At 38.9% G+C, this 72,089-nt stretch overlaps 2 protein-coding genes across 2 annotated transcripts; both read right to left on the minus strand.

The window, feature by feature from the left end:
- Positions 1–15,930: 15,930 nt before the first annotated feature.
- Positions 15,931–25,657, minus strand: LOC110907979. The gene is made up of 5 exons (XM_022153154.1): positions 25,219–25,657; positions 24,596–25,098; positions 24,035–24,259; positions 23,669–23,899; positions 15,931–16,404 (listed from the first exon to the last, which is right to left on the minus strand). Exons 1-5 carry the CDS (start codon positions 25,655–25,657, stop codon positions 15,931–15,933), a joined length of 1,872 nt encoding a protein of 623 aa, XP_022008846.1.
- A 24,493-nt stretch (positions 25,658–50,150) lies between these two features.
- Positions 50,151–53,825, minus strand: LOC110908707. Its single transcript, XM_022153968.1, has 3 exons — positions 52,457–53,825; positions 51,533–52,066; positions 50,151–51,382 (listed from the first exon to the last, which is right to left on the minus strand). Exons 1-3 carry the CDS (start codon positions 53,823–53,825, stop codon positions 50,151–50,153), a joined length of 3,135 nt encoding a protein of 1,044 aa, XP_022009660.1.
- Between the last annotated feature and the right edge of the window lie 18,264 nt (positions 53,826–72,089).

Consider the following 72,089-nt stretch of genomic DNA (forward strand, 5'->3'; position numbering starts at 1 on the left):
GTAAACACTTGTTAGAAAATAATTTTCTAAGTCTTGGGATTTTTAGAAAATTTCGCCAGAGTTTCCCCTAAAAACGGAGGTGTCCATGCTATTAAGCATATCATTTTCTTTTCAAAACCAATCAACAATCAATCCTTAAACAATTTTACATCACCAAGAGCGAAAACTATGTGCTTTACATATTAATCATGAACTTGATACTTTCCGAAAATGCGTAGTAACTTGGTAAAGCTTTTAGTGGACTTAGTTACCTTCCAAAGTGTAATTATTTCTTTAAAAATCATCTTCTTAAAAGAATTTGGTGTTTACAACTTGTAAACAATTTTTACAAAAAAAAAAAAAAAATAATAATCTTTTGAACTCTTCTTGTAAATAAAAGGTTTTTACACTTATTTCATTTTCAAAAATGTATAAGTGTATGTAAAAGTCATAATCTTTTAAAAATCGATTTTTAAACTCTGTTTATTTAGAAAAGTCTTTTGTAGAACTCGGATCTACATGATCATCAACTTACTTTGTTCACTCATATTTCAAGAAATCTATTTCATTCAAGTTCATGCTTAAATTAGAAGGTGATTACTTTATGTATCACATAATCACCTTCCTAGTCTTGTTAAATCAAGTTTCTAAACATCATTTAACAAGCTCCATATGGTGATTCACATCACATACCCAAGAATAACTAAGAATTTAACAACATATTCATAACAACATCCTACTAGTAACATTTCATCTTCATGTAAACTTTTATGTTCAAGTTTCTTGTTTAACTCTTTTAGTGTTCTTGTAAATTTCATCATACTATAACTTTTAGCTACTCAAAATAGAAATAAGCAAGGATTAAACAAGGACTTACAACTAGCTCAAAGGCTAGGGAAGATTTCTAGTGAAAAAGATGGTGAAAATGGATGATGAAAGCAAGTAATGAAACTCCTTGAAGTTCTTCAAGTTTCCTTCTTCTCAAGACACCTTCCTACACTTGAATGGAGCTTGAAGATGGATGAAGATGGTTGAGTTAAGGTGGTGGTGGTGGCGGTTGTATGTGAGCCGAGAGGGGAAAGAGAGATGAGGGAGATGGTGTGAGGTTGAGTGGTGTATGAATGAAATGATGTAGTGATCTTGGACCATACTTATAAAGATCTCATCCAATATCTTGTTCACTTGATCAAGCAAAATCCATTAAAATAAGAAAACAAATCTTGGGGGTAAGGTGGTGATGGTATGGTCGATTACTAGGCTGGGGGGGGGGGCTAAGTGTAAAATTTTATGGTAATTGGTAAATACTAGTTCAAATGCAAGTATATGTTTACATATGTTAGTTAGTGGATATTTTAGTGGGTGTTATGGTGAACGGGGATCATAACTAGCCAGGAAATAATTAAACAATGTATTTGACAAAATTTTGGTGTCTCGGGTAATGTCCGGTTGTTCGGTTAGATACCGTTCCGTTAAAGTGCTTAATTATTCCTTATAGTGTCCTTTATGTGTCTTTTTGTATCACTTTTAATTCCCGACACTTAGGAAAGCATACAGGACCATTCTGCCACATTTTTGGCACTTTACTAGCATGTTAAATGCTGAATTTCTGATAAATAATGCAGAATTCTGCATTATTAGTGGGTTTTAGGAACTTTCCGGCACTTTAACTTTCACCTAGTGACGCAGTTTTATGGTCCTCACTTCCCTACACCCCATACTAGTGTAGTACCTTGTCTCTGGCTCATACTGGTCTTAAAAACTTTGTCTGTCTATGTGTTGGCATTGTCAGCATGTTTCCGAATTATCCGTTCAGTGTGCTAACTGTTCTTTGTGCATCAAGTATGTCACTAAAGTTTGTGTGTAATAATTGGAGTGACAGTATGAAATGTGATGCATATGTATGTATGATACAAAAATCATAAAGCAGTTTAAGTTGTCAGTTGTAATCAAGCATAGTCATTAAGCACATAATTAAAATTAATTAATTGTACGGTACCTGTAATTGTGAGGGTTGTCACATTCTCCCCCCGTTAAGAAAATTTCGTCATCGAAATATGTACTACCTTAACTCCTTAGGGTTACATTGTGCATGTATGTGTGCGAATAATACTGAGGTAAGTAACCCAAAACCGAATCAAAACTTATTCAATTCAGGCGAATCCAAGGATGTCTTACTATAATCAGAACCCAACAGTTAAAAAGTACGTGTTTCAAGACTTGCTGCCAAAGGTACAAGCTGTATTGACGTATAGTCTAGTGTAATCCAGTTACAGGGGTTCCACAAAAGAGGAGTTTTGACTAATAAGATTCTCAAACGATCGATCGGAATATGCAAGCGAGTTTTCACAAACCATAGTATCCGCTATATGAATTCAAAATCACCAACTCAAATGTGATAGTAACATGAAAGTGATCTGTCAACTTCCGAATAGATGAATGGTAAGGTCTAGTGTGTTGACATTCTGAATTGCGAAAATATGCCGAATGAAATACAAGCGAAACTGGTGTATCATTGTCTTAATTCGTAGTTACATTGGGAATGTTTAAATGACAGGTCAAACAAAAGTATATGTAGTTTTGTGTGAAACAATTGACCTTGATTAGCACAAGCTAATGACACCACAAGGTGTCGAAATGACGAGATTCAATAATAGTGGTGACTGAACAACTTCACTGTGCCTTAAATCAAATGAAAGTGTACAGAGACAATCTGAAGATTTGATTTACGCAATGACATAGAGTTTTTAGTTGATTACGGAACGTCAAAGAACCACTGTTTCCGATTGCAGATGAAAGAGTAATAAGTATCGCAAGGTATTCGATTAGTAATGAAAGTATCGTTAGGAGGTACATTGTGTTATGAAATGAATCTATGTACCTTTGCCTTAACACACAACTGTGTTGAGACTGATTTAATCGTGCTAAAACAAGACGGATTTAGGGCAAGTTATCAAATAATCAATTAAATCTGTGTAAGAAGTAAGTAACCAAATTAGCGCAAGCTTCAGTCTCGTGAAAGTATCACTGCAATGTATCGAAACCAATCAAACGATTTAGTGGGGTCGTAGACCAACAGAATCTACTACGACTCGTAGTGAAAAAGTCTTTGCAAAAATATTTGAATACGATGCCCTCAAAACATCATACAACGTCTCAAAACGAACACGCGAAATGGATAAGTTCAAGCAATTGAACTAGGTTTCAACGTAATCTGACAATAAACATATGTATCTGTTGGACCGTGTTCCGGCCCTGAATAGTCAGTAGAGAACGTTCATCTTCACGTACGAAGGCGGAATCAACGTAAATGAAGTTACAACAGCTAATCCTTTCTAATTTCTTCTCTTTTATTGCTTTCTGATTACAATTTGACAGAGTTTCGTTCCACAAGCAATGATCTAGGTTCGCTTCAACGTACAACTAATCAAGCTATATATAGTGTTGTGTGGTTCGCTTATACGGACTGCCACATAAGCGAACCTATCTTGACAAATAAGCGAACCATCTTAATGACATATGAGCGGACCTGCCTGGCGTACCTATAAGCGAACCTATGTCTAACTTATGTTCATACAAGCGGACCTATCAACATAATTCATGATTTTGTCTTTCAAGAACCTATGTTGACCTATCTTGACCTAAGACCTAATGCAGACGAAGTCAACAAACATTCCATGCACTAACAGACTCCCCCTTGGATGTTGACGTAGTCTTCAGCTCCTGAGTCTTCAGTCTTGATCTATTCTCCAACTCTCTGTCTTTTCATCATAAGCACTTGTTGGTCCCTCGGATGGGATCTTCTTGTTTGTAAACGTAGTTGAATCGTAAAGTGATCAATGCGCGGAATTCATGTAATCACATAGCAGATATACAAAGACAACATTCTACCTTGAATCACCGTCTGATATTCTAGAATGATGTGAAAATGTACAGGAACCAGAAAGAACTCAGACATACAAAAAGTAGGTTGAAAGTGAAAGTGTCAAAAGGTTCTAAATAAACTGACCTACCAGCTATTTATAGGCAAGGACAGAATAAGAGAGTGCTGGCCGATCGGCTGGACTAGCCGATCGGCTGACAATGCTAACCGATCGAGTAGCCTGCTCGATCGGCCGGGCTGTCCTATCGGCTGGGCTAGCCGATCGGCTGGCAGCATAAGCACTAAACAAAACTTCACCGTATTCTGTCCTACTATACATACAAACATACAAAATACATACACAACTATACAAAATATGACTACATGTTGACGGAAGCTACAGACGTTATTGCACTAACAGACTCCCCCTCGGATGTAGCTGTAGTTCCTTCCAACATAGTCTTTATTTCCTCCTGTTGCGTCTCCTCTCTTTAGCCTTTTGTCTTCTCTGTTCAGCTCGTTCTTCTAACATCCTTCTTCTTTTATGCCTTCCCTCATTTATCCACCATTTTCGGTATTGTGGGTCGCCATCACGCTTTTGATCCCACTTTGGAATTTTGTTCTCTTCAGATTCGATAGGCGTTTGATCTGTAGGTGACACATACCCAAGATTTCTTCTTCCCCTCTCTGCAGCTTTTCTAGCTATCTCTTTCTGTCTTTGACTTCACTTGTACGCCTTTAGGAACTCATCAACTTCAAGATCTCTCCATTTTGTCTTCCAATTTTTCCCTGAATTGATTTCTTTTGCGAAGCATACATCTATCACTCCTTGATACTGCATAGCTATCTCTTTGTCTTTCTTATCATAGATTATCTTGTTGACAAACAGACAATCTATATCTTTCTTCGAACAGTTGACCAGCCACATAGGATCCAAGATACTAATTCTTCGACCTTCTCCAGTGGTCTTGTCATACAAAGAAATAACTGCTTCAGCTGTAGAGGGGTTGTATAGCCAAGCTTTAAATAGATCGTAAAAATCTTGTTCAATGGCTCTGAGTGGCCTATTTTTCAAACACCTTGGAGGCTTTACATCCAACGTAATGTCTTTCTCTCCGTTCTCCAAGTAAGTAATAATCTGCTTCGGATATTGTGGTTTCCAATCTGGATAATTTTGCTTGCCATTTGATGTAATTCCACAAATCCTGATTACGTTCTCGAACTTCTGGACCATAGTAGTATTGCTTGATATTCTTTGTAACCACCAACTCATCTACGTCCCACCAGGGTAAAGTGTCACACCCCCAAAATCCACCCACGGAGTACCACCGCTTGGAGGCGTGACATGACCAGGATCAAGCCACCAATCATATTGAACATGTAATTAATAAGTAAAGGTAAATGTCATTCAACCACCAATATGAAAGGTGTTCAAAATATAAGTATGTTATCACTGTTTAGCGGAAGCGTATAAATAAAACCCAACATAACAAAAGTATGAAATGTCATAAAGTGTTTAACGAAACATTCACGATCCGTGCCCACAACGACCTGCTCCTCCTTGTGCAAGCTCCATATGTACCTAAGGTCCTGCAAGGCATGCAGCAGAGAGTCAACAACTAGTTGAGCGAGTTCACAGTTAATAGTTCAGTAATAGTAATGGTATAGTAAGCATTGCGTTCGTTCATTAAGTCATGTATCGTATTAGTTCGTATCGCAGCCCTCTAGGCATGTATGCGAAGATTAGGGAAAGTTCTCAAGTATTCTAGACTATGTATATTTGTATCGCGGCCACCCTGGCATGTGTGCGAAGTTTTAGTATGTATAGTTCGCGGCCTTCTAGGCATGTGTGCGAATGATAGTCATAATATCGCAGCCAACCCCTGGCGTGTGTGCGAAGATCAGTTCAATTAGTATACTAGTCTAGTCGTATCTCATCATTACCATTCCTCACCCTGAGGACCATATCATTTAATTCTATCATCTGAGCCTGTACGAATAAATCATCCAACCCCATTCCCACCCTGGGAATCCCATGCCTTGGCTTGTGTGAAATCACCTTGGTTTGCTCGGTATGCTAAGTATGTGCTCACAGTTTATCAATCAAGTCCTAGAGTACGTGTGTGTACATGATCATATCCAAATTGTTCACGTATAGGTATAATCACAGAAGTACTAAACATGTATTCAATATCGTACGAGTCATGCATATCACTTAACAGCAGTTAATCTATCCAGTTAACTTCTAACAGAGTTAAGTCAGGTTACTGTGCAAAGTATTCAAGTCGGCGAAACACGTATTGGCGAATCATATCTTGGCGAAACACATAGCGGCGAAACACATTCTGTTTCGCCAACCACCCTTGGCGAAACGCCCCAGCTGTTTCGTCAACTACCCCTTGGCGAAACACCCTATCTGTTTCGCCAACAATTCCGTTTCGTGAAATAGTTTGTTACGTCAATAATCAGTTACAGTTTTGCAGGAAACCCTAGTCGTTCTAGAACAACCGTCAATCTCAACTATTAAACATACGGAACTCAATACGCATATATCATCATCATCCTACAGAATCATCATAAAGAAATCATTCAATACCGCACATCATCACCAAGTTATACATGATCAGCAAGATATAATTATGTAAGCAGATTCATGACATTTAACATTTAACGTGTATTTGATCCACATTACATCCATAAGTTTTGCAACATCAAACCGACACTATAGACCATAAATCATGAACACGGTCATAATCTAGCATGATCCTTCATGGTTACAAACAAGAACAGTAATGGATGATATAGGCAAGCAATCACACATAGAAAAACACTAACCGTAATGAACAGGGAAGCAACTAGATCGATTCGGGGCTTCGGGTATGCAAGATCGCCGTCATAGAGAAAGGGAGTTCTAGGGTTTCGGTAGTTTTGATAAAAGTGACGATTGAACAGAGAGTCTGGTATATATATAATTACGTAACGTGTTGGGCCCTTACTGGGCTTCGGCGAAACTGGGCTCGGCGAAACACATTCTGTTTCGTCGAGAATGGTTTGACGGATCAAGTTTCTGTTTCGTCGAGTTGTTATAGGCGAGACACACTTTTTTCGTTGTGGAGGTTATCTAGGACTTAACTAGTTCAAGTGTTTACTAACCGGTTCACACTATATCACTAACACATACGTTTTGTCATATAACACATAACGTATCCAACAATCATAATACGTTTCATTTTAACACCACGTATACAGTTACAAGCCAAACAAGTCAAACAACTAAACAGTCAAAGTCAACGTGCATATAATGCGAAAGTGAAAGTCGGAAACTCGAGTTGTCACATTATCCCCAACTTGAAAGAAATTTCGTCCCGAAATTTAGCATGCGGTTACTGAGGAAGCTAGGTAAGTTGTATCGTTCACTGGTTTTCCTGGGGTGTCACATCATCCCCCCGTTGATTTGGAATTTCGTCCCGAAATTCTGCTGTAGTAGCTTCACCCTCAGTAGTGGTTGCATTGGTTCCGAATAACTGGGGATACTTGAGTTTCATTTGATCTTCACGCTCCCAGGTGAACTCTGGGCCGCGACGGGAGTTCCAACGAACGCGAACAAGAGGGATTCTCGTGTTCTTGAGGACCTTAACATCCTGGTCCGTGATTTCAACAGGTTCCTCGACGAACTGCAACCGCTCGTCGATAGTGAGCTCCTTCAAGGGAACTATGAGGGTCTCATCTGACAGGCACTTCTTTAGATTCGACACGTGAAAGACATTGTGAACTGCACCGAGTTCAGCTGGTAAGTTTAGCTTGTATGCCACTTTGCCAATCTTCTCAATGATCTCAAACGGTCCGACGTACCGCGGATTTAGTTTGCCTCGCTTGCCAAAGCGAACCACACCCTTCCAGGGTGAAACTTTAAGTAAAACCCGGTCCCCGACCTGAAATTCCAACGGTTTCCTACGCTTATCCGCGTAGCTTTTCTGACGGTCGCGAGCTGCCGCCATACGTTGCCGTATCTGCGCAATCTTTTCCGTGGCGTCCACTACAATCTCTGGACCCGTGATCTGACTATCCCCCACCTCTGCCCAATAGAGAGGTGACCAGCATTTACGCCCGTACAATGCCTCGAATGGAGCGGCTTGTATGCTGGTGTGATAACTGTTATTGTATGAGAACTCCACCAAAGGGAGATGCTTTTCCCAGCTGTTGCCGAAGTCGATGACGCATGCCCGAAGCATGTCTTCGAGAGTCTGGATCGTGCGCTCAGACTGCCCATCCGTCTGGGGATGATATGCTGTGCTCATGTCTAATCGTGAGCCAAAAGATTTGTGCATCGCTTGCCATAGCTCTGACGTGAATCGTGCATCCCGATCCGAAATGATAGAGGTGGGCACCCCGTGCCTCGAAACAACTTCTTTAAGATAAACGTCTGCGAGAGTGGAGAACTTATCCGTTTCCTTAATAGCCAGGAAGTGTGCAGACTTGGTGAGTCGATCCACGATCACCCATATAGTATCATTCCCACACTGGGATCGGGGTAAGCCTGTAACAAAATCCATGGAAATTTCTTCCCATTTCCATTGCGGTATCTTGGGTTGCTGAAGTAGGCCCGCTGGTTTCTAATACTCCACCTTGACCTTTGCACATGTCAAACACTTGCTGACGTAAGTAGCGATGTGGGCTTTCATGCTAGGCCACCAGTATGTTGTTTTGAGATCGTGGTACATTTTATCCGACCCTGGATGTACCGAGTAGCGAGACTTGTGTGCTTCATCCATCACAAGTTCCCGTAATCCGCCATATAGTGGGACCCAAATACGCCCTGTTACATAGTAGGCACCGTCTTCCTTTTGTTCCATTCGTTGCCTTGAGCCGCGTAAGGCTTCAGCCTTGACGTTTTCGGGTTTCAATGCTTCTATCTGAGCAGTTTGTATCTGTGTAGGAAGACTGGACTGAATGGTGAGTTGCAAAGCTCGTACACGCCTAGGTGTGGTATCTTTCCGACTGAGGGCGTCAGCCACAACATTGGCTTTGCCTGGATGGTACTTAATAGCGCATTCGTAATCGTTCAGTAATTCGACCCATCTTCGTTGACGCATGTTCAAATCCTTCTGCTTGAAGATATGCTCGAGACTCCTGTGATCGGTGTAAATAGTGCACTTGGTACCGTACAGGTAGTGTCGCCATATCTTAAGCGCGAAAACAACAGCTCCCAGCTCTAAATCGTGCGTTGTGTAGTTCCGTTCATGAACCTTGAGTTGCCGCGAAGCGTAAGCAATAACTTTATCCCGTTGCATCAATACACACCCAAGACCCTGTATCGACGCATCACAATAAACCACAAAGTCATCTGTGCCCTCTGGCAATGAGAGAATAGGTGCGCTGCATAGCCTATCCTTCAGGTACTGAAAAGCGGTTTCCTGGGAATCTCCACAACGGTAGGTGACACCTTTCTGTGTCAGTAGTGTAAGTGGCTGTGCGATCTTCGAGAAGTCTTTGATGAATCGTCTGTAGTACCCCGCCAAACCCAAGAATTGGCGTATTTCCGTTGGTGTACGCGGTGTAGGCCAGTTCCTGATTGAATCTACTTTGGATGGATCAACATGAATCCCATCCTTGTTTACCACGTGTCCTAGAAAGTGGACTTCACGAAGCCAGAAGTCGCATTTAGAAAACTTGGCGTACAACTGTTCCTTTCGAAGAAGTTCCAAAATCAATCGTAAGTGCTGCTTGTGCTCCTCCTGACTCTTGGAGTAAATCAGAATGTCGTCGAAGAAGACAATCACAAGCTTGTCTTAGTACGTCTTGCACACCCTGTTCATCAGATCCATAAATACGGCAGGCGCGTTCGTTAACCCGAATGGCATAACAAGAAACTCGCAGTGACCATAGCGAGTTCTGAATGCGGTTTTGGAGACGTCCTCATCTCGGACTCTCAGCTGATGATACCCTGACCTCAGGTCTATCTTGGAGTAGTAACTCGACCCTTGCAGCTGGTCGAACAAGTCGTCTATACGTGGAAGAGGATAACGGTTCTTCACCGTCACCTTGTTGAGTTCCCGGTAGTCTATGCACATCCTGAAGGTACCGTTCTTCTTCTTCACGAATAATACTGGAGCTCCCCAAGGCGAAGAGCTTGGACGAATGAAGCCCTTTTCCAAGAGCTCTTGTAGTTGTTCTGACAGTTCTTCCAGTTCTATTGGAGCCAAACGATACGGTGCTCGAGCTATGGGTGCTGCTCCTGGAGCGAGCTCGATTTGAAATTCGACTTGACGATAAGGCGGTAGTCCAGGTAAGTCTTCAGGAAACACCTGAGGAAAATCGTGTACAACTGGAATATCCCCCAGCTTCTTTTCCTTTGCTGATGCATCAGTGACAAGTGCCAAAATGGCAGTGTGCCCCTTTCGTAAACATTTCTGAGCCTTCAAGAAAGAGATAATGCCGACCACAACACCACTCTTGTCGCCTTGAACTTCGAGAGGTTCTTGACCAGAACGGGGAATGCGAATTATCTTCTCCTTGCATAAGATTTCTGCCTGGTGTTGGGATAACCAATCCATACCAATGACGATATCGAAACTACCCAAAACTATGGGAATAAGATCAATCGAGAAAGTCTGACCAGCTAAGACGATGTTGCAACCCTTGACTACATGCGTGGCTTCTACACTTTTACCATTTGCTAACTCTACGACATGTTTGGTGTTTAGGGGTGTTGGTGTACGTTTTAACAATTTACTCACTTTTAACGATATATAACTTGTATCAGCACCCGAATCAAATAAGACAGTAACGTAAATATCGTCGAGAAGAAACTTACCCATAACCACATTGGGATCATTCATTACGTCACCTCGGCCCAGCACAAAAGCACGACCCCGAGCTTCGTTGCCATTGTTGTTGTTGTTTCCCCCGTTGTTGTTGTTCCCGTTGCCCTGGTTGTTGTTGTTGTTGTTGTTGTTGTTGCGATTCTGGTTCTGGTTCAATTGAGGGCAATCACGTTTGAAATGACCTTCTGCCCCACACTTGAAACACCCCCGGTTTCCACGTTGTGGCTGCTGTTGTTGGTTCTGTGGAGCTGGTAGTTGTAGTTGCTGGTTCTAATTCGCAGGTCGCGCACTCCTGCAGTCTTTAGCTTCATGCCCTAACTTGAGGCATCTCTGACAACGTTCCTTGCGACACCGTCCACTGTGGTGTCTGTTGCACTTGTTACATAGTGGGTGAATTCCCCGATATCCACCCTGTCCCTGATTGCCTGAAGAGTGCTGACTGGGACTCTGATAACTGTCAGTCTTTCGCTGCTGAACCTGTGACTGAACTGAAGCTGATCCCTTGCTGGAATCCCCATCCATTTTCTTTTGTTGTCACTGGGAGTAGCAGAAGTAGTAACAGCAGTAGTGGTAGCACTGATGCGTTTTGGCAGCTTGTTCTGTTCTACTGCCTGATCCGTAATACGATGAGCAAGGCGCTGAATAGCTTGGATGTTGTCAAGATTAGCCGATGTCACATGGCTCTGGATTTCTGGCGCTAACCCCTTGAGATACAACTGAATGCGCTTGATTGGAGGGTCCACCATCGTTGGACACAGCACGGCCAGCTCGTTTGAGCTTTTGGTATAAGCTTCAATTTCTGACCCAGTCATTTTCAAATGGTAAAACTCGTCTTCCAACTTGTGGATGTCTTCCCGTGTGCAGTATTCACGTTTAATCAGCTCCTTGAAATCATTCCAAGGGGTGGCGTTAGCAGCTGCCAACCCTAGGATCTGTACTTGCGCGTTCCACCAAGTTAACGCGATTCCTTCCAAAGTACCAGTGGCGTACTTGACCCTGCGAGCCTCAGGGCATTCACACATCTCGAATACCGACTCGAGCTTCTCAAACCAATGGAGTAGTCCCACTGCTCCTTCTGTGCCACTGAATGTGCTTGGACGACAGTCCATGAAGTTCTTGAAGCTGCAGACAGGTTGTGGAGCGTTTTGACCTATTGTGCATAGAATAGGACAATATTAAATAAAAGGGTTGATTTAGGAATGTAGGATTCAAAGATCCTAGTGTGTATCCCATCCGCAGGGTATACTACCTGCTTGTGCAGCTGCAAGTGCCGCAGCTACTTGTTCATTGATAAGAGCCGTCAACTGGGCTTGAGTCATGTTCACACGTCCAGACATGATCTTCATAGTAAAGTAGAATAAGTGAGAAAGGTTCGCGAGTAGTGCGATGACAGAAGAGTGTAAGCACATAGATATTTTCAAGTAATAACGAATAGTAAGCAATGTAATCTAGCATACTACGAGCAAAGTTCTATGTAGTTCTAGCAAGCAGGTAATAAACATAAACCTTATTACCTAGGATGTTGAGTCTTGCACGTGGAGCGAAGCGTCGTTGTGGATTGTTGAGAGCATTGTTCTGGTTATAGTATGGTTTTAATAAAAACGTTTTTTTCCCATATTAAAACCAAGTTCTCTATAACCAATGGCTCTGATACCAATCTGTCACACCCCCAAAATCCACCCGCGGAGTACCACCGCTTGGAGGCGTGACATGACCAGGATCAAGCCACCAATCATATTGAACATGTAATTAATAAGTAAAGGTAAATGTCATTCAACCACCAATATGAAAGGTGTTCAAAATATAAGTATGTTATCACTGTTTAGCGGAAGCGTATAAATAAAACCCAACATAAAAAAAGTATGAAATGTCATAAAGTGTTTAACGAAACATTCACGATCCGTGCCCACAACGACCTGCTCCTCCTTGTGCAAGCTCCATATGTACCTAAGGTCCTGCAAGGCATGCAGCAGAGAGTCAACAACTAGTTGAGCGAGTTCGCAGTTAATAGTTCAGTAATAGTAATGGCATAGTAAGCATTGCGTTCGTTCATTAAGTCATGTATCGTATTAGTTCGTATCGCAGCCCTCTAGGCATGTATGCGAAGATTAGGGAAAGTTCTCAAGTATTCTAGACTATGTATATTTGTATCGCGGCCACCCTGGCATGCGAAGTTTTAGTATGTATAGTTCGCGGCCTTCCTAGGCATGTGTGCGAATGATAGTCATAATATCGCAGCCAACCCCTGGCGTGTGTGCGAAGATCAGTTCAATTAGTATACTAGTCTAGTCGTATCTCATCATTACCCTTCCTCACCCTGAGGACCATATCATTTAATCCTATCATCTGAGCCTGTACGAATAAATCATCCAACCCCATTCCCACCATGGGAATCCCATGCCTTGGCTTGTGTGAACTCACCTTGGTTTGCTAGGTATGCTAAGTATGTGCTCACAGTTTATCAATCAAGTCCTAGAGTACGTATGTGTACATGATCAGTTTATATCCAAATTGTTCACGTATAGGTATAATCACAGAAGTAATAAACATGTATTCAATATCGTACGAGTCATGCATATCACTTAACAGCAGTTAATCTATCTAGTTAACTTCTAACAGAGTTAAGTCAGGTTACTGTGCAAAGTATTCAAGTTGGCGAAACACGTATTGGCGAATCATATCTTGGCAAAACACATAGCGGCGAAACACATTCTGTTTCGCCAACCACCCTTGGCGAAACGCCCCAGCTGTTTCGTCAACTACCCCTTGGCGAAACACCCTATCTGTTTCGCCAACAATTCCGTTTCGTGAAACAGTTTGTTACGTCAATAATCAGTTACAGTTTTGCAGGAAACCCTAGTCGTTCTAGAACAGCCGTCAATCTCAACTATCAAACATACGGAACTCAATACGCATATATCATCATCATCATACAGAATCATTATAAAGAAATCATTCAATACCGCACATCATCACCAAGTTATACATGATCAGCAAGATATAATTATGTAAGCAGATTCATGACATTTAACATTTAACGTGTATTTAATCCACATTACATCCATAAGTTTTGCAACATCAAACCGACACTATAGACCATAAATCATGAACACGGTCATAATCTAGCATGATCCTTCATGGTTACAAACAAGAACAGTAATGGATGATATAGGCAAGCAATAACACATAGAAAAACACTAACCGTAATGAACAGGGAAGCAACTAGATCGATTCGGGGCTTCGGGTATGCAAGATCGCCATCACAGAGAAAGGGAGTTCTAGGGTTTCGGTAGTTTTGATAAAAGTGACGATTGAATAGAGAGTCTGGTATATATATAATTACGTAACGTGTTGGGCCCTTACTGGGCTTCGGCAAAACTGGGCTCGGTGAAACACATTCTGTTTCGTCGAGAATGGTTTGACGGATCAAGTTTCTGTTTCTTCGAGTTGTTATAGGCGAGACACACTTGTTTCGTTGTGGAGGTTATCTAGGACTTAACTAGTTCAAGTGTTTACTAACCGGTTCACACTATATCACTAACACATACGTTTTGTCATATAACACATAACGTATCCAACAATCATAATACGTTTCATTTTAACACCACGTATATAGTTACAAGCCAAACAAGTCAAACAACTAAACAGTCAAAGTCAACGTGCATATAATGCGAAACTGAAAGTCGGAAACTCGAGTTGTCACATAAAGTAGCTATATTAGCTAAGAATTCAAAGTACTTTACACCCTGCTCCCTTCTGATTGCATAAACTTTCAAGTCTTCCAAATATCCCCAAGATAGAATATCTCCCCAAGAAAGATCTTTGTTATGAGTGAAGTATTGAAGAGCCCTGAGAGTCTTTCTTTCTTTTGGCATATTCTTGAACCATCGTTTTCTTTCTTCAGCTGTTATCTCTCTAGGAACCGGTTCAGGAATATCTGCTGTAGCAACCCTTTCTTCAATCTTTCTTCTCAACTCATCTTCATTCTTTTCTTGAAACAACTCCGTGAAAGTAGGGAATGCAACATCTTCCCCTTCATAATGAAAATCAACTCTATCTTCCTCTGAATCCGACGCACTTTCAACAATCACGTCATCATAATGATCAGCTTCATGAGGATATCTAGGCTCGAAATCTTTTGCAGGTGAGTGAGGAATTTCGTCTTCAATATCAAATTTAAATTTTCCATCTTCTAAACCCAATTCCTCTAACATTTCAGCCCGCGTTCTTTTAACCTCTACCTCTCCTTGTTGTTTACCAGATAAGTAAATGACAGTAGGGTTAGAAAGAAGTACCTGATCAATAAGTTGTTTTCCAGACGACGATGCTTCATAATCAACTTCATCCTCCTGCTCATTTATTTCATTATTCATCAGCTCATCCACTCTTTCTTGAACATTTGGTTCACTGATTAATAAACCCGAAGCACCTTGATCATTGCCGTCATCGCCTTTGTCATCTTTATCAGACTTATCATCATCTTCCTTTTCCTCTTCTTCATTCTCCTCTTCATCATCTCCGAACAACTCTTTATCAGAATCTTCATCCACAATCTCACCACGAGCTATTCTTCCCTTTCTTTTTCGATCAAGAAACTTTAACAACTTTGCCACTTCTTTTGAATTGTATGGCACGGGGTAAGCATTGCCAACTAACACAAATTTGTCAGTTGTATACTCCAGCAATAGTACTCCCCTTGCTCTTCTTCTCCTTTGAATAATTTCAACTCTTCTAAGAATATTTTCAACAATTATTGGCTCAGAAGGCTCACCAACAATTACGAATTCAGGTTCATGAGGCTCTTCAACATCTACCATCTCCTGATCGTCTTCAACTGGTTCTACAACTTCAATCATTTCAACATCAGGCTGTGAAGACGAACCTCCAACATCTGGTTGACTTGAAGATGCATCAACTATCTCAACCTCTTCAACTATTCCTTTGTTCTTTAGGTTTGCTTCTTCAGCCATTTGACGTTCACGTTCCAATCTCCTTTCATTAGCTCTCATCACATCAATTTCGTCAAAAGCAGCATGAATGTTCATCTTTAAATGGCTTTCAACTACAGCAACCAGCATCTGAAGTTGTTGATCTTTCATTACTTTGTCAGCTTTCATAGCTTCCATCTCTAATTTCATTGTCTTCATCTCATTCGACGAAGCTTCACTCATCTCATTGAGAAGCTGATTTAATGTTTGATTTACATTCTCCAGATCCTTTATCTTGGCATTCAAAGAAGATATCTCTTGAGTTAACGAATCAAACACTTTAGAATTTCCCTCGACATTCCTTCATTTGGTTCATTCTTTTCTCCTTTTCAACCAATGCTGCAACTATTTTATTGTGAGCTTCAATCAAATCATTAATTTGACTTTTCAGCATATCACGTTCTTCCTCAACTTTTGCTTTCTCTTTCTCCAGTTCTTTAACTTTCTTCATCAGTTCTTTAACCGCCTGATCATTGAACATATCACTTTCACCTTCAGGCATATCTTCAGAGAAAATACCAGTAACCGGACCAATATTGTCAAAATCAAAGTTAAAATCTTCTACTTTCTGATGCGATGACTCTGGAATATCTTGTTGAGCAGGTTTTGGACTAGCAGCTCTGAAACCAGTGATCTCTACTTCATCATCTGTTTTCTCTTCGGTTACAACAACTGGAACTTCTTTTGTTTTCACCTCCGGTTCTTTTAGAACATCAACACTTGGTGATTTTTCTTTTTGAACATGTTGAGCTGCCTTAATACCTTAATCTCAGATCTATCAAGTTTTAACATGATTTTTCAAAAAATTGAACCGGTAAACTTAAAGATCTTTGTATTGCGATCAAAACCCTATAACTAGATTTCATCAAAACTTCCTAAATCTTCCTAAATCTAAGAAATGAAGTCCGACAGGTATGAACATGAAGAACACAAAAAAATTCAAAGATTTTGAAGTTAGAAATCATACCTTTGCCATTTGAGACGATGAATAAGCCAACAAATCAAATATATTGATGCAAAGAGAGATGAAGATCAAATGAAAAAAATGTAATCAGTGAGTCGGATGAGAGTGTTTTTGGTTCGATCGAAGTGCGAAAAAGAACAAATGAAGCATGAACTCCTATTTATAGTGTGTCAATGAACCGGCTAGGCAGTTCGATCGGCTGGTCAAGCCGATCGGCTGGCCTGTTCGATCCAAGGCACTTTGACTTTCAAACCGATTTGACTTTTTGACCTTTTTCACATTATCAGTGTTCAAGAAATCCACTTAAGTATCTAGGTCCAAGTTAATGACCCTAGGTACTTAATTTGTCGACCAAGTTCAACTTAATGACCTTGGTTGACTTGAAGCAAAAACAAACTGATATTTTAAACATTTTTCTGAAAATTTTACAAGTTTCAACTTAATGAACTTGCATTTTGACTTTTTATTTTCTTTGTTTGTATCAAGATTAGCTCCCAACTTGTTTTTCCGCTCAGAACAACTTCCTACAACCTGCATCAGACTGTGAATCTGAAGATCAAACCTCCGCTTTGGTTTGTCAAAATAAGCAGAAGTGCAAAATCTTTTTGAGTTTTTAATGCAGATTCTAAACTATAAAAGTATGACTGATACTGAAAGACAGAATGTAAAGAAAGAAATCTATATACAAACATATTTTTGATGAGCGTGTCAGGGAATCATATCAGCTTTTTGGACTAGTTACAAGTACCGTTAAGCTTCATTTCATATTCAGGATTAAACAATTCACCTCGATTGTCGATATACTGATCCATTTTAAGTTTTCTCACAGATTTCAATTTATTCAGGATATGATTTAGATGTCTTAAAACTTAACTCATTCGTGTGTCCCACCCTTTGAATATACTCCCGTATCAAGTTCCCAATATTCAGTCTTACATGTGAGTATACCACAGATGATATCTGTAAGGGGTTAAATGCGAGGGCCGTGAGAGCTCAGGTCGATACTTCCGTATACGCAGAGAGATGACGGCTTCGACTTTTCGGTGTGTCCCCTTTAGAGGATCTTTTGATTTCAACAGCAGCGACTATCAATTTTATTGTTTCATCAGCTTGCTGAGGGTGATGCTATGTTTCAAGCATTTTGCGGAAAGTATTATTCGGGGACTAGGTCAGAACTTCCATTCAGCAGAAGTCCCGGAATAATACCCCAGATATCACTGAGTATAAAGACCTAGTATCTTAGAATAAGGGACCTATCAAACGAGATTTCAGGGGTTACCTATATATCCAAATAGTGTTCCCCACAAAGTAAGTCTCGTTATGAATTTTTAAGTTTATATCCCAAACAAATCTATTGACTGTGTAAAAACCTATCGACACATCATTAGTGAGACTGTTTAAACCTTTTAAAACTTTGCAAATCTTTAGCATACCATAACAGTCTAGCTGATGTACTATCATTTTCCCTTTTTACACATGCTCTTTTTCATTTTTTATTTTTTATAGTTTTTGGATTTTGAAATTTTATCATGTTTTTTGCTTTTTGATTTTTTAATGTTTTTGGATTTCCAAAAAGTATATACAAGTATACCTATCTCCCCCTAAAGACCAAAACAGGTAAAAAATCGACAAACCATTGCAGATAGATTATCAACATCATCTACAGTGGTATCCTCATCAACGCCAACAATCCCATCCTTCACCGACAAAAGCATCATACCATTTAGTTTTAAAAGATATTTAAAACGTGATCTATCAAATGCTTTGGTATCTAAATCAGCTTTTTGCTCGTCAGTGTGGATTTTCTCAATTCGTATCAACTTTTTCTCGAAACAATCGCGAATAGAGTGATGACGAATTTCTATATGTTTGGTTTTACCGTGATGTACCGGATTTTTTGTTATATTTATTGCGGCCTCATTATCAACAAAAAGAGGAGTGATAAGAAACTGCAAACCATAATCGCGTATCTGTTGCTGTATCCACAGGATCTGAGAACAGCAACTGCTGGCAGAAATGTACTCTGCTTCACATGTGGATAGCGCCACAGACGTTTGTTTCTTATACTGCCAGGTGACCAAGCGAGGTCCAAAGAACTGGCATCCTGCAGTTGTTGATTTGGCATTGACTTTGCAGCATCTGAAATCCGAGTCGGAATACCCTTCGAGCATAAAATCGCCTTTTCTAGGATACCACAACCCCAATGATGGAGTTCCCTTCAGGTAGCGTAATATCCTTTTCACAATGATCAAGTGCGAAGCTCTCGGGTTAGATTGAAATCTTGCTGCGAGGCACGTCGGATACATAATGTCGGGTCTTGAAGCGGTTAGATACATCAAAGAACCAATCATGGAACGATAAAGTGTTTCGTCTGCCCTATCTCCGGCGAGATCTGGGTGAATCCCATGATTTGTTGCTAATGGGGTTTCCGCAGGAGTAGAACCTGACATTCCAAATTTATCTAGAATATCATGAACGTACTTCGTCTGGTGTATAAAAATTCCTTCAGGAAGTTGATCAACTTGGAGTCCAAAAAAGAATTTCATTTCCCCCATTGATGACATTTCGAACTTTTGCTTCATCACTTGTTCAAAGTCTTTGCACAACTCCTCGTTTGTTGACCCAAAAATTATGTCATCCACATAAATTTGTACTATCAGCAGGTGACCGTCGACTATCTTTGTGAAGAGGGTGGCATCTATAGTTCCCCGGATGAAGTGATTGGCTAGCAAATGCTGAGATAATGTCTCATACCAGGCTCTCGGGGCCTGGTGTAAGCCATATAACGCTTTATCCAAGAGATACACTTTATTCTTGTGGTGTGGATCGACAAAGCCCGGTGGCTGTCCCACATACACTTCCTCCTTCACTTTGCCATAGAGAAAGGCCGACTTCACATCAAGCTGGTAGACTTTAAAGTTTTTCCATGATGCAAATGCTAGGAAAATTCTGATTGCTTCTAGTCGTGCCACAGGAGCGTACACTTCAGTAAAGTCAATTCCCTCCTGTTGACTGAAGCCCTGAACAACAAGTCGAGCTTTGTTTCTGACCACTACTCCTCTGTCATCCCTCTTACACTTGAACACCCATTTGGTGTTGATTTTCCTGTGACCATCTTACACCAGTTTCCAAACACCTAATTTCTCAAACTGGTTCAGCTCTTCTTGCATCGCGTTGACCCAAGAATCTTCAGTAAGCACCTCTTTATACGTTCGAGGTTCAATCTGCGAGATAAAACAACATAGTGAAAATTCAGTTTGTAGAGGTGCTACCGATGAATAAAAACTAGTAAGCCCTTGGTCAATTTAATGTCTGGTGCGAACTCCTGATTGGAGCTCTCCGATGATCAGCTCCTCCGGATGATATGAAAGAGTTCTGGGCATTACTTCACTCGGAACATCTACATTGCCTTCCAGATTAGTGACATTTTTATTTGCACCTTCTTCACTGATAGGATCTGCTTGACCTAAGATGTGGATTTGCTCCCCCTCAGATTCAGAATCCCCATGATCAAAAGTTGGACCAATATTAGATGTTGTGTCATCATTTGTTGCCGTCTGATTCTCTGGAGTATCATCTTGTTCACCAGCATTACTAGGACCTGCTTCATCATCATTTGAAGTTTTCTGAGATTGCCTAGAATACTGTGCTGGAAATCTTTCTTCTGATGACTCATAGTTTCTAAGAATATCCAGCTCATCAAATAAGTCTTCTTCATCTTCAGGTTCTTTCATTACATCAAAGGAATCCCACAACGTGTCGTAATGGTAACGCCATGAATCTCCTGGGTTCTGAGGCGGCATCGTATTACCTTGACATTCAACATTTGCAGCTTCAATAATCCGCTTTTCACTTGGCACGAAGACACGACGCAAAGGACTTGCATATCCAACAAATATACCCTCAATGCATCTCGGACCAAATTTTCCAAAAGGTTCTATCACCATGCAGGGTGACCCGAACGGTTCAAGATACTTCAAGTTAGGCTTGCGGTTATTGATCAATTCAAAACATGTTTTGTTGAATTTCTTCACAGTGAGAACTCTGTTGAGAGTATAGCATGCGGCAGAAACAGCTTCAGCCCAAAAATTTATTGGAAGTTTTGAATCTGTGAGCATAGTTCTGGCTGTCTCGATTGGTGTCCGGTTTTTGCGTTCCGCTACTCCATTCTGCTGCGGAGTGTACGGAGCACTAAACTCATGCAGTATACCTCTTTCTTCACAAAATTCTTCCATCTTGTTGTTTTTGAATTCAGTACCATTATCACTTCTAATTCTTCTGATACGCCTCTGGTACAAATTCTCAATCTTTTTGAATAACGCCATCAGACTGTCAAACGTTTCATCCTTTGTCTTCAAGAAAGATACCCAAGAAAATCTAGAATAATCATCAGTGACGACCAAGCAATAGTAATCTCCTGTAATGCTTTTGACATTCACAGGACCAAATAAATCCATGTGAAGTCTTTCCAACGATCGTGAAACTGAATTGACTTGCTTTTTGGGGTGTGACTTTTTCTTCTGTTTACCTTTGATGCAACTTATACACTCCCCTTCTAGATGAAAACCTTTGATGTGAACTCCTGTAACCAGATCATTGTGCACCAAGTGATTCATTTTTCGAAGATGTATATGCCCCATCTTTCGGTGCCACAATCTTGACTCCTTCTCAGTTGCTCTTGACACAAAACAGTGAGCCTGACACGTTGTTGTCATTGCTATACTCATATCCAATACATACAGGTCGTTGACTCTTGGTGCCCTCATGATGACCCACTCCTCAGGAACATCAAATCCCGGTTTTAGAATCAAACATTCTTTGTCAGTGAAATGAGTGGTGTACTTTCTGTCACAGATCTGAGAAATACTTAGTAGGTTGTTCTCCAGCTCAGCAATATAATTGACTCTTTCAAACGTTACAATCCCATTGGATAACGTTCCTTCACCAATTATACGACCACCTTGATTGCCCGCGAATCCAACATATCCTCCATTTATATTCCTCACATCGTATAACAATGCAGTCTTCCCTGTCATATGTCTGGAAGCTCCACTATCCATGATCCATCTTGAAACAAGTTGTGGAAGATCCTGCATATAAACATCCATGATTAGAACATATCAATTTAGGATGCTGATACATGCTTCACGATTAAGGAAGCTCCGGCAATTCAAATTGTTTAGTCAAACATCGAGTCCACCCAGGCCTCATCAGCCTTAGGTGTAATTTTGACTCTCGCAATTTGAATTTTGAAATTTTCAGCCTTGGGAGGTGGAAAATTTGCATCATAATCAACCGTAATTGATTCTTCAGACATTTTCACCTCAGAAGTTGAAATTTTCTTCTCACTTTTTGGTTTCCAAACTTGTTGAGATAATTCAACCTTTTTCTTTTCAGGAACACTCATCTTTACCGATGTGGTAGAAGATGATTGTTTTTCCATTTCAGAAACCTTTGATTTTGAACCACTTGCTCTCATTTTAGCAACTTTCGGCTTCCATGTTTGTTGAGTTGTTACGACCCGTTTGTAAAATTTATCATTTTGAATTTACACCTTTTTTACGGGTTCAGTTTTGGCTTTGGTGTTGTCATTTTTCAAACTCTTTTTCTCAACAATCAATGGAACCTTTTCTTTCTCATCATTTTTCTTCTTTTGAATTTCAACAACATCAGTCTTAGACTTCAAGTTGGTACACTTTCGTGCAATATGTCCAACTTGATTGCATCTGAAACATGTTCGGGTGTCAACAACCCGACTAGTGCCTTCAGACTGAGGTTGTGAGGCTTTTTCCTCAAAGAATTCTTTGTTTGATTTTGAAAAAATTTCAGGTTCTTCATTTGAAAATGAACTCGAACTGGTCACAAACACTTTCTTTTCAATAAACTTCTTGTTTTGAACATTTTTCTTCTGATAAGACTTACCCCCCTGATATCCACCCGACCAATTGTTTCGATTGTTATTAGAAAAACGTGGAGGAATAACGGGTTTCTTATAGTAAGCTTTATCTTTTTCAAAATTCATTTGTCTTTTTGTTTGGTTCAAACTCTTCACTTCTGTCAACTTAACTTCGATCAATTTGTAAACATTTTTCAATTTGTTGACATTTACATTCTCAATCGGAAACTCAGTATCCGAAAACAACTTATCTGAACCCAACATCTTGTACATGACAAGATTTGGTTCTTCATTTAAGTTGTTCTTGGATTTTTGTTTCGGAATGTATTTATCCAAGAAACAACCATCATCTTCATTTGAATCAGACTCTAAGACACTTTCTGCCATGCTTTTGACAATATCAGTCTGAACACTGTCATCAGATGATGATGATGAGAATGTAACATCAATCGACTCTGGAAGTTTTATTTCATCTGAATTTTCATCATCATTAACCAGTCCGGACTTTTTCTTTGAGAAATTGTTTAAAACAGGTGGTGGGACTTGATGATATCCCACTCCAGTTCCGTCCGAAAATACATCTTCACCAGCTTTGTTTTTCCCGATGGATTTGGGAACAATGTGCTGCAGAACAAAGCTTGCGGAGTTGTAACTGGTTAATTTTAATTGGATGCGTTCGTTTTCGATTTTCGCTTCTTTAAATTGAAGCTTTAGATTAGCAATTTCATCCAATTGTTTGTTTATTAACTCCTCTTTCACCCTTAACACACCTGACAGTTGAACATTTTCTTTTGTTGTTTTCCCATTTCGATCATCCGAATCTTTAACCGTTCGCTTAAGCTTCTCAATATTTTCAGTGATGTGACGATTTTCAAGAATGAATTTTTCATTTTCTTTCTTAGTTCTTTCTATGTCACTTTTATCACTTTCAATTTTTTCAATTAACTCTTTTGCATGATCGTTTGAAGCTTTTAGCAATTTATCCCCGTTTAAGATTTGGTTTTCAACCTCTCTGACTCTTTTTGTCAGATCTTCAACCTTTTTGTTGTTGAGATAAGCAACAGTACTACAATCTTTGCAATTTTTCATGCAATTCTTGCACTCACTTTCGCTTTTGTCTTTCTTACCTGACACTACATTCATGTTTATCTGACTGACCTTGGCGTTTGACTCAGTTCCAAAACTAGAATCTACCTCCAGTTCTTTTGCAGCTAGAACTTTGTCTGCCATCTTCATCAGATTTTCGGCTGTGAGCTCATGTGATGTATCTATCACCCCATCATCGATCTTCTTTTCTGCCGACTTCACCTTTTCTTCTTTTTCTTCCACTTTCTTTTCACCTTCACCCCACAATTCTCTTTTTCTAGCTTCCTCTTCTTCAGCATATTGCTGAATGATTGCATCAACACTGAGTGAATTTGGATCGATTGCGATATTACCTTGAGGATCAAGATAACATTCTCTGTCTGGATCCCACCTTTTAGCCCTTTTTGCTTCTTTATAAATGGTATAAATTCTGCTTACTTTTGTTTGGGCTTTCATTCTTCTGTTCACAAACTTTTCTTCTTCTGTTCTTGTATCTTTGAACGGAACAGTCTTTCCTGCTGCGAATGCGTAACCAACCACATCTTCTTCAGGCAATATCTCACTCCAGTCGTATCCCTCATCATCATGAATGACTGTTAGAGCTCTTGACTTTTCCTTATCTTTTTCTTCAATCTGCTTCAGCCTTGGAGGTTCCGATTTGTTCTGATGATAAATGGCTTTCTTATAGTAATCTTCTCGGAACGGATTAGCAGACTCATCAGCATACTCGTTTCTGCACTCTCATTTAAAGTGACCTTTTTGTTTGCATTTGAAACATGTCACTTTAGACTTATCGAAACCCAATTTGGTAGATGGACCACCAATTGTTTTCCTGCCAGTTATTTCCATGAAGCGTTGTGCTCGACGAACAGCACTAGCCATAGCCCAACGAATATCAATTAGCTCCATTTCTTCAGGATCTATTTGATTGTAGTCTTCCTTCGTCAGGTTGGTGTTACCTATTTTCCCAGCAACTAACCCCTCATATGACTCCAATACAGATGCTAAGAAAATCATCTGTTGTTTCGCCGACTCCTCACTAAAATTCTGACCATTTTTCAAGTCAACTGCAATGTTACATTGAAAGACATTCTTTGGTGCTGATTGCTGTTGGTTTGAGGTGCTTGAAGATGGTCCTTGACTTGGATTGTTGGAAGAAATTCCTCCATGAAAACCACTGTGTGATGTTTCTTGAGTCATTGGTTGTGAACTTTCTGCAGTGAAGGCTGTTTTCAGAGATCCTGTCTTTTGCATCAAGCTTTTTGGATAATAAAGTTCCACATTTTGTTGATATAACGAGTGATTGACTTTATGTGTTTTCCTTATTTCGAGCTCATGACTCTCCAGTTTCTCTATCAGCAAATCAACTGTTAGAACACTTGGCTGGATTGTATTTTTGATCATCATTGCGAAGTATTGCCAATCCATTTCATCTGGCAAAGAATCAAATAACTTGTCCACAAGCTCTTCTTGAGTAAACACAATCCCATGTCTGGCCAACTCTAGCTTTAGATGCCCGAAACGTTCAATCATTTTTGGAACAGACTCATTTTTAAGACATCCGAACAGATCAAATTCCTTTTTTAGCAGTTTCTTTTTGTTTTTAATGATTTCTGTAGTACCGATACATTTCTTTTGTAATTTATCCCAAAGATCCTTTGCATTTGAATAATCAATCAGTGAGATAATATCTTCTCTCACTGATTGGTTAATCAAAGCTAGACATTTTTGTTCGGCCACAAAATATTCAATCTCTTCACTTTCTGACATGTTCTCAAAGTCTTCTCTTCCATTGTTAAAACCGTTTTTTAAGCTTTTCCAACTGGGGTACGCGAAGGCTTTCAACCATTCCTCGAATCGTTTTGCCCACCGGTTATAATCTTCAATTGCTAACAGCTTTGATGGCTTATTATAGGTTCCATAAGCGCTTTCCACACTAAGTGCTTCCGTCAACGTCTTTCTCGTACTTGGAGTATTCTCATTTGTTCGGTTTGTTGAATCATCTCCACCATTTCCAGCAAACGCATACATTTCACTGAATGGGTTCATGAATTCTTCCATTGTTAAGTACCTGAGATGTTTATCAAACACGTAGAAAAATTTTGGATTTTAAAGTTGTAAACACAAGGACACTTGGATCGAATGGCTCGTTCGATCGATTAGCACACCCACAATCGGCTGGCTCGTTCGATCGAGTGACTCGTTCGATCGGCTGACAAACACAACTATGTAATAAGTACACAATTACTGTCCGATCGAGTGGCGTATTCGATCGGCTAGCAATATGATGTCAGCAACAATATCAAATGTCAACAATGCTGTCCGATCGAATTGCTCGTTCGATCGGCTAACACTGATGATGTCAGCAACACTTGAAAATATCTGAACGGTTATGCAACTGGAATGATGACGTCAGCAAGTACATGAATCGGCTAGGTCGTTCGACCGGCTGACATCAGCAAACATGAACAGTTTTCCATAGATTTTGATCAATTTGAACAAGTTTTAGATTGAATCTGATTGTGAAACTTTGTAGGATTGTAATTCTAATGATTGCGATTCGATTGATAGCAAATTTGTCAATTTTTAACCGTAAAATCTCACTGAATTTTAAGTTTTTCCGGTTTTATGATGTAAAAGTGAAAAGTAAAGCTAGAACTTAGAAGAATATAGAAGAATCGGTCAAATTTCCGGCGAAATTTGAGTCGGAATGATAGAAATAACAAATTTCCGGTGAAATTTGTTTCTGACACAGTAAACACGACTTGAATTCCGGTGAATTCGTCTCTAAATCAACAAGAACGGCTTGAATTCCGGTGAATTCGTCTCTGTAGGTCTCGATTCAGCTTCCTAATGCTCTGATACCACTTGTTGGTCCCTCGGATGGGATCTTCTTGTTTGTAAACGTAGTTGAATCGTAAAGTGATCAATGCGCGGAATTCATGTAATCACATAGCAGATATACAAAGACAACATTCTACTTTGAATCACCGTCTGATATTCTATTGAATGATGTGAAAATGTACAGGAACCAGAAAGAACTCAGACATACAAAAAGTAGGTTGAAAGTGAAAGTGTCAAAAGGTTCTAAATAAACTGACCTACCAGCTATTTATAGGCAAGGACAGAATAAGAGAGTGCTGGCCGATCGGCTGGACTAGCCGATCGGCTGACAATGCTAACCGATCGAGTAGCCTGCTCGATCAGCCGGGCTGTCCGATCGGCTGGGCTAGCCGATCGGCTGGCAGCATAAGCACTAAACAAAACTTCACCGTATTCTGTCCTACTTTACATACAAACATACAAAATACATACACAACTATACAAAATATGACTACATGTTGACGGAAGCTACAGACGTTATTGCACTAACAGCACTCTTCCTTCACAGGCTTCAGGCTCATTTCCTGACTCTAACTTCCATCTTCCCTTTGACTGTTGATCCAGACTCCCCCTTTCATTGACTCCTCCTCACAATATGCTAGAATCTGAGATATCTGGTTCAAGCTTTGACAATTAGCTTCCGTTGAGAATAATGAAGTCCAAACCTGTTTAACCTGCACATTCTCTACCTCAACATAAGTTTCACAAATTTATAACAATTGAATTTAGTAAACTTACTGGTAGACATCATTTTCAACAAACACATTAGTTACATCAAGTTCAAATGAATGACCTTGATTAACAAAACACACAACCTTTCAAAACATTTGTATATGACATTCAAAGTTTTCAACATATTCTCCCAATCCTGTTCATCATGTTTAGCACTCGAATTTTGAATATCAGCTCTTCAATATCAGTTGTCGAAAATCTTTTTGACTTTTCAAAATTTTATGCTAAAACACTCCGAAAATCTTTTTGGATTTTTGTTTTTGAATGAAATGCAGTAAACAAATATATACAGATAATATTTTTGTGAGTTTGTGTAAGAGGATCATATCAGTTCATGAGACAAATCACTAGCACCGTTAAGCTTTAATCATATTAAGTTCTAAACGATTCACGTAGATTGACGATATAGTTGTCCTCTTAAATTTTCACACAATTTTCAATCTATTCAGGATACGATTTAGATGTTTTAGGAACTTAACTCATTCATGTGTCCCACCTCTTGAATATACTCCCGTATCCAGAATCTCAATATTCAGTCGTACAGGTGAGTATACTACAATGATATCTGTACATAAATTAGGTATGCGAGGCCGAGGGATCTCAGGTCGATACTTCCGTATACGCAGAGAGATATCAGCTTTGACTTTTTAGTATGTCCTCTTTAGAGGATCTTTTTTACAACAGCAGCGACTATCAATTTTATTGTTTCATCTGCATGCTGAGGGTTTATGCTGTGTTTCAAGCATTTTGGTGAACGTATTATCCAAGGACTAGATCAGAACTTCCGTTCAGCAGAAGTCCCGGAATAATACCCCAGACATAATTGAGTATAAAAACCTAGAATTATCAGAATACGAAACCTTTCAAACGAGATTTCAGGGGTTACCTATATATCCAAGTAGTGTTCCCCACGAATTTCGCAAGTTTGAAATTTTAGGTTTATATCCCGAATAAATCTACTAAATATGCGAAAACCTATCGACACATCATTAGTGAGACCGTTTATCATATTTGGCATTTCATTTCTTTAGCGTGCTGTGATAGTCCACTGATGTACTATCATTTCCTCTTTTCTCAACAAAACTCATTTTTGCTTTTTCAATGTTTTTGGTATTTTCAATTTTTCTAATTTTTTTTTTAAATTTTTTCTCCCCCTAAAATCAAAATATGTTTCAATTTTGATTTTCAATGAAAATTTGTAAACAAACTGTACAAATAAAATGACAAACTGATATCAAATCACTTCAATTCGCCATTCATTTGGCATAAACAATCAGAACTCCCCCTGACAACAAACTATTTTCCCATTTAGATTTCAAAACACTTAAGTTTGTTTTAATCAAAATGTTTTTTTCCGGAAAATCAGTTTTGTGTGTCATTTCACAAATTCGGGGTTTCATCACATTGTTCTTCTTTAATCACTTAACAAATTTTACAATATTAGTTTTAAATCTCAAACATCACTTGTAGAAAATTAAGTACAACTTAATGTCCCTGATTTACCACATGTAAGTCGAAAAATCACCAAAGTGAAATTTCTCAAGAAATATGCCGATTCATGTTCCACGCTTACCAACCTGGGAACTCCGGCAAGTCAGGGTTTTTCATTTAAACAAATTCACCTAAGCCTGACCAGCCTTGAGTGTTTTTGACAATTTTACCTCAAAACTTGGCTCTTCTGGTTTTGACGAACCAGAATCATTGCCTGAATGTGGCTTGTCTGACTTTGACCTGTCAGATTCATCGCCAACACATGGCTCCTTTGTTTCCGAAGAAACGAATTCCTTGCCAGAAACTTTTTCTTTCTTTTTTAACCTGTCTGTCCTCAGATTTGTATCTGATGAACTCAGTTTGCTTGATTTGTCAGTCTTTGATGAGTAAACTGGATTATCAGAAATCTTTTCTGATTTTCTTGTTGTATCCGAGGACAAAATCCTTTCCAGATACTCTCTGGCCTTCTTCCTCTTCTTTCGCAGTCTGTCTTTTTGCCCCAGAGAAAGCTTTACTTTTGTTTCATGAACTTTAGGTTCTTGAACCTTCTGTTCTTTGGGCTTGACGTTGACTGGTTTCTTTGCCATTTTCTGAGATTCATCCTTCGATCTTCTCATCGATCTCCTTGGGCAATCTCTTCCAATATGGCATCTGATTTGACATTCATAACACCTTCTCATTTCAAATCTCTGGCTTTGGCAGTTAACAGCAATGTGTCCTTGATAGCCACAAGAATAACACACTCTGTTATCATACCTCTTCTCTTTTTCATATCGTATACCATTTTCATACCACACACTTAGATCATAGCATTGAGTTGCCTTGTGGTAGTCATTTCTCTTCTTGTATCCTTGATTTGGCATTTGAGCACTGTGGTCAGACCTGCACCACTAATTACCAACTATTTTTGAGTTTTGATTTTTAAGTCTTTGTGATTTTTTATTGTGATTGGATGATTGATCTGATGAGCTTTTATTTTCTTTTTGAAATTTTTTCGATTTATTATCTTTTTATTTCTGTTCCACATTCTTCTTTATAGGTTTTTGCGTTGAGCATTCACCTTTCTCAGTAGAATGTAAAACAGTATTTTTAAACATTTCATTTAATTTCAAAAATGTTTTTCTTTTTTCTTCCTTTTCTTTTTCATCATCAGATTTGTCATCACAATCTTCAATTTTGACTTTGTCAAAAATTGTGACATTGTCACTTATTGGAACAGAATTGATCGGTTTTGGACAGGGAAAATTCAAACTATCTGATGCAGTCACAAAACCTTTCAATTTCTTTTCAAGTTCATCAATCTTGTTTCTTGAATTCTCAGCTTCTTTTTCAAGCTGAGAGATTCTTTCAAGATAGAACTTGATAGAATTTTCATTTTCAATTTTAAGATTTTCAAGAACAGATTTTTCATTTTCCAAAACTTTTAACTGTTCTTGAAATCTTGTTTCATTTTCTTTCAGATTTTTGTTTTCCAGTTTTATCCAGAAATCTTCATCTTCTGAAGATTTTCTTTTGCTTTCAAAACCTTTTTCATTTTCTTTCAAAATTTTGTTTTCTGATGTCAAACTGTTTAAATCATTTAATAGTTTATCATTCTCAGATTTCAGCTTTTCACAGTTCAAGCGTAACTCCAGAATCTGTTCAACATCAGCTTTCTTCTCGATCTTCAAAGTTTTGTTTTCCAATGTCAAACTCTCTACATCCTTCAGAAGTTTGACATTGTCTGTTTTCTTATTTTTCGCATTTCGAACATTTTCCATTCATCTTTCCACCTTCAGGTTCTTTCCTTGTTTCCATCTTGTATGTACCTGCACAAAAAATTTTAACAAAATCAAGAGGATTCGAACTTTCATCAATATAACAACCCCTCTTAATATCGTATCTGATATTATTTTTTGCTGCAAGACACACATTGATTCGTTTTCTCATGATTACATTCAAATCTATCTTTCCTGATTCTTCTTTTATTTCATCCAATAATTTCCTTTTATTTGAATTTTCATCAGACCTATGATTTGTTATTGTATTGATGAAACTTCTTAAATCAAAGCATGATAAACTAGAATCCCGTTTCAGTCCATTCACGAATTTATCCCATTCCAAAGGTAAAGCATCAACAAATTTCAAAATTCTTTCATCATTTGAATGATATATCATATGTTTTTCTAACTTGATGATTAACTCATAAAACCTTTCTTTCAACATCTCCATCGATTCATTCTTCATATAAAAGAAATTTTCGAATCTTTTAACATAAACATCCTTATCATATCTCATCTCATACCAAGATTCCTTAGTCCAGTTATTTAAACTTTCAAGATTCTTGTTTTCTTGTTCATCAAACATTTTTGCCAAGTTTTGTACAATCAAACAAGATCACTTAAAAGAAACTATCAGTGTCCGAATAAGTGGAACTAAAAGTGTTCAAATAAGCGGACCAGATTATGTCCGGATAAGCGAACCAGGTTCGAGCGGATCTACAGGGCTCGTTCGAGCGGACCTACTTTGTTCGTTCGAGCGGACCTACTTTGTTCGTTCGAGCGGACCTACTTTGTTCATTCGAGCGGACCTACTTTGTTCGTTCGAGCGGACCTAGCACTTTCGAGCGGAACTACTCAGTTCGGATAAGCGGAAATAGGCAGTTTCGAGCGAACCTCATGAGCGAAAGTGTCGTAAAAGCGAACCTAATGGTTAATTTCGAGCGAATCTAGCAATGTCCGTAAAAGCGGACCTATGTTTTTACCCAATTTTAACAATTTTTAAGCCGAGTTTTAACCTGAAACTTTCTAGGGTTTGTTAATTGTATGTTTCACATGTTATACTCAATTTTCAGGCCATTTCAACCGTAGGAACCACTTTAAATCGAAAAAGTATGAGAGAAAGTAAGTAGAAATCAGAAAAATCGGTAGAATCAAGCTGTAGTAGTATGAACTCCTCGTCCTGAGCTTTGATACCACTTGTTGGACCGTGTTCCGACCCTGAATAGTCAGTAGAGAACGTTCATCCTCACGTACGAAGGCGGAATCAACGTAAATGAAGTTACAACCGCTAATCCTTTCTAATTTCTTCTCTCTTATTGCTTTCTGATTACAATTTGACAGAGTTTCGTTCCACAAGAAATGATCTAGGTTTGCTTCAACGTACAACTAATCAAGCTATATATAGTGTTGTGTGGTTCGCTTATACGGACTGCCACATAAGCGAACCTATCTTGACAAACAAGCGAACCATCTTAATGACATATGAGCGGACATGCTTGACGTACCTATAAGCGAACCTATGTCTAACTTATGTTCATACAAGCGGACCTATCAACATAATTCATGATTTTGTCTTTCAAGAACCTATGTTGACCTATCTTGACCTAAGACCTAATGCAGACGAAGTCAACAGACATTCCATGCACTAACAGTATCAACAAGGAATCTCGGCATGGTAACAAAAATAAACCATGAATGTAACTTGAAATAAAAGAAGTTTCAAGAGAGTGTGTTGACTTGATAGCAAAAGAGCTAACAATTACAATAATGTAGGTCATTTGAATCACAAACCAGTAATTAGATTTAGCAACATAATATTCGAACTTCAATGAAGCGTTTATTCGAAACGAAACCTCATGCGTAGCAAATGGTGCATGTGTGACTTATAATTTTTCGAGTACTGAAACAATTAGTATCTGTTAAAATGAAGATATGACCAAGTATTCAAAGCAAATATGCGTTCGCTCTCAGCGAAGAAAATCGACGCGATGCAACTACCGTAAAGGGGAGTAGAGATGCAAACATCTACTCGCTAGAAGCAAAAGTGAGGATTTCAACAAAAGAAATTTAAGTACATCCTGTTTGGCCAACTGAATTGGTATATACGTCGGATATTGGTGTTTGATTGAGTTAACAGATGTGGTTCCTAAGTATAAGCCCTTACGAGTTTTGACCTAGGTTCCAAAAGTTCTATGTACATGTCTGTTAAATTCTCAAAGTTTCGTATTCTGTGTAACACTGTCTTGTGCATCGTATAGGAAACACTATTTTGCATGTTTAAAAACAAGTCATTGTCCCACAATTTCCCCGGTATCCTTTATTCCTGAATTCAGTCGTGTAATAGTAGTTGGATCCTCACAGTTAGTTAAGTAAGAAGTTCGTTAATCCTTAGCAAGAGTTACCGACTCTTGTTGGTTAGCTCGTTCGGCTCTTTGTAGTTGGTGCTCATTTGAAAATCATCGTCCTTCTTCTTAATGAGTAGAATTGGGGTTGGGGTTACCCAAAATGGAATTTTGGTCTGTTATCTTCCTTCTCTATCAACTTCTGAGGTTACACTGCCAGTCCTTGCATCTCCGAAGCTGTAAGTCGCTAAGGTGCATCGACTACAGGCGCGATGCCTGTAATCAAATTGATGCGAAATTCGACTAGTTGTTGAGGAGATAATTCTGGTAAGTCTTCGGGGAAGACTTTAGGATATTTCCTTATTGCAGGGGTATCTTTGAGTTTTGGTCCTTTGACTCCCTTGTCCACGACATGAGTCATGGAAACAACACATCCTATTCGCAACAACTTTTGTGCCTTCAAGCAATTAGTAATTTGTAGAGGCGTATCCTGCTTCATGAGTCGTGATTGCTTTTTCGTTCGGCATCGGGATGCGGATATCAATCTCCTCTTGATCACTTGACAACCAATCCATCCAATTACCTTGTCGAAGCTTCCCAATTCATCTGGCAGTAGATTAAGCGTAAACTCACGTTCTCCGGGTTCTATCTTGTCGTTTTCAATTACTTCGTTGGCCTCCGCTAGCTTCCCATTAGCTAGTTCTTTCGAGTGCGGATTATCTAATTTACTTGCTATTCGACCATGTATACTCTCAAACTCTAGAGATGCGTACCTAATATTTGCAACAGTATCTGGCAACACAGATGCATAACGTTGAGTAATATGGAACGTACCGATATCCACGCTTGAATTCCTGGCGTGTCTCCCTAGCTCCGGTGTTGAGCTTTTATCCTTGTGCCTGATTCTTCTTAGGGCAGTATTTTCTGAAATGCCTCTTGCTCCCACAGTTAAGACACCCTTGAGCACATTTCTGTTTGCCACTCGTCCTGCCTTTGTCATTGTCGTTGTTTTCTACGTGATTCTCGCTGCCATCTTGGCCTCCATTTCTACGTTCAGTGTCTTGTTTACAAGTTTCCCTAGGATGCCCTCTCTTGCCACATTTATCACATTTTCCATATTTACATCGCCAGACATGATAGCGTAGACAATTGTCGCACTTAGGTAGGATACCCATGTAGTCTTTTCCCTTTTTGGCCTTCTTCTTGCTACTCGCCCGAGTAACCATCTTGAAATTTGCGAGCTTTCTCTTGTTATCCCCAGATGACTCTACAAGAGTCTCCTTTTTCTCGTCCGTAGTGGAAAATTTTCCTAGTCTAACTGCTTCTTTAGTGAGCGCTACGCTTGTGTTGATAGCCTCGGTGATCGTTGAAGGTTTAGATGTTGTTACCAGGCTTAGAATCTGAGGTGCCAATCCCCCTATGAAAAGTTCAATTCTCTTAAACTCTGGTCCCACCAGGAGCGTAGCAACTTGTGATAAAACTTTAAATCTCTACACATACTCAGCTATCTTTGGTCCTTCCATTTTCAAGTTCCACATTTCAGTTTCCAACTTCTGGTCTTCTGCCCTCGAACAATATCTCTTACGTATAAGTTCTTTCAGTTCGTCCCATGTCAAAGCATATGCAGCGGTCTCGCCCATTGTCTGAACATGAAGGTTCCACCATGACAGAGCCCTATCTACGAATAGTCCAGCTATGTACGTGACTTGATGTTCTGGGGCACATTTGCTCAATCGTAGTACGGAATCCGTCTTCTCAACCCGGCGTACGAAGGCTAAGGCACCCCCGGTGCCGTCGAATTTTCGAGGTTTGTGGTCTAAGAACTGCTTGTAGGTGCAGCCTTCGCTGTGTTCGGATCGGAGGGCCTCGAGCTGTGCAATGGCCTGTGAGATGCGCTCTTGTAGTTATGCCGTTGTTGTTGGCGGAGGGTTGTTGATAGTGACATTCCTTTGTATCGACATATTCTAAGAAGAAGATTGGTTAGGCCAGGTCTTATTTGTTCAGGAGTGCATTTAGTTGTTTAGTGGTCATATGTACATACACATAACAGATCATTATACCAACTAATCAAGTAGTAGCATAATCATAGCACAACCAAGTAATTTGGGAATTGTGTTTAATGAGAGCATAGTAAGCAAGAACGTAGCATTATAATTACAGTACACATTTATGGATCAACAATCGTGCTTAACGAAGACTTAGCGTCTGAGCTTTCGTTAGTCATTGGCCACCAAGTATTGTCGCATGTTTTATGATGATTGGTCTCTCATTATTCTCCGACCACAATTGTATCGTCTTTCAAAATGTATCACATCAAGAGGGACACAGGGTCACCCTACCCTTGTCCTATAAGTATATCAGTGTATCAAAATCACATAGTCTGAAGTGGTCTTTAAAAGTCTCCACAATCCCGGCTTATCATTAGTGTCTTTACCCAAATGTAATGCAATCCGCATAATCCAGAAACCACTATACCGGTGTCTGAGGTGGAGGAGGAAAGAAAAGTAAACTGTTAACATGCGTGAATTCCTCCGCGAGCTTGCATATACGTCGAAGTAATTAACTGATTTGTCGCTCGACAGTAAAGAAACGAGCATCAAAAACCTGGGAAAGGCGTAATAGCAACAGGTGAGAGTGCAAAAGGAATCTTTGATAAATGTGGAGGATCAAAGTATACTGGCAATATACAGGGTGGAGGACGTGGTGTCAGCTCAAGCTCCAAAAGTCAGCGACTCGTATCTTCAACTGTAGCTGATGTTACAGGAGCACTCATCCCGTGTGTAGCCTCCATAATGTGAGGGATGGTAAAGGTCTAAAATCAACATAGTGTATTATAGGAATCATCGAAATGGCTCGTCCAGCGATGTAGAGGTGAATGTAGAAAATGGTGCGGCCTGTGAGGTCGTAGAAAATGCTGCAACAACAATAGGGATCGTTACGCGGGTGCCGGCCTGGAGTACCCTTTCGGGGTGCGGGTAAGTCCTAAGAGAAAGCGGTAGGCATGCCAGTGCAATGGACGTCGGTCTCCATAGGAGGGAAGGAGCAACATTAGCGGTTGCGGGTGCAAAAACAAACGTCTCAACCAATGAGAAGGTCGTTAGGTGCAGGTACTGGGTCAGATATAAGGGATGCAATGTCTGGTAAACCAAAAGAAACAGGGTCATGATCAAGTAAAGGTGCAGATTCAGCAGGTGCGACCTCAAGCTGACCCAAAAGGTGTAGAAGCTAGCTCTGGAGCAGGCTCTGGGTGGTGTAACGGTGTGGTTCCTTGAGCAGGTGATAGTGCAGCAGCTATGTCATCGCCGTCTGCGTCAGTAGTAGAAAGCTGTAATCCAGCTGTCTGTAAGGCTGTAGATGTCACAGACTCAAAGGAGTCTGAAATCGAGTGTATACTAAAATCAGAGGATAACTTATAACAGGGGTCTCAGAAGTGTAATGTGTAATAATGTTCTCGTCTAACTTTCCACCATCATGGGCGTCAGCAGGACGATCATCAGTAAACATGTCAACGTCATCATAATTGGTTCGTCGAGTAGCCAACCTTCAGTAGAAACGTCCACAGGGGGTGCATCATCGAGGATCGGAGCCATGGTGTGCTCACCGACGGGATGACCAGTGATAAAGTGATCATGGACTGAAACAAGAGTGACAGAAGGATTCTTGTCAGAGAAACCATCAGCAAAGATAAAGTATCACCAAAATCTGGTAGCACGAACTGTTGGAAGTCGCCCTTGCCCTTGGTTAGCATATCAGGATCACTCTCAGTGTCTGACGTAAATGTATCTGGCGCGGATGCAGTCTCATTATTTATGGCGGTGGCCGTACGGTTATAGATGTCTGATAACTCGTTTTCTAAATAGAGTGACATGTGTGCCGGTGCATAGTAGTCATAGCATGTATATCCATAGTAATTACCAACAATTAGTGTATGCAAACAAGGAAATTTGTCATGTAGTCATGTATTCATATTATTCTCATGAAACTTTCTATCCTTCCTAGTCTCTCAGACTAAGCCTCCCAGTCTCTCAGACCAATCACCCAGTCTCTCAGACTAATCTCCCAGTCTCTAAGACTAAACACCCAGTCTCTAAGACTAAACACCCAGTCTTTAAGACTAAACACCCAGTCTCTAAGACTAAACACCCAGTCTATAAGACTAAACACCCAGCCTCTAAGGCTGAACCTCGCTCAGTCTCTAAGACTGAACTCCCTCAGTCTCTAAGACTGAATTCCCTCAGTCTCTAAGTCTGAATTATAAACATAAATTTTGAAATATGTATTTGTGCCGTTTGTTTGTAAAAATGTTGGTTCCCTGGATCTGGACGTTTTGTGTATGCAATGAAAATATGTTATGAAAACATTTTTGTGAGAGCCCTAATGATCGTAGTCTAGACTCGAGAAAGAATCCTAGTTCGCTACGATCGAGGCTCTGATACCAAGCTGTCACCCTGACTTTTGCGGAAGCGTGGTTTATTTGGTGTGACTTCTTAATACCATAGCAACAATCATAACAATGCTATATGCTAAAAAAACACGAGATGTTTATCCATTAAAAGAGTTTAGAAAAAAAATACCACAACAACATTGTCGGAAAAACATCAATACCAATAAGTTACAAACCATTACGTGATTTAACGAGTTCACAAGACCCAAAAAAAAGTACCTAAAGAAAACCTGAGTTTAAAATCATGTATCCCGTCCAGGAAAGGATTACACCCTCTAATCTCAACACCCTGGATAACATCCTTTATTCAAACGCAGCTTGACAACACATGCATACCCTTCCAGATCCACTAGTTTCCTGAAATACATGTAGTTTGAAAAATCAACAAAAGTTGAGCGAGTTCATGTGTTCGTTTGTGTGTATGTATAAACCTCTGAAATGTTGTAAGTATGTATGTAAGTCCCTGGTATGTAGCAATAAGGAAAAAGAGATCACCAATGGTTTGCAAGGCCATTGATATGTGTGAAGTGATGCAGGAAGACTCAAACCTAGCAGATTTCGCACCGGGCTTCCGGCTGTAAGACATAGTCACCACATGGTCCATTCGGCGGACTCAGGAGTGGGGCTCGCTACACCCAAATAGATCTATCACTCATGTCCCTCGGTCCTACGATGAGGATTAATGGACTTAAGTATCCGCCTACCCACTCACATGATCTAAGTAGTAACCCTCCTTAAGCTAACCATACCATGTATAAAATGTCTGTAATAATTGTAACATGTATTTCACCCACGAAGTATAAAACCGAAAACAGTTAAAAGAAAAGGGGGACATGAACTCACAATATTGCGTCTTCAGTATGTGTAACCCATGTCTCCTCAGCAAACACGACTACCTACAGTGTACTGACGTCTATTAGACGAACGGGCCGTGCCTTTGCTTAATATGAAGGTTTTTGAGTTACGTTTCTTGTGTTTCCAAATATTATTCCAAGTTATAATTATTAGTTAAAATAATTATTTTAACTCTAAATTATACTTTATTTTGGAATAATTGTTAAACAATATTTCTGTATTAGCACTTCTCAAGTATTTTAGCTTCGTATTTCCTTCCCAAGGATGGGGGTATCTCATACATGTGTATTCGTATTTTTGTATGTGTGTCTTTAGCCATGTATTGGCGTCGTATTGCAGTGTATTACTCCAATTAAAAATATACCAATATATTCCTAATATATATATTTCCAACACTTATATTTTCAAGTCCCACTCTAGAAAATACATAATAACTTATTTTGTCCCAAAAATAATGTATCGTCCAGAAAATATATATATATTTTCCCAAAATCATATATCTTCTAATATGCTAAAAAAATATATTTTAACTTCCCAAAATAATATATTTTCTCTTTGTCGAAAATATGATATACTTGGTAATATGTACAAAAACCATATTTTCACTTATTTCGTTTCCAAAATAGTATTTACCAAAAAAAAATATATTCGTACAAGTATTTTCCGGAATGTTTCGTAAGTTACGCTTTAGCGTGTGATATCACAATATCAAGTGTGTAACTTAAATATTTATTCCATGAGATTTTTGGTGTTATTCCGAAGTCATAAATGTGATGGTATTTTGCTAAGTTACATTATTTTGCCCTAAAATAAATATAACTAGTTCTCAAATCACACAAACATTCACACAAGCGTTTTAGTATAGAGTATATATTCTAAATATATATTTGTCCGCTTTTACTTACGAAAAACCACCTCCGACACCTTGAAATTTTGTAACAAAACTCATGGCGAAGTTTACTTCCGAAAAACAAAGTTAAACACTTTTGTAAACACTTGTTAGAAAATAATTTTCTAAGTCTTGGGATTTTTAGAAAATTTCGCCAGATTTTCCCTTAAAAACGGAGGTGTCCATGCTATTAAGCATATCATTTTCTTTTCAAAACCAATCAACAATCAATCCTTAAACAATTTTACATCACCAAGAGCGAAAACTATGTGCGTTATATATTAATCATGAACTTGATACTTTCCGAAAATGCGTAGTAACTTGGTAAAGCTTTTAGTGGACTTAGTTACCTTCCAAAGTGTAATTATTTCTTTAAAAATAATCTTCTTAAAAGAATTTGGTGTTTACAACTTGTAAACAATTTTTACAAAAAAAATAAATAAATAAATAATCTTTTGAACTCTTCTTGTAAATAAAAGGTTTTTACACTTATTTCATTTTCAAAAATGTATAAGTGTATGTAAAAGTCATAATCTTTTAAAAATCGATTTTTAAACTCGGTTTATTTAGAAAAGTCTTTTGTAGAACTCGGATCTACATGATCATCAACTTACTTTGTTCACTCATATTTCAAGAAATCTATTTCATTCAAGTTCATGCTTAAATTAGAAGGTGATTACTTCATGTATCACATAATCACCTTCCTAGTCTTGTTAAATCAAGTTTCTAAACATCATTTAACATGCTCCATATGGTGATTCACATCACATACCCAAGAATAACTAAGAATTTAACAACATATTCATAACAACATCCTACTAGTAACATTTCATCTTCATGTAAACTTTTATGTTCAAGTTTCTTGTTTAACTCTTTTAGTGTTCTTGTAAATTTCATCATACTATAACTTTTAACTACTCAAAATAGAAATAAGCAAGGATTAAACAAGGACTTACAACTAGCTCAAAGGCTAGGGAAGATTTCTAGTGAAAAAGATGGTGAAAATGGATGATGAAAGCAAGTAATGAAACTCCTTGAAGTTCTTCAAGTTTCCGTCTTCTCAGGACACCTTCCTACACTTGAATGGAGCTTGAAGATGGATGAAAATGGTTGAGTTAAGGTGGTGGTGGTGGTGGCGGTTGTATGTGAGCCGAGAGGGGAGAGAGAGAGATGAGGGAAATCGAGAAAACAGTATTAAACAGTATTAAAGGGTATTAAAGGGTAATTCCGCATGAAATGTGTTGATACACTGATGTCTGTTAACTTCGTCTTTATTAAGTCTTGTATTATAATAGATAGATCAGGGCACGGAAATCGAGAAAACAGTATTAAAGGGTAATTCCGCATGAAAGGTGCTTAATGACATTTCAAACGGAATTAAAGGTTTCAAGCGAGATTACTAATTCTGCATGGAATTAAGTAATTCCGCGTGAACTGGTGATTCCGTTTGAGATGGTTTCAAGCGGAATTACTGGCCTATATACCTGATCTTGATGTTTCATTTGGAACAGAATTAGTGTGTGTGATTTAGAGCCGAGGTGCTGTCCGTTTGTCATTTGAATCTGTAAAAGCTCAGAATCGGTTTATAAGAAGATAATTAGAGGAAAACAAGCTGTGTTACATCAATTTCATTGATTCCGCCCTTGATTTTGATGTTGAACTCTTCAGATTGACTCGTTAGGGTCACACGACGATCCAGCAAGTGGTATCAGAGCTCAGGACGAGGAGTACATACCAATTCAGCTTGATTTCATCGGATTCTCTCACTTCTACTCATTCTTTTCTGATTTGAACAAAATTTAACGGTTGAAATGGCTTAAAACTCACATATATCACGTAAAACAGAGTTTTAGCTAATCCTTGGAAGAATTGGACTAAAATTTGATCTAATTTTGATAAAAATGGTTAGTTCCGTTTGAAAAACAGACCGGACATGCTGATGTCATCTTAATTCCGTTCGAAATTAACTCTGTAATTCCGCACGGAATCATACATTTGACCTAATTTCGCTTGAAAAGTGTTGATAATTTCACATGGAATATAATTTCGTTTGAAACGTCCAAACGGAACTACTAATTTCGCTTCAAAGTAACTAATTCCGCACCATAGTACCTAATTTCGCTTCTATTGGTTTAATTTCGTTTGAAATTAGGCTAATTCCGCACGGAATTAGATATTGTTTGGTAATCTCGTTTGAAGAACTAATTCCGTTTGAGCCATTCCGCTTGAACTAATTTCGTTTGAAACTACTTTTCAAAATTCCAAAAATTTTTCTAAGTGTTTGTTGATTGTTTCAGGTACTTGTAAGATGGATGATTTCATGAATCCTTTCTGTGATGTGGTTGCATTTACCAGTGGTTCGGGGGATGGCACATCAAATAACACGAGTGGAACTACACCAACACCAAGTGCAAAGAAAATTCTTTCTGATGCTATGAGTGTAGACAATGCATATGGAACATACAATAAGCCGCCTAAGTTGATGGCAATTGAAGATTACAATAGGTGGGCTAGAAGATTTGAAGAATGGCTTAAAGCATTTGCATATTCCAGTTGGAAAAGCTTGAAAAATGGTTTTGATTTGGGAAGAACAAATTATTAAAATTTAGAAGATAATCAAATTGAAAGATATGTTGTTGAACAAAAGTGCATTGTTCTGCTTCACCAATATGTCAGAGATGACATTATCTCACTGATCGAGTACAAAGATTCGAGAGACCTTTGGGAAAAATTAAAAATAAAATGTGTAGGTAGTGCTGAAATAGTTAAGAACAAAAAGAAGTTGTTACGAAAAGAGTTTGATTTGTTTGGTTGTTTAAAGAACGAGTCTGTTTCCAAGATGATTGAAAGATTCGGGCATTTGAAGATGGAGCTTGCATGACACAAAATCATATACACTCAAGAAGAGTTGGTTGACAAATTGTTTGATTCACTACCGAATGAGCAAGATTGGCAGTACTTTGCCTTGATGCTGAAAAACACAATCAAGTCAGAAGAATTGACAGTGGATCTGCTTATCGAAAGACTAGAAAGTCATGAATTAGAGATCAAGAAATTCAGCAAAGTCAACAACTCATCTTATCAGCAGAATGTGGAGCTGTATTACAGAGGAAGTGTGATCCCAAAGACTCCATCTCCTAAGACAGCTTTTTCAGCAGAAAGTTCAAACACAATGAATCAAGAAACTCCTAGCAGTGGCTATCATGGTGGTTCTTCATCAAATACTTCAAATCAATCTGCACCAAAGAATCTATTTCAATGCAACATTGCTGTGGATCTGAAGAATAGTCAGAATTTTAGTGAAGAATCTGCCAAACAACAGATGGTGTTTTTAGCGTCTGTGCTAGAATCGTACGAAAGTCTCGTTGCAGGAAAGATAGGTAACACTAACCTAACAAAAGAAGACTACGATCAAATCGACCCTGAGGAGATGGAGTTGATCGACATAAAGTGGTGTATGGCGAGTGCAGTGAGAAGAGCGCAGCGATTCATGGAGATTACCGGAAGATAGTCTATTGGTGGACCTTCTACCAAGTTAGGCTTTGACAAGTCAAAAGTCACGTGCTTTAAATGTAAACAAAAAGGTCATTTTAAGCGTGAGTGCAGATATGCTTACACTGATGATACTGCAAATCCTTTCCGAGAGGATTATTACAAAAGAGCAATTTATCATCAAAATAAAGCAGAACCTCCCAGGATGAAGCAAATAGAGGAGGCACCCAAAGAAAAATCCAAGGCACTTGCTGTTTTTCATGATGATGAAGGTTATGATTGGAGTGATGTTTTGCCTGAGGAAGACGCAGTTGGTTATGCCTTCACAGCAACAAAGATTGTTCCTTTTAAAGATAACAGATCTGAAGAAGTGAAGTATGTAAACAGGAAGGCAACAACTCAATTCATGAAAAGCAAAATCTATCGTATATGGATGGAAGCAAAGAAAGCAAAGCGATGGGATCCTGATAAAGAATGTTATCTCGATCCTAATGGAAACATAGCTGTTGATCCAGATACAGTTGATGTTGAAGTTCTTACCAAACAACTTACTGAAGAAGAAGAAGAAGCCAAACAGAGAGAATTGTAGGGAGGAGGAGAAGCTGATGAGAAAGAGACAGAAAAAGAACCGTAGTCAAAGAAGATTGATGACGGGATTATTGATACGTCAGAAGAATTCACTGCTGAAAATTTGAAGAAGATGGCTGACAAAGTTCTTGCTGCAAAAGAACTAGAGGTAGTTTCTGGTTCTGGAACTGAGTCCAAAAACAAGGTCAGTTCAAACGATACACATGAGTCAGGTAAGAAAGCTAAATCTGAAAACAACTGCAAAAATTGCATGAAAGAGTGCAAAGTTTGTAGTACAAATGCTTACCTCAGTGGTAAGAAGGTTGAAGAACTGACTGGCAGAGTCAGAAGTGTTGAAGATCAGATTTTAAATCGTGATAAGTTGTTAAAAGCTTCAAACGACAAATTAAAAGAATTAACTGAGAAAATCGAAAACGATAAAAATGACGTAGAAAGAATTAGGAAAGAAAATGAAAAACTGATTCTTGAAAATCGTCAAATTTCAGAAAAGTTTGAAAAACTAAAACGAACGATAAAAGATTCTGATGAAAGAAATGGTAAAACAGACAAAGAGAATCTTCAGCTGACCGGTGTTCTTAGAGTTAAAGAAGAGTTAATCAATCAGCAACTGGACGAATTGCTAAGTTGAAGCTTCAGTTTCAAGAAGCTAAAATTGAAAATGAATGCATCCAGTTGAAACTGAGCAGTTACAACTCCGCAAGCTTTGTTCTCCAACATATAGTCCCCAAACCTATTGGAAAGAACAAAGCAGGCGAAGATGTATATTCTGATGGAACAGGGGTGGGTTATCATCAGGTTCCACCACCAGTTCTAAATAATTTTTCAAAGAAACAATCATGGTTTGTAATTGATGAAGAAAATGAGGTGAAACTTCCGGACACAATTGATGTCACATTCACTTCATCGTCTGATGAGGATAGTGTTCAATCTGAAATTGTTGAAAGCATGGTTGAAAATGTTTTAAAGTCTGAAAGTGACACTACTGAGGATGATGAATGTTTCTTGGACAAATACATTCCGAAACCAAAATCCAAAGACAACTTAAATGAAGAACCTACTCTTGTCATGTATAAGATGTCGGGATCGGATAAGTTGTATTCGGATTCTGAGTTTCCACTGGAGAATGTTAATGTTGCTAAATTGACAAATGTGTTCAAATTGGTTGAAATTGATCGGTCTGAAGTAAAAAGTTTAAATCAGACAAAGAGGCAAATGAATTTTGAAAAAGATAAAGCTTACTACAAGAAACCTGTTGTACCACTGCGTTTTTATAACAAAAATCAAAACAAATGGTCGGGTGGATATCAGGGTGGTAAGAATTATCAGAAAAAGAATGTTCAAAACAGAAGGTTTGCTGAGAAAAAGGTGTTTGTGAAAAGTTCAAGTTCGAGTTCACTTTCTGATGAAGAATCTAAATTTTTTTCAAAATCAAACAAAGAGTTCTTTGAGAGAAAGGCCTCACAGCCTCAGTCTGAAGGCACAAGTCGGGTAGTTGACACCCGAACATGCTTCAAATGTAATCAAGTTGGACATATTGCACGAAAGTGTACCAACTTGAAGTCTAAGACTGAAGTTGTTGAGATTCAGAAAAAGAAAGTTGATATGAAAGGAAAAGCTCCAATGGTTGTTGAGAAGAAAGTTTTGAAAAATAACAACACCAAAATCAAAACTGAACCTGTTAAAAATGTGGTAACTAAAAATGACAAATTTTACATACGGGTTGCGTCATCTCAACAAACATGGAAGCCAAAAGTTGTTGAAAAGAAAACAAGTTCTACAAAACCAAAGATTTCAGAGTCAGAAAAACAATCATCTTCTACTACACCGGTAAAGATGAATGTTCCTTTGGATTATTATGAGAAACTTGAAGAACAAATGCTCATTTCTGAAAAGAAAAATGTTCAAAAGAAAGACCACCATCTGGTCAACCTCCTAAAGATGAGTTTTTCTTATACAAAGAGGTTGAGGTTGGATCTGAAGAGAGCTTAAAAATGAATGACAAGAATTTTCCACCATTGTTCACCAAAAGAACGGTTCTTAGTTTCCAGCTACCTGAGTCAAAAGAGGCTTGGGTGGCATCAAAATCTAACTAAATGTTTGTGAATTGTGCAGGAGCTTCCAAGATCCGTTTCGCGATGGATTATGGATAGTGGAGCTTCTCAGCACATGACGGGGAAGAAGACCCTGCTGTACGATGTTCGTGGTTTTAATGGAGGTTATGTGGGTTTTGCAGGAAATCAAGGAGGTAGGATAATTGGAGAAGGAACGTTATCCAATGGCATTGTCACGTTTGAAAGAGTTAACTACATTGCTGAGCTTGAGAATAATCTTCTGAGTATTTCTCAGATATGTTATAGGATGTATACAACGCACTTCACAGACAAAGAGTGTTTGATATTGAAACCAGGATTTGTTGTTCCCGAAGAATGGATTATCATAAGAGCACCAAGAGTCAATGATCTGTACGTGTTGGATATGAGCGTCGCAACTACAACCACGGGTCAGGCTCATTGTTTTATGTCTAGAGCAACAGAGAAAGAAACACAACTATGGCACCGAAAGATGGGTCGTATACATTTACGAAAAATGAATCACCTGGTGCATAATGATTTGGTTACTGGTGTTCATGTGAAAGGTTTTCATCTTGAGGGGGAGTGCATTAGCTGTATCAAAGGCAAGCAGAAGAAGAAATCTCACCCCGGGAAGAAACAAAATTCATTCTCGAGACCTGTAGAGAGACTACATATGGATTTGTTTGGTCCAGTGAACGTCAAAAGTATTACTGGGGATCTCTATTGTCTTGTAGTCACAGACGATTATTCAAGATTTTCTTGGGTATTATTTCTGAAGTCAAAAGATGAGACGTTTGATCATTTGATGACGCTTTTCAAGAAGATGGAAAACTTGTACCAGACACGCATTAGAAGATTACGTAGTGACAATGGTACTAAGTTCAAGAATATCAAGATGGAAGAATATTGCGATGAAAGAGGTATATTGCATGAATTTAGTGCTCCTTACACTCCACAACATAATGGAGTAGCTGAAAGAAAGAACAGGACGCTAAATGAAACGTCCAGGATGATGCTTGCTGATTCCGAGTTACCTGTTAACTTTTGGGCAGAAGCAGTATCAGCCGCGTACTATACGCTCAACCGGGTTCTCACTGTTAAGAAATTCAACAAGACATGTTTCGAGCTGATCAACAACCGCAAGCCAAACCTGAAGTATTTAGAACCGTTTGGGTCTCCCTGTACAGTTCTAGAGCCTTTTGGTAAATTTGGTCCAAAGAGTATCGAGGGAATATTTGTAGGATACTCAAGTCCACTAAGACGAGTCTTTGTTCCAAGCTTAAAGTGGATCATCGAAGCATCGAATGTTGAGTGTCAAGGTTACACAATGCCACCATAGAATCTAGGAGATTCATGGCGTTTTGATTATGACACTTTGTGGAATTCGTTTGACATGGAAGAAGAAAAAGAAGAAGAAGAAGATTTCTTTGATGAGTTGGATATTCTAAGAAAGTATGAGTCATCACAGGAAAGGTTCTCAGCTGAGTACTCTAGGCGACCACATCAAACTTCAAATGATGATGAAGCTGGTCCAAGCAATGCTGGAGAACAAGATGATATTCAACAAAATGAAGTTGCTCATGATAATCAGACGGTAGAAAATGATAATCAAGAATCTGAGAACAGACAAGTATTTGATCGTGGTGATTCAGATTCTAAGGTGGTGCAAATTCAGATTTCAAGTTAGTCTATTCCAGTCGGTGAACACGATGTAAACCAAAATATCACTAATTTGGAAGGCGAGGTAGATGTTCCAGTCGAGGTGATGCCAAGAACTCTTTCATACCATCCAGAGGAGCTGATTATTGAATAATTACAATCAGGCGTCCGCACTAGACGACAAATCGATCAAGGGCTTACTTGTTTTTATTCTACAGTTGCTTCGTTACAAACTGAGTTTTCACTTAGTTGTTTTATCTCGCAGATTGAACCGAGGACTTATAAGGAGGCACTTACTGAAGATTCTTGGGTCAATGCAATGCAGGAGGAACTGAGCCAGTTTGAGAAGTTGGGAGTGTGGAAGCTAGTAGACTTGCCTGATGGTCACAGGAAGATTAACACAAAATGGGTTTTTAAATGCAAGAGAGACGACCGAGGGGTTGTTGTTCGTAACAAAGCTCGACTCGTTGTCCAGGGTTTCAGTCAGCAGGAGGGTATAGATTTCACAGAAGTGTATGCTCCCGTTGCTAGACTTGAAGCGATTAGGATCTTCTTAGCATTTGCGTCGTGGAAAGGTTTTAAAGTTTTTCAGTTAGATGTCAAATCGGCTTTTCTCTATGGGAAGGTAAAGAGGAGGTATATGTCGGACAACCACCGGGCTTTACCGACCCAATCCACAAAGACAAGGTCTACTTACTGGATAAGGCGCTGTATGGTTTACACCAGGCCCCGAGAGCTTGGTACGAGACATTGTCTCAACACCTGCTAGCCAACAGCTTCATCCATGGAAAAGTGGATGTCACTCTCTTCACCAAAGAGGTCGACGGACATCTTCTGATAGTTCAGATATACGTGGACAACATCATATTTGGGTCAACGAATGAAAATTTGTGCAAAGACTTTGAAAAAGTTATGAAGCAAAAATTTGAAATGTCATCGATGGGGGAGATGAAATTCTTCTTGGGACTTCAAGTTGATCAACTACCTGAGGGAATTTTCATACACCAGACGAAGTATGTTCATGATATCTTAGAGAAATTTGGGATTTCAGGATCTACTCTAGCTTCAACCCCTTTAGCAACGAATCATGGGATAAACCCAGATCTCACCGGAGACAGGGTAAATGAAACGATGTATCGTTCCATGATCGGATCGCTGATGTACTTGACTGCTTCAAGACCCGATATCATGTATCCAATGTGCCTCCCAGCACGGTTTCAGTCAAGCCCCAGAGCTTCGCACATGGTGATTGTGAAACAGATATTACGCTACCTGAAAGGAACTCCATCATTGGGGTTGTGGTATCCAAAAACAGGCGATTTTACGCTCGAAGGGTATTCTGATTCCGACTACGGAAGCTGCAAAGTTAATGCAAAATCAACAACAGCGGGTTGTCAGTTCTATGGACCACGATTGGTCACCTGGCAATGTAAGAATTAGACCTCTGTGGCTCTATCCACATGTGAAGCTGAGTATGTATCTGCTAGCAGTTGCGGCTCTCAGATCTTGTGGATCCAGCAACAGATGCGCGACTACGATTTGCAATTTCTTAACACCCCTATCTTTGTTGATAATGAGGCAGTGAAAAGTATAACAAAAAATCCTGTTCATCACGCTAAAACGAAACACATAGAAATTCGTCATCATTTCATCCGAGATTGCTTCGAGAAGAAGTTGATACGAATTGAGAAAATCCACACTGACGAACATAAAGCTGATTTACATAACAAAGCATTTGACAAAACTCGTTTTAAATATCTTTTAAAACTGAACGATATGAAGCTTTTATCGGTGTCGGATGAGATTATTGGCGTTGACGAGGATAACATTGTAGATGATGATGTTGAGAAACAATCTGCAATGGTTTGTCGATTTTTTACTTGTTTTGGTATTTAGGGGGAGTATTATATTTTCAGAAAATACAAAAACAGTAAAAATTTTCAAAAATCCAAAAACATGAGAAAATTTCAAAATCCAAAAACAATAGAAAACTGAAAAAGAGTTTGTGAAAAAGGGAAAATGATAGTACAGCGGCTTGACAGTTACGATACGCTAAAGAAATGTAAAGTTTTAAAGCATTAAACAGTCTCGCTGATGATGTGTCGATAGGTTTTTATACATTCAGTAAATCTTGTTTTGGATATAAACCTAAAATTCAAACTTGCTTATTTTGTGGGGAACAAATCTTGGATATATAGGTAACCCCTGAAATCTTGTTTGAAAGGTTTCTTTTTCTGAGATACTAGGTCTTTATACTCAGTGATATCTGGGGTATTATCCCGGGACTTTTTATTTTGCGGAAGCAATGGCCTAGTCCCCGTATAATACTTTGCGTTTGCTTGAAATAAAACTAACCCTCAGTACAAAAAATGACGAAACATTGCAAAATGCTAATCATGTGCTGTTGAAGAAAAGATTCTCTAAAGGGAACACACCTTAAGTCGAACCGTCATCTCTCTGCAGAACAGAAGTTCTGACCTGAGCTCTCATCGTTTCGCATTTAATCCTTTACATATATCATCTAAGTATACTTACCTGTAAGATTGAATATTAGGATCTGGATACGGGAGTATATTCAAGAGGTGTGACACACATATAAGTTTAAGTCTTTAATTCACCTAAATCGTATCCTGAACAGATTGAAGTTTGTATGAAAATTTAAAAGGATCAGCATATCGACAATCTAAGTGAATTGTTTAAGACTTAGTATGTTATCAAGCTTAACGGTGCTAGTAACTTGTCGTCAGCTGATATGCTTCCCTAACACGCTCAACAAAAATATGTTTGTAAATAGTTTACTTTCATTGCATTTCATTTCTGTAATTCATTTTCTAGTTTAGAAGCTTTATGTAGGATCAGTTTTGACCACTCGAATGAGTCAATCAGAGCTAGTGCTTGCCGGAAATGTGGCGGAAACACATTTCAGACATGATACAAAGCAAAATGTAAAAGAATGGAGTAGAAACAGAAGGAATCACACTTTAAACACTTTTCTTCACTTGTATATCACTTGCCGTACGGACAGCAGTTCGACGTGAAATCTCAGACAAGGTTACAAATGAAGACAACACAGGGGGTATATATAGGCACTATGGTCCGCTCATGTGACATGTCCACAAGAGCGAACCAGACAACTAAGTTGGTTCGCTTTTGTGGACAAGTGCCACAAAGGCGGACCTACAACTTGGAAATCATAAAATTACATTCTGACCCTCTGAACTTATACAAAATGACCTATCTGGACCCTATACATTAATCTAGCATTACAAAGACGCAGGCTTTAGACATTGTGCATCAACAAACTCCCCCTTGGATGAAGCCGCAGTCTTTGTCTTGAATGTAGGTCTTCAGATAGCTTTGTATTTCTCTTCCTTCGGTTTCGGCTTTTTACTCAGCGTAACTCTGATCTTTTCATTCTCTTTCTTCCTCGCTTTCTCTTCTTTTTCCTGTTCCCTCATGAACATACCTCTATGTTCTTCCATCCTTTGATTATCAAGATCACGCTCACGCTTTGCCTTTCTCTTCATCTTCTCGTCTAACGACCACCAAGAAGAGTTCCACTTGTTTTCAGAATTTATGCTCTTCTGAAAACACAGTGAAACTACACGTTGAAACTGAAGAGCTTGCTCTTTGTCTGCTGGCGAATAGCGAATCTTGTGAATGAACAAGCATTCTATGTCTTTTGCCGAACAATTCACCAACCACATAGGATCATAGACGTGAATATTTCTAAGTTCACCACCAGCTCTGTAAGTTATGATCGCTTCAGTTGTGATACAGTTGTAGACCCAATCAATAAAACCTTTATAAAAATCCTGCTCCATTTCAGGCATAGGAATCGTCGTCATGGTTCTTGGGGGCTTTACATTCAGAATTGTTTCAGTAATACCACTCACTGGATCTACCCTCTGAACACATCTAGGACGATGAGGCTTCCACTTTTTAAAACCTTTTAGAGCCTCGTACTTAATGTAACCCCACATCGCCTTGTCATTTTGCCTCACAGGGTAATCCAAGCTTCTCACTTTAGATAATTCTTCAACGTCCCACCATGGTAATGACATGATGTCATATAGACGTTTAAAGTATTGGACGCCGTACTCCCTACGAATAGCATACGCGTTCACTTGTGGCAGAAAACCCCAACTAATAACATCGCCAAGAGAAACAGTTCTATCACGTTGGAAATACTTCAAAGGCCTCTTGAACTTTCTCTCATGGCTGTCTTTGAACCACTTCGAACGATCTTCTTTTTCAACATTCGATTGACTTTCTTTCTCAGCATCTTTCTTCAGATTTTCAAACACATTTTCATTTACAGCTTCAATCACCTTTTGTCGCAACTCTTCTCTATTTTCTGCTGCGAAGAACTCCATTAGAGTTGGAAGCTTTGATGTATCTTCAGGAACATCTTCACTATCAGAACAATCTTCAACTTGAACCCGATCGTAGATATCAGCATCTTCAACATAGTCATACTTATAATCTTGCTGTTTATTAATATCAAACGATTCTAAATCCTCTTCAAAATCGAAGGAAATTTCAGGGTTTACATCTTTAAGCATTTCCTTATACACATCTAGACGCACAAACAATGGCTCATGATGCTCAACAATCTGCGTCTTACTCGACTCCCCCTTTCCCTCAACTTCACCACTTTCTTCATTCACAGTGTCGTTCATCAAATCTTCAACGACTTTTTCATTGGAAGCTTTGGAAACTCTAACACCTGAACCTCCTGCAGCGTCATCATCATCATCACCTTTAGAACTATGACTGCTCGCAGAATATACAAACTCGTTGTCATCATCATCTTCATCATCCTCTTCATCTTCGCCACCAATTAATTCATGCGTTGGAGTTTCTTCTTCGAATAATCCAGGAACTGCAGATATAGGCTCAGGATTATCGATCACCATCGAAGGTACAAGAGCCGTTTCAGGCATAGCTGAACTTCCTTCAACCCCTTTACCCTTATCTTTCATCTGCCTTTCTAATTCTGCTTGACGTTCAGCACGAAGGTCTTCTAGCTTCAACTCTTCAAACTTCTGATCAACTGACATTCCAAGCAAACTTTTGACCACTCTATTCAGCATATATACTTCATGATCACTTACTGCTTTAGCTGCTGCAAGCTCTTTGTTTTTAAGCTGGAAATATTCATTCTGACTATCACGACGATTCTTCTCTTCTTCAAGCTCAGACACGCGAACTTTTAGAATATCAATTTCAGTTTGATCTGTTTCAACCTTCTTTTCTAACCCTTATACACGATTCACAAGCAGTTTTTCTCTATCAGCTGCCTTCTTGTTCTCAGCTGCCAACCTTTTGTTCTCTGCTATCACATTCTCTATTTTCTTTTCCAATTTCAACACTTGGGAATTATTTGCAAAGTCGAAGTCACCAACGTCTAGCAGATTATCTTGCGGTGTCGGAAGACCTTTACTCGAAGAACCAGGTTGTACTTGGGTGAGTGGAGGTGTGCCGAAGATATCTTGTGAAGTGAAATATGGTTGTTGTGGTGGTGGTGTTGATTGAGGAATAGGTGATGGTTGTCTTGGTGGTGTGGGAAGTCTGGGTTGTGATGATTGTTGTGGAGTTGGTTGTCTGGGTGGAGATTGATGTATCGGTGAATGTAGAGGTGTTGGTTCACGTGGAGGTGTAGGAGTCTTCTGAAAGATCTTTTTAGGTCTCTTTGACATTCTATGCTTCGGTGTTGCTCTTTTTCGACTTGCAGCTTTCTTATGACCTTTCGGAGTAGATTGTGACTCTGAAACATGCTCCAGAGAAGGAACATAAGGAGCATCCTCCTGTTCTTGCCTCTTCCTCTTCTTGATCAACTTTCCTTTTTCTATCTCTTCTCTCATTCTCCTTTCGTGTTCAACCTCATCAATCATTTCATCTTCTGATGAACTAGAAGAACTAGTAGTGTCTTTATCAACGTCGTCACCTTCAACATCATCTAACACCTTCTCTTTTTCCTTTTGAATATCAGAAGTAACCGTCTGCACAACATTATCAACAAAATATGCATCTGTCGTAAACAAATCTGTCTCAATTACTATGTTTTCAGCACCAGTCATCTCTTGTTCCTTTTCAACATTTACCCCAGGAACATCTTCATCAGGCTCATCAATTAACATTGTCTGCACTTTCATCTTTTGTTTCTTTTTCGGCTTAGACGAAGAACCTTCACCCTCTATTGTAGGAGTTGCAAGTCTACGTCTGCGACCTGACTCCTTCACATACCATTCGTTCTTTACGTCTTTGAATTTTTCCATAATCTTCAGCTCATCAGCGTATAATGCTTCTTTCATTTCTTCCTGATTTCTCCAGTTCTGATGATTCTCTGGATCAGGATCAGCATACTTCACATCTTTGATATACCCAAAGTTTTCAACAACAAGATCTGGCTCTGGGTGGTTTGGATGATATTTCACTAACTGCTTCAAAGTATTATTTGACATGTGAGCTTGTACTAAAAGATCATTTTTAATGTTTCTATCTATCCCTGGATATGCGTGATCGATTAACATCTGCACAAACCGCGGATACTTCCATGCTCTAACGTTCGTTGTAAAATTTTCCGCCATATAGTGAAACACTATATGCGAGAAGTTGTACTTTTTATTCAACACTAACGCCGTCAGCATATTCATCTGATGATCCCTCATCTGATCATAACTACCCTTCGTGTGACTAAGCGAAATCAGAATACAATGAATGAGGAACTTGAAAGACTTCTGAAATTTCGACTTTAGGTAGTTTCCCGTGTTCAAAGCACCCCTGTAACCCAATCTAAGCATACAACCCTTCACCATACGTTCAGGAAACCTCGTAGGATAATTGGCTTCGTCAGGAAAGTTCATCACCTCACGGACTAAAGCTTCTGTCACCAAAATAGTTTCCTTCTTTCCATTCACTTCCACCACTGAAGATATCACTTTGCTAGCCTCATCATACGTAGCATTCTCCCAGAAACGGCTAATATGTGATCTGTAAATTGGTCTTTGGTCCGTCATCGCCTTTTTTACTGGAATTCGGTTCATAAAATCTAATATGCTGCTGAACTCCGACAGTAAAGGATTCTATTCAACATCTAGATCAATGCAGCTGTTGTGAACTGGATCAAATACAACATTTGATGACGCCTGCACAACATCATAAATAATGACTTAGAAAAATTTTCACATTTTGAACAATGTCCATAATCCACAAAAGCGAATCAATATCATACAACATAAGCGGACCATAGAGTTAAAGTTCACAAGAGCGAACCATAAACCATGTATCCCTATAAGCGGACCCTATAGATGACTAAAAAGCGAACCTACCAAGAAAAACACACAAAAAACGATCCGTACCTAGTACACATAAGCGAATCCCTAAAAATTTGCTCTAAAAGCGGACCTGCTTGGTACATATAAGCGGATCTAAAAGTGTTCTAATGAGCGGACCTAATGAATGTAACTAAGAGCGGACCTTATATGGTAAACATGAGCGAATCTATTAGGTGACTTATGAGCGGACCTAAGTTAAAAGTCTGCAAAAGCGGTCCTAACCTAAAACCTGTCAAAACTGCTTAAACCCTAAAATTGATTCCAAAATCAAAGTCTACACTTAATTCCGAGACTAGGGGTGTCTTTTGATTTTGTCAAACTTGCCTAAATCACCCTAGATCTAACAATGAATACACATATCATCGACAAATACCTCAAACAATCAAATTTCAGCAATTAAAACACAATACTACACTAGATATCATCAGACGACACTGATACTATGTTCAGTTTGATAGATTTGACAGTTAAAATTCACAAACACGAACCGTTCATGCCGACAGATAAGATTTAACATGAAAGAGACAAAATTGAACCGGTACTTACCTTGCCCATGATGTAATGAATGAGAATCTATCAAAAAACGAAGAAAACAGGGGCAAATCAGTGAGAAATTTGAAGAAACAAGCCGGATCGCTCAAAACGCCTCAGAGAGAATGATGGATAAGCGGACCAGGTTATGACAAGAAAAGCGGACCCCTGTTCTTTTATATGGAGGTCGGTCCGCTTATACGACATCATCCACAAAAGCGGACCACAAGTTACAAATGACATATAAGCGATCCTGATGTGTTTTAAAAAGCGAACCATCTTTAAATTTTTCAAGAAATTCATTTTTATTTATATTTTATTTTTTTATTTTATTTTTATTTTATTTTATTTTTCAATTTAACACGCTGACACCCAGCTGACCAAGTCCAGGTCAATGACCCTGGTCAACTGGTTGACCTACCAAGTCCAAATTAATGGCCTTGGATGATCAGATTTATGAAGTACCCTGTCGTTTCATTTCAAAAACAGTTCAAATTAATGAACTTTTCAACATTTCAAACATTTGCACGTTTTATCTGTCAAACTTAACACCAATCTTTGTTTGCAATCAACAGCTTACCCAACCCTCATCAGACACTGACATGATCTGCACACGGGTTCTGATCTTCCAATTCCCAGTATCAGTTGTCAAAAATAAAATGAGAAAAGAAAATCTTTTTGGGATTTTATCTGTACAAACTGAACTATATACACACAATATTTTTGCGAGCGTGTTAGGGGATCATATCAGCTTCCGACAGAACACTAGTACCGTTAAGCTTATATTTCATTTTAAGCATTAAACAATTCGTGTAGATTGCCGATATATTGATCCATTTAAATTCTCGCAAAACTTTCAATCTGTTTGAGATACGTGATTAGTGTTTTAAAGACTTAAACGTTAACATGTGTTCCCACCTCAGTATATACTCCCGTATCCGGATCCCAGTATTCAGTCTTACAGGTGAATATACCACAGCTGATATCTGTTAGGGGTAGATGCGAAACCGTGAGAGCTCAGGTCAGAACTTCCATTCAGCAGAGAGATGACGGTTCGACTTTAAGGTGGGTCCCCTTTAGAGGATCTTTTATATTTCCAGAGCAGCGACTATCAATATTATTGTTTCATCAGCATGCTGAGGGTGAAGCTTATGTTTCAAAGCTTTTTGAGCAAAGTATTATCCGGGGACTAGGTCAGTATTTCCATACAGCAGAAGTCCCGGGATAATACCCCAGATATCACTGAGCATAAATACCTAGTATCTCAGAATACGGGACCTTTCAAACAGGATTTCAGGGGTTACCTATATATCCTGTAGGTGTTCCCCACGAAAACGCAAGTTAAATTTAGGTTTATATCCCAAACTGATCTACTAATTCTGTAAGAACCTACCGGCACATCTTTAGCGAGACTGCTTAATTGCTTTTTTACATTACAATTCTTTAGCGTACTGCGTCCGTCTAGCTGATGTACTATCATTTCCCCTATACTACACAACTCTTTTTGAATTTTTTAATGTTTTTGGATTTTTATGATTTTATCATGTTTTTGTATTTTTCTGCGAATTTCTCCCCCTAAAACTAAAACATATTTTTGTGTTTTTGTTTTTAACGAAAAGCAGGAAATACAACTGTACAAAAGAAAGTTGACAACACGATACGGTTCATGTCAGATCGCCGCCCAGCTCGGCTTCACATTCGATTACCCTCCCAGATTGCAGATTTTTCATCCCATTTAACCTTAAAAGATAATAAAATCTCTTTTTATCAAACGGTTTTGTGTAAAAATCAGCTTTCTGGTCATCGGTGCCCACATGTTCAATCCGTATTAATTTCTTTTCGTGACAATCTCGAATGAAATGGTGACGGATTTCAATGTGTTTTGTTTTCGAATGGTGAACCAGATTTTAGTAACATTTATGGCCGCTTCATTGTCCACAAATATCGGAGTATCCAAGAATTGCAGACCGAAGTCGCGCATCTGCTGTTGGATCCAGAGGATCTGCGAGCAACAGCTAGAGGCTGAGACGTACTCAGCCTCACACGTGGAGAGCGCAACTGCAGTTTGCTTCTTGCACTGCCAGGTAACGAGCCGAGTTCCGAAGAACTGGCACCCAGCAGTGGTGGACTTTGCGTTTTGTTTACAGCTACCAAAATCTGAATCAGCGAAACCAGATAAAGTAAAGTCACCCGAACGAGGGTACCACAAGCCGATGCTTGGGCATCCCTTCAAATACCGTAAGATGCGTTTGACGATCGTCAGGTGTGACTGCTTCGGATTTGACTGATATCGTGCACAGAGACATGTCGGGTACATGATGTCGGGACGGGAAGCTGTGAGATACATTAAAGAACCAATGATCGATCGGTATAACGTTTCATCCATCTTCACTCCCTGTTCATCCGGACAAATACCATGGTTCTGTGCGAGGGCGGTTGATGCAGGACTGCAATCTGTCATATCAAACTTGTCTAGCACGTCCTTTATATACTTTGTCTGATGAATGAAGATTCCATCAGGCATCTGTTCAACTTGTAACCCGAGGAAGAACTTCATCTCCCCCATCGAACTCATTTCAAACTTCTTCTTCATTACTCTCTCAAACTCTTTACACAAATCGTCGTTGGTGGAACCGAAAATGATGTCATCAACGTAAATCTGCACGATCAGCAAGTGGCCTGCTTTTTCTTTTGTGAACAAGGTGCTATCTACTGTTCCTCTTGTGAACCCGTTGTCCAGCAAGTAGGTCGAGAGTGTCTCGTACCAGGCTCTCGGGGCCTGGTGTAAACCGTATAATGCTTTATCCAGTAGGTACACCTTGTCTCTGTTCAGTGGATCTGCAAACCCCGGTGGTTGCCCCACGTAAACTTCTTCTCGAAACTTGCCATACAGGAATGCTGATTTAACGTCGAGTTGATAGACTTTGAAATCTTTCCAAGATGCAAAGGCTAGAAAGATGCGAATTGCTTCAAGCCTTGCAACCGGCGCGTAAACCTCATCATAGTCTATTCCCTCCTGCTGGCTGAAGCCCTGGACCACTAGACGTGCTTTGTTCCTCACCACGACTCCTCTATCGTCACGTTTACATTTAAACACCCATTTCGTCTTTATCAACTTCTGGTTCTTTGGCAGATCAACAAGTCTCCAGACGCCCAATTTCTCGAACTGTTGCAGTTCCTCCTGCATAGCATTCACCCAACTGTCTTCGGTCAATGCTTCTTTGTAGGTCCTGGGCTCTATCTGCGAAATAAAACATTTGAATGAGACTTCTTTCTGCATATCAGCAATATCTGAATAAAAACATGTAAAAGCACGATCTATCTGATGTCTCGTCTTGACACCACTCTGTAGATCGCCAATAATTTGTTCTGAAGGGTGGTAAGACAGCGTCCGTGGCATCACCGTGTCAGGCACCACTACTTCCAATTCCAGATTCGAAATGTCGAGATCAACGGTTTGATCAATAGCCTCCTCTGATGTCTCATTTGGTTCCTCGTCAAAGGTAGGAGCGGGTTCCTCCTCTGAGTCGTCAGAAACGTCAAATGATGGAGCTGGTTCCTCTGGCGGTTCATGAATAGTTCCACTTGGTCCTGCTTCATGATCGTGAGTACCCACGGTGGGTATAGGAACATCTAGCGATCTAGATACTGGCTCTTGTGACGGACTTTGCTAATACAGGTACATAAGAGCAAGTTCCTCATCACTCGGCTCGGACGACAAATGAAACGATTCCCAGAGTTTGTCGTAGTCGAACAGGAATCTTTGTCCGGGAAGTTGTTGCGATGGTGTGTGCTTCTGACAATCCACATGATGGACCTGAATCACCTTCCCCAGACATGGTACAAACACCCTTTTTAGCGGGCTGGCATAACCTACAAAGAACCCTTCATTCGCTTTTGCCCCGAATTTACCATCAATATCTATGAAAGTACACAGAGAGCCAAAAGGTTCTAGGAACTCAAGATTTGGCTTGTAACGGTGCAGCAGCTCAAAACACGTATTTTTATATTTCTTCACGGTGAGAACTCGGTTTAAAGTATAGCATGCGGCTGAAAATTCTTCACTCCAGAAGTAAATCGGAAGCTTGGAATCGGCCAACATTGTACGTTCAGTCTCGATCAAGGTCCTGTTCTTTCTTTCAGCTACGCCGTTCTGTTGTGGTGTGTATGGCGCACTGAATTCATGAAGTATCCCCTTCTCATTGCAGAACTCGTACATTTTGTTATTCTTGAACTCCGTTCCGTTATCGCTCTGAATTCTCCGGATTGGCAGCTTATACACCGTTTCCATCTTCTTAAACAAAATCTTCAACGTCTCGAAAGTTTCATCTTTTCTCTCCAAACATGCAACCCACGAAAACCTTGAATAATCATCTGTCACCACCAAACAATAAGAATCCCCGCTGATGCTTTTGACGTTGACAGGCCCGAAGAGATCCATATGCAATCTCTCAAGACGTAACCTGATTGTGTTGAGCATCTTCAGCGGATGTGACTTTCGAACCTGTTTACCCTTTTTACAAGCAATGCAATCATCAGGCAAATGAAAATTCTTAACATTTACACCCTCAACTAAATCATTGTGCACCAGAAAATTCATTTTACGTACATGAATATGTCCCATTTTTCTGTGCCACATTACCGATTCCTTTTCAGTAGCTTTTGATTTTGTAACAAAACATTGTTTTTGAGGAGTTGTTGGCGTTGCAGCGCTCATATCTAAAATGTAAAGATCGTTAACCCTCAGAGAGCGCAACAACACCAACTTATCAGGGATTTTAAACCCTGGCTTTAAAACCAAACACTCCGATTTTGTAAAATGAACGCTAAAATCCTTATCACAGATTTGTGATATACTCAACAAGTTGTTTGTCAACTCTACAATGTAGTTCACTTTGTCAAAAGATATCACGCCGTTGGTAAGCTTTCCCTGGCCGACAATTCTGCCACCTTGGTTTCCAGCAAACCCCACGTAGCTTCCATTTATAGCCTTGACATCATACAAGAGAGCTAATGACCCAGTCATGTGGCGTGATGCTCCATTGTCCATTATCCACCTCGAAAGAACAGACTTGGGCAGCCCCTGCAACCAACACACAAACACATTACTCAAACAATGATGCCCACGATTTCTTCACTTCTGACACAGACCCGAACACTACATCACACTTCTCATTTGTTTTAGGAAAGTTAAATGTAACATTTGAAGCCTCTTTTTCTTTCACATCTTGTTTTACTTTGTTGTTCAATGTGGGAAATTCTGACAAAAACTTATCAAGCTCAGTCTCAAACTCAACAACATCATCTTTAACAAGATTCGACTCATTTTTTAAAACACTTTCCATTTTCTTGATTTCAACTGGTGATTTCGATTTCACGATCCACGATTGATTTTCAAAAACTTTTGCTTTGGGGTAAAACTTTGAAGTCTTGTGAGACTTAGAAGATTCGCCAATTTCGAAAATCGACTTCGGCTTATCCTCCGACTTCAACGTTTCACCTCTTTTAAGAATATGGATCGGGGAAATCATTTCTTGTTTACCCTTTTCAACAACCGGTGACTTTGGTCGAGATTTTTGAACCATTTGTTTTGAAATACTCTTGTTTTGATCCTTAGGTTTTTCAACCTTTGGTTTCTCAACCCCTTGTTTTTTAACAGATTTTTCAACAACCGGTTTTTTAAAAACTTTCTGACATTGTTTAGCCATATGTCCGATTTCATTGCAGTGATAGCACACACGTTTATCATACTCTACAAAAGTGGTAGTAACAGTTTCCACTTTCAGCTTCTGTGCTGCATTGAAATCGTCAACAGCTTTTTGACTAAGGATATATTCTTTTTCATTCTCAGTGCTAGGACCAGCGACAAACACATCATCAATCTTATCTTTCGGCTTGACTACCTTCTTAGCCATTTTCTTCTCAAAACCAATACCTTTTTTCTTTAACTGATTTTTATTGTTTTGGCTTTTACCGACCCCATCTATCTTTTCCGAACTAGTGGGACGTGAAGAACCAACTGACTTTTTCAGTTTCGAAAAGAAATCATTTTTCTTGATTTCGTTAACACTCAGTTCAACCAACTTAAAAACTTTCTCAACATTCTCGAATTTGACGTTCTGAAGCGGAAACTCAATGTCGGAATAAAGTTTGTCAGTTCCAACCATAGTGTAAACCACCATGATCGGATCATCATTCGCACTTTTATCCATTTTCGACAAATAACGATCTAAGAAATTCCCATCCTCCTCAGAATAACTGACAGACTCCACCGAGTTAGCTTTCTCAGATTTTTCACTTTCATCATCCAACACCTGATCGATAACGTTTTTGATAACCTGAGATTCGTTATGAGTGTCAGATGTAGTGAAAGTGATATCAATGTTATCAGGTAAATCGCTTTCAATAGTTTTCAACTTAAGGTTTAGCGCAGCTTCCACCCCATCTGGATATTTCTGAGTGTAATGATTCCACATTGGGGGTGGAACGCTGTTAAAGACAGGTGAAGCATGTAGCTGTTGAGGTACAATTTGTTCTAATACATACGATGAAGCCACATAGCTCATCAACTTTTGATCAATTCTGTCATTCTCAATTTTAACCAACTCACGTTCTTTTCTTAAAGATGCGATCGTGTCAAGATGAAAATTAACTTCTCTTTGTTTATCAAACAATGTGGATTGAGCCAACTTTGTTGCTTTATCATTTTCAATACTCTCTTTTTGAATCATTTTGATTGACCTAGATAACGTGTCATATGCCTCTTTTACCTGTTCTAGATCAAACTTCACCAAATCAGTATGTTGTTTCAATTCCTGATACTTAGTGTCTTTTTCAAGACACTCCATGCAAGGTTGTGAACAACTTTGACATGGTGTTTCAGGGATTGAAACATTTTCAACAACATTCTTATCCTCAAGACAACTTTACCGACTTGAATTGACTCTGACTCAGACGATTTGACAACTTTGTCTCCTAGAACTGACGTCTTATCAACTGACTCCTGGAAATCTGTGTCTACCTCTTTCAACTTGCTCATCAACGCTTTGTCTGCAATTTCCTTTAGAGCCTCTCCGGTCATCTCTTTGGAAACGTCGATCACCTCCTCGACTGCTTCTTTCTCTGCTTCAAATCTCGGACACGTACCAGTTCTTGGCTCTTCAAAGTAATCTGCAAAAGAATCAAAAACGTTAGGAGGCAGAATAGATTTCATTGTATAAACAAATTCCTCCTGCCGTGATTGAAAGTTGAGAACTTCAGTCACTGATTCCTCAGCTTCTGCAGCACCTTCCTTAGAAACCTTTTCAACAACCTCAGGAATCACCTCATCAATTACATCAGTAACCACTTCATTAACCACCTCAGGAGCCACCTCACAAACAATCTCAGGAACTACCTCGGCAATCTCAGTAACCACCTCATCGATAACCTTCAACTCTGCAACCGTCTCAGTAATCTCAACTACCTCAGCCATCATTGCCTGGTCATCCTTTCCCGGTATAAACTTATCCCAACTAAACCCAGAAGCGACTTTTTCATCATCTTGGTTTACAATAAGTGCCTTCTCTGGTTTATTCTCGATCTGAGGCCTCTGAACAGCAGATTGTTGATTTGGTCGATGATATATAGCTTGTCTGTAATAATCGTTTGTAAACGGGTTCTGATGATTCTGCATTTCACGATTGGGACATTCGCGCTTGAAATGACCTCGTTCTTTGCACTTAAAACAAGTAACCTTTGCCTTATCGAACCCTAATTTCTGATCAGGGCCTGACAAACTGCTTCTACCAGTGATCTCCATAAAGCGTTGAGCTCTTCGTACCAGACTCACCATACACCACTTTATATCTATCAGTTCAAGTTCTTCCGGATCAATCTGATCGTAATCCTCTTTAGTCATATCGGGATTACCGATCCTTCCAGCTACCAAACCTTCATAAGCTTCCAGAACTGATGCCAGTAAAGCAATGTGCTGCTTGGCTGCATTCTCGGTGATCTCATTCCCATTCTTAATGTTGACCGCTATGTTGCATTGAACACCGGACACAAACGTCTGCTGATTTGAACCTGTAGAACTTTGAGGAGAATTCTGCTCTGAGACTTTGACATTTGGCTCGAAGTTGGCAAATGGAGTCGACTGATTTGACTGATAGGCATTTGAAGCAGCAGTAGATGTGGTGTCTGCACTAAACCCGGTTTGAATCTTCGGACTCTGAACATTCGATGTTGCTGGACTATTCTTATAATACAAAGACACATCTTGTGGCATATTCGCTGAGTTCATCTTTTTGATCTTTACCAATTCCAACTCATGAGCCTCGATCTTCTCTATAAACACGCTCAAACTATAGTTCACGAAATCTGAACTATTTTTCAACATCATCAAATACGTTCCCCATTCCTCATAAGGAAGCGCATCACATAACTTTTCTATCCACTCCTCATTCGTCTTTTCGATATTCAACCTTCTCATCTCTACCACCAGATGACAATACCTCTCGATAAGCTGCTTTGTCGATTCACCTTTAATTCCCGTGAATATATCAAATTCTTTCTTTATCAGTGCTTTCTTACTCTTGATCATCGACGCACTACCTTTGAATTTCTGTTCCAAAGCTTGCCATATCGCCATATCGATTGTGCACTCTCATCGTGCTGTAGCAGGACTAGAATATCTTCCTTGATCGCTTGCTGCAGAATACTAACCATCTTCTTTTCTGCTTTAAACTCTATCTGCTCCGCATCTGTAAGACTTGCAATAGTTTTCAACATATTCAATCCATCCATCGGAGGAACATATTTGCGTTCGATTTTCATCCAGCATTCTAGATGGTTGGCCTGCACCCAGTTTTTGAATCTCCCGGACCACCCCGAATACTCGTCAAGACTCATCAATTTCGGTGGCTTCTGCATCGTTCCAAGCTCGTTTTCCAAGTTTACATTCTGCATGATGCTAGCAGGACTCTGAGTAATTCCACTACTACCCGCAAACATGTTATAAAAATCTTGGCTTTCCATTTTCAGTCACGACGAAGAAATTTGCACACAACTGTTCTGAAAAGCGAATCTCTATCAACAGAATAAGCGAACCTGGAAATGTTCTCTGGAGCGAACCACAAACAGAACTAAGAGCGAACCAGAAAGTTACACTTCGAGCAGACCAGAAGATTGCACTTCGAGCGGACCAGTAACTTGCACTACGAGCGAACCTTAAAACTGTCTTTCGAGCGGACCAGGCAACTGTCTAGGAGCGAACCAGAAAATCTACCCTTTAAGCGGACCGGATGAGCGAAGCAGCAAACAAAACAAACATTTTGAGCGAACCAGAAAAGCGAACCGGTTTAAACTGCACTTTGGAGTGGACCAGAAAAGCGAACCTAAGTTGACGTAATAGCGGATCTGTTTCTCGAGTGGTTTTTGGTCACTTTTAGGCCGAATTTTGTTCTGATTTTTTCAAGGGTTTGTTATTAGTGTATTTTACACCTTTTGTCAAAGTTTCAGTCCATTTCAACCGTTCAAACTGTCCAAATCTTCAAAAGTACGGGTAAACAGCTTTGTATCTAGCAAACTAACTCACAACTGGCTCTGATACCAATTGTAGGATCAGTTTTGACCTCTCGAATGAGTCAATCAGAGCTAGTGCTTGCTGGAAATGTGGCGGAAACACATTTCAGACATGATACAAAGCAAAATGTAAAAGAATGGAGTAGAAACAGAAGGAATCACACTTTAAACACTTTTCTTCACTTGTATATCACTTGCCGTACGGACAGCAGTTCGACGTGAAATCTCAGACAAGGTTACAAATGAAGACAACACAGGGGGTATATATAGGCACTATGGTCCGCTCATGTGACATGTCCACAAGAGCGAACCAGACAACTAAGTTGGTTCGCTTTTGTGGACAAGTGCCACAAAAGCGGACCTACAACTTGGAAATCATAAAACTACATTCTGACCCCCTGAACTTATACAAAATGACCTATCTGGACCCTATACATTAATCTAGCATTACAAAGACGCAGGCTTTAGACATTGTGCATCAACACTTTATTAAAAATCCAAAAGATTTTTCATTTCTGCTTTATTTTCCGACAAATCAAAGTGGAGAGTTGATCTTCAGAGTCAGAAGCTTGGAGCAGATGCAGAAAGATTCTAAGCTGGATGATGAGTTGGGGGCTTAACATGTTAACTTGAAACTTGTAATTTTCAGAAAAATTTGAAAATGTTGAACAAAAATCAGTTTGTTTGTGTCATAGATCAACCAAGGTCATTAAGTTGGACTTGATAGATAAATTGAGTAATCAGGGTCATTAACTTGGACCTGAATACTTAAGTGGATTTCTAAAACTGATGAACATTTAATAGAAGTTTAAGATTGAATAGATTATAATGTTATATGTTTGAGAAACAGGAAACAAGAGTTAAGATCCCCATGGTAAAGAAAATGTCAAACTTTGAACCAGAATTTGAGTCCCAGCTTATCAAGAGGGGGTGTCTGCGAAAGGAGGAATCAGAATTCTGGATCAACATTTAAAGGGGAGTTTGAAGATAGAAGATTGAAGGATGCTTTTCAATGTCAAAGACAATTTAGGACAGAGAACGATAGATCAAGACTAAAGACTGAAGACTGGATGCTAAAGACTTCGTCAACATCCAAGGGGGAGTCTGTTGATGCACTGATGTATGTTAACTTCGTCTTTATTAAGTCTTGTATTGTAATAGATAGATCAGGGCACGGAAATCGAGAAAACGGTATTAAAGGGTAATTCCTCTTGAAAGGTGCTTAATGACATTTCAAACGGAATTAAAGGTTTCAAGCGAGATTACTAATTCCGCACGGAATTAAGTAATTCCGCGTGAACTGGTGATTCCGTTCGAGATGGTTTCAAGCAGAATTACTGGCCTATATATACCTAATCTTGATGTTTCATTTAGAACAGAATTAGTGTGTGTGATTCAGAGTCGAGGTGTTGTCCGTTTGTCATTTGAATCTGTAAAAGCTCAGAATCGGTTTGTAAGAAGATAATTAGAGGAAAACAAGCTGTGTTACGTCAATTTCATTGATTCTGCCCTTGATTTTGATGTTGAACTCTTCAGATTGACTCGTTAGGGTCACACGACGATCCAACAAAATGATGTAGTGATCTTGGACCATACTTATAAAGATCTCATCCAATATCTTGTTCACTAGATCAAGCAAAATCCATTAAAATAAGAAAACAAATCTTGGGGGTAAGGTGGTGATGGTATGGCCGATTACTAGGCTAGGGGGGGCTAAGTGTAAAATTTTATGGTAATTGGTAAATACTAGTTCAAATGCAAGTATATGTTTACATATGTTAGTTAGTGGATATTTTAGTGGGTGTTATGGTTAACATGGATCATAACTAGCCAAGAAATAATTAAACAATGTATTTGACAAAATTTTGGTGTCCCGGGTAATGTCCGGTTGTTCGGTTAGATACCGTTCCGTTAAAGTGCTTAATTATTCCTTATAGTGTCCTTTATGTGTCTTTTTGTATCACTTTTAATTCCCGGCACTTAGGAAAGCACACAGGACCATTCTGCCACATTTTTGGCACATTACTAGCATGTTAAATGCTGAATTTCTGATAAATAATGCAGAATTCTGTATTATTAGTGGGTTTTAGGCACTTTCCGGCACTTTAACTTTCACCTAGTGACGCAGTGTTATGGTCTTCACTTCCCTACACCCTATACTAGTGTAGTACCTTGTCTTTGGCTCATACCGGTCTTAAAAACATTGTCTGTCTATGTGCTGGCATTGTCAGCATGTTTCCGAATTATCCGTTCAGTGTGCTAAATGTGCTTTGTGCATTAAGTATGTCACTAAAGTTTGTGTGTAATAAATGGAGTGACAGTATGAAATGTGATGCATATGTATGATACAAAAATCATAAAGCAGTTTAAGTTGTCAGTTGTAATCAAGCACAGTCATTAAGCACATAATTAAAATTAATTAATTATACGGTACCTGTAATTGTGAGGGTTGTCACATTACACATAAATGAAAATTTCATATAACATGACATAAACATATCAACATGTGCAATTCTTACATCCTTTTGTAAATAATCAGATGACGGCCGTAAGGTTGGGACAATAATGTCGATGCATCAGATTGTAAGTCACTAGAATAGGCACCTGCAACAGATAAACTGGATTTGGTCAGTGAAACAAATTAGGGTTTTTCACATGACACAATTTTAAAACTTCAAAATTCCATACTAATGTAACATAAATAAACCCTAGATTGTTTAAACTTAAACTTCAAAAGTATTTGATTCTTTTCCATAAACATCAATAACTACTCTTCAAAATTGACTCGAAAGCCCTTAATTATATGTAACAAATCATACTACTGAAACATATATAAACCCTATATTGTTCAAACTTCAAAACTATTTGATCCCTTTCAATAAGCATCAAAAGTGTTCCTCAAAACTGACTCGAAAACTCTTAACTATACGTAATTCATACTACTGAAACATATATGAACCCTAGATTGTTTAAACCTCATATATAATTAATTCTTTCCACTGAGCATCAATAATTGTTCCCCTGAATTGACTCAAAAACTCTCAACTATATGTAATTCATACTACTGAAACATTTAGCAACCGTAAATTGTTTGAACTTCTTCTATTCACTAAGCATCGATAACTATTCTCCAAAATTGACTCAAAAACTATTAACAATATGTAATTCATACTACTGAAACATATATAAACCCTAGATTGTTTAAACTTCAAACTATTTGATTCTTTTCCCTAAACATCAATAACCACCTCTTAATCATATGTAATTCATACTACTGAAACATATATGAACCCAAGATTGACTAAAAAAACTCTTAATAACATGCAATTCATCCTGCTGAAACATATATGAACCGTAAATTGACTCGAAAACTCTTAATTGTATGTAATTATTGTTTCACGATACGATAGATTGAATAGAACTGGAATTAGGCTAATCACAAAGCCGATTATCAAAATCAAAACAACTAAATGATAACTTAATGAATAATTTGACGAATTAGGGTTTATTTGAGAGGAAGAAGGTGTGCGGATACCTCTGTCAACGGAAGCGGTGTATCGCCAATAAGGATCCGTCATTGTTGTTGTTCGATTGATAACTTCACCATAGAACTTACCTGTGTCGCAGGTAACTTCTGGCAGGAATATAGAAGGTCCCGTCAGAACCCTAATTCAGCGACTATTGCGGTCAATGTTCTCCGCCAACCCTAATTCAGCCACAATGGTTGCAGAAATCGAAATCCGACCGAAGATGGGTGACAGGTGAGAAAACTGGCCCCGCTTTCTCTCCTGATCAAACTCTAGAGTCTCTCTCTTAGTCTGACTGAATCAAATTCGTAGCTTAAGCAAAGCTTCGATTTCTCGAACACTTATCTCCAATAGATGCTTAGGTTTGAAGATTTATAACTAAAAATCAAGAGGAAGAAGAAGATAAGATGAGATGAGGTGTTGGATGGGGAGCCCGTGTGCTCACACTAAAAGGCTTGCTGTGTGTCTTGAGAGAGGGTTTTGAAGGGGAAAGAGAGAGGCGGTTAGGTTTTACCTCTCTCTCCTTGCAAAAAGAAAGATTGTTAAATAAAGGGACATGTAGAGTCGAACCCAAGTTCACTGGGATACACATAGTCCCAACTAACCAGTTTACTAAGGACAAACATACATCATAAATCCAACATCAATTGTATATATACAGTATTGAAAGTGTGTAAAAGAGTAAAGAACAAATGATGAAGTTACACGTGGCGTGTGTTACTATTCACAAGCTTCCTTTATTAATAATAGGGTAATTAACAAACAAAAAAAAGATAATTAATTAACTAGTTAGTAATTTAAAGTTGAGTAGTAAAAGTCATGGACTTTGAGTTTGATACCTGGTTCTTACATAAACTTTACTACACACAATAGGTGCACTTGCGTGTTTAGGCTTAGTAATAATCATTTCTTCTAAATTTAAAACTAGAAAAACGTGTTTAAGAGTTATTAAGTTAACCTACCTAATCGTGCAAAGAGTTATTAAATTACCTGCCCACTAAACAAACAAACATCAGTATATTTCACATATGGTTTATTCTTATTTATGATCTCAAATGGCGTTTTTTTAAATATCTTATTGACAGTGCATTTAATTTGGTTGAAACATGCAGTGGATTCAACTTCTACCCAGAAATAAGTTGGAAGGCCTGCAACAACTAATAATGTTCTTGAAGCCTCAACTAGAGTCTGATTTCTCCTTTCTACTACTCTATTTTGTTGTGGATTTCTAGGTGTAGAAAAATCATAATTAATGTCATGCTCAGTAAGGAATGAGCATAGCTTGGCATTTTTGAACTCTATTCTATTATCGCTTCTAATATTAATTACTTTTGATTTCATTAGATTTTGGATTCTTTTAATGAAATTATAAACAAGATCAAGGGTTTCACTTTTTAATATCAACAATTCTACCCATGTGTATCTAGAGTGATCATCAACAATCGCTAACATGTACCGTTTCCCAAATATACTTAGAATACTCACTTGTCCATAGAGATCCAAGTGTAGTAGTTCTAGTGGTTGTTGAGAAAATTGTTCATGTATGGATTTCTGTGAGGCTTCCTTAAACTACCCAACTCACGGGAACCTCAAATTTGATCCTTTTCTATTTTTAAAATCTGGTAAGTCTCAAGTTTGTATTTTGAAAGCTGAGCAAGAGTTATAAAATCTATGTGGGATAACCTTTTGGGCCAAAGCCAGTTTACATTGGTTGAAGCTTCTGCCATCAGACAAAGTGCCTGGTTTGAAAATTTTGTTTGAAATCTACATAATAGATAGATTTCTTATATCTCTTTCCTGTCATATAGATTTTACCATCATTTAAACCTTCCAAGTGATAAGAGTTGGGAAAAAGAACAAATTTATATCCCTTATTAAAAAATCTACCTAAACTGAGAAAGTTATATTAAGACCTTTAACCTAAGCTACATTCTTAATTGTAATCTCTCCATTTGTGATGTTATCATATCCCATAGTCTTAGCTGATACCCCATTTCCAAAATTCACTATCTTACCCAATTTTTCTGTGTAATTGTTGAGTAAACTCCTATATCCCAACATGTGCTTGGAACTTCCATAGTCACAAAACACTATCTGTGGCACATGCTGGTGGTTAGGTAATCTAGAGATCTTTAGGTAACCAAGTTATCTTGGGTCCTTAGGACAACATCATTATTTATATCTTTTACAAAAATATTTCCGGTGGAGAACATTTTGTTATAAGATTTGAAGCTATTTTTATTTTTTTTATTTTGTGACTACGGTAGAGCATTTCTTCTTATCAACTAATTTTTATAGAACATTTCCTTGAATTATGTTAAATATTTCTTTACATACACACTTTTTCTGCAGGGAGAATATTTTATATGTTGAACACCTCATTTTTATTTCATTTTCTTGTTCATACTTTTTCGATAATTTATATTTTGATTTAAATATTTTATATTTTCTTGTTATCTTTTTATTGACTGTATTGAAAACATGTTCCCATTGATTTGCAAAAGTTTTTTTTTTCAAAGTTTTTAGATGAGGTTGATGCATCTGAAGATTATGAGTTAAAGCTCTGTTTCTTCAAATAATGCCCTTTCTTGATTAGGTGGTCTGGTTTCTTACCACGATACTTGTCTAATCTTTTTGGTATGTTTGGAGAAGTGACTAGACTTCTAGATAAGTGATATGTGCAAAATCTAACATATAAATTACATCAAATGAGGCATAAAACTAACCATTTTTAGTACTAATGTTGGAAAAAACTTGTTTTTGTCTTCCTTTGGAATTTACAGGATCAAATGAGCTTAACCGAACAAAAGGAGCAAATAAGAAGCCAAAACCAACATAAATACAAAGAAAATGAATAAACGTAACATGCCCGACCCCTCGGCAGCATCCCCAAAGCAAAAACAAAGAAACAAAAGACTGACCACGGGGCCATGCCCAGCCGAACATGTGGGCGTCGTCAGGAACATGCAGAAAAGGCAAACCTGTAGAAGCTTCTACACCCACCACGGGGGCGTGCCCAGCTAAGCACGGGGCGTGGTCAACGCAAAGATACGCAGAATCTTGCCAAATCTTGATAGTACAGATACGATGCTGACCACGGGGCCGTGTGAGACCTTCTGTTGACACTTGCATTTAATGAAGGAATAGAAAAGGCTGGCTATGGGGGCGTGCCCGTTGGACACGGGGCCGTGTCCAGAGCACTGTGCACGCTATAAATAAGGGTGCTTGGTTCACTTCAAAGGCATCCCTTGGCAAACCACTACCCTCCCACTTTGCCACCACTCCAACACCACTACAACACCAACACCCACCACCATCATCCATCATTCATCATTAGAGTGTGTAGTAGTCTCGGGATCCAAGATTGATTGTAAGGGTTCTTGCCAATCAAAGGCCATGTTTGGTTAAGCCTCTTACATCACTTGGTGAAGACAAGTCTTTATTGTATTACTTTTGATTTTTAATCTTTTGGCACTTTTTATTTGGTTTTGTATTAATGACTTTAATAACTAGTTTCTTCTTTTGAAGGTGAATTCTTCCTATCATTTTTTCGTAGTGTCTTGGTGTTACTTTACTGTCTATATAAAGTAAAAGATTGCATTATTCATGTTTTTACGGTCTATATAAAAGCGTGTTGACTACCTGGTCGGGGATTAGGGGATTGGTTTGGTAAGGTTCTTGCCTTGTTCAGTTTATAGATCCTGCAAGAACCTGGTTCAAGCTTACTAGGACCTCCTTCAATACCCACTGGCATTGGATGGCGGGGGTGCGAATAGCTTGAACCCCTCATATGTAAACTGCTATTAATACATCAAACCAACTTCTTAGAATTGTATCCTTGCTGACTCAAACCACTTAGCCGAGGGTAGCGTCACCTTCAAAAGAGGGGCCTACCACTTTTCGCATAAATAACTTAATTAATTATCTTTCAATATTCCGACCCTTTGGGATTGTATCCCTGCTGACTCAAACCACTGGGTTGAGGGTAACGTCACCTTCAAAAGAGGGGCCTACTACTATAACTAAGATAATCTCTTAAAAAGTCCGAAAGTGTGAAAATCATCAAAGGATACATTAAAGACGAGTTGGATCAAAGTGATTCATCTTGTCTATCTGTTTTTATTTTTATTTATCTTTGCATTTTTAGTTTTTATTTTTCATGTCTCAAAACTTCTAAAAAAAATTTAGATTGATTAGACGTTGAGGATAAACCGGTATTAAAAGCTCTTGTGTCCTTGAATGACCTCGGTATCTTACCAACGCTATACTACGCTCACGATGGGTGCACTTGCCCATGTGTATGTTTATTGTTAGTGGAATATCA

This window comes from Helianthus annuus, chromosome 8 (genome assembly GCF_002127325.2).
Source record: "Helianthus annuus cultivar XRQ/B chromosome 8, HanXRQr2.0-SUNRISE, whole genome shotgun sequence".
NCBI lineage: Eukaryota > Viridiplantae > Streptophyta > Magnoliopsida > Asterales > Asteraceae > Helianthus > Helianthus annuus.

What these genes read in the sequence shown, in the direction of transcription:
- LOC110907979 (XM_022153154.1), bottom strand. Translation starts at nt 25,657, where the DNA reads ATGGAAGAATTCATGAACCCATTCAGTGAAATGTATGCGTTTGCTGGA. An exon ending in AGATGATTTTCTTAGCATCT is followed by an intron (nt 24,260 to 24,595) that starts GTATTGGAGTCA and finishes ATTTATCATCAG; the next exon opens with AACAAATCGGAACCTCCAAG. An exon ending in GAACTGAGTCAAACGCCAAG is followed by an intron (nt 16,405 to 23,668) that starts GTCAGTCAGATA and finishes TAAGGTATTAAG; the next exon opens with GCAGCTCAACATGTTCAAAA.
- LOC110908707 (XM_022153968.1), bottom strand. Translation starts at nt 53,825, where the DNA reads ATGACGGACCAAAGACCAATTTACAGATCACATATTAGCCGTTTCTGG. An exon ending in GAAGACTCCTACACCTCCAC is followed by an intron (nt 52,067 to 52,456) that starts GTGAACCAACAC and finishes ATCGTGTATAAG; the next exon opens with GGTTAGAAAAGAAGGTTGAA. An exon ending in TGACGCTGCAGGAGGTTCAG is followed by an intron (nt 51,383 to 51,532) that starts GTGTTAGAGTTT and finishes TTGTGCGTCTAG; the next exon opens with ATGTGTATAAGGAAATGCTT.